This window comes from Coregonus clupeaformis, unplaced genomic scaffold (genome assembly GCF_020615455.1).
Source record: "Coregonus clupeaformis isolate EN_2021a unplaced genomic scaffold, ASM2061545v1 scaf0224, whole genome shotgun sequence".
Classification (NCBI taxonomy): Eukaryota; Metazoa; Chordata; class Actinopteri; order Salmoniformes; family Salmonidae; genus Coregonus; species Coregonus clupeaformis.
The window spans coordinates 213,182-285,270 of NW_025533679.1; the positions used below are offsets into that span (position 1 = coordinate 213,182).

Here is a 72,089-nt window from a genome sequence, read left to right on the forward strand (position 1 = left end):
CACTCAGGGTGGAGTCGCAGAAGCTGGCACCTCGGTTCATTGGCCCATTCCCTATCATAAGAGTGATTAGCCCAACTGCTGTCCGGCTCCAACTGCCTAATTCCCTGAGGGTGCACCCCACTTTCCATGTGTCTAAGATTAAGCCCATCCATGAGAGTCCGCTGGTCCCTGCTGCGCCTGGTCCTCCTCCTCCACGGCTCGTCGATGGTGGTCTGGTTTACACCGTCCGCCGCCTGCTTCGGTCCAGACGGAGGGGTAGGGGTCTCCAGTACCTCATTGACTGGGAGGGCTATGGACCTGAGGAAAGGACCTGGGTGCCAGCTAGTCGGATTGTGGATAGGACTCTCATCACCGCTTTCCACCAACGGCATCCTGATCAACCTGCAATCCGTAGGGGCCGCCCCAGAGGGATCCCTAACCGTCCGGCCCGCTCGGCTTCCTGTCCTGTGCCTGATCCTGTCTCGGGACCTGTCCCATCTCCCCGACCACGGCCCTCCGGCTTCCTCCGAGGATGAGGACGTTCACTCGGACCGTTCGGAGGAGTTCTAGCCCTCCTCCGGCTCCCCTCCTCCCGCCCGGCGTGGTGTTGCTCTTGGGACTTCTGGGGCCGTCCCTTGGGGGGGTTCTGTCATGAGCCCTCTCACTCCACCGGGTTACCACCTTAATTGGTTTCCACTATCTTCCACTCTGCTCACCTCCCTCTCTCTACTCAGCCTAACTAGCTCCACCTGTCCCTGCTCTGCTCGGCTCTAATTACTCTGCCAGCTGCGCTGCATTACCCACTAACCTCTCCCAGCATTTAAGGCCCTGTCTTTCAGCTCTCCGGTGTCAGATCGTCTGCAAAGCTCACACCCGGAACCTGTTTGCTCGCGCTTCTGGCTCACCCTGGTTTTGTGACCCCGGACCTGCCTGTTTATTGGATACTCTTCTGCCTTTGGAGATCCAGACCTGCTTCTGCCATTACGACTCCTGACTACTCTTCAATCCCGGTAACTCTGACCAGCCTTCTGCCTTGCTACTACGTATTTTTGGATTCCCTTGAACTGTACTGCTGCCTGGTTTCATTCCGCCCTGTTGTGTCTGTGTCTCCCCCCCCCCAGGACTACTGGACCACCCACCACCGGCTTCATAGGACGCATCGCTGCCACTGGGGGGGGCACAGACCCAGCGCATTGGACGGGATCCCTGTTACCCCTGGAGCCTTCATTCACTCCCTACTTCCCTTTTCCCTTAAGTTTAATAAACTTTCTGGTGTGACGCAATTGTGGTCCTCTGGTCGTCTGTCTGAATCGTGACAGAAGGTTATTATAGGAAACAAAAACTGAAACAAAAATAAAAACTACAAATTGGAAAAACTATTTAGTAAACTGAAATAATAATTATACTGAAACTATAAAAACCATCATAAATTATGTTTAGTTTGAGTTTTTTCTTCTATGGGTTTTCAAGCTTTTTTTTCTAATGGGGTTTTCAAGCTTCTGAATCTGGTGGGTAAATGCTGCCAGTAGATGCCAATGTTTCAAATAGGCCTAGCTTGTGAACCACTATCACTACCTATCACTAGCTAACAGGGAAGAAATCACAGGGTGAGCATGGAGTGTGACTGGGCCAAACTAGAACAACTTGTGAAGTTGCTGGAGCTGTTCACAATCCACAATGACCAACTTCAAACTGACAGCCAGTCGCTGTCAGATGTGGTGCCGTGCCTACTCAACCTTGAGGCACACTTGCTGTCAACTACTGTTGCAAAACAGTTGGCAGAGCTCCTCCTGAAGTCACTGCGTGAGTGCTTTGCATGCATACTGAATCCTCTGGCAGCCAACTTCGATACAACCCCTGCAGCAGCTTGCCTGATGGACCCAAGTGTTTCTCTGGCACTTCGCTCAACAGAGATGAAACCACTGATATGGGAAGAGTATTTTGTACTTCAGCAAATCAGAGAGTACAGCCATGGAGCAGCAGGAACCCGGGAAGATGCCAACACGATGAATCCATCAAGCATCTCGGCCAAAGTGCTTCTGAAATATAGCTTCCTTGCATCAAAGATTTTGTTTGAGGTCACTGTCCAGCCCGAGGGATAACCTGGCAGGGCATTAAGTGCCCCGTGTGAGCTGCGGAAATACCTGGAAAAGGTAAAGGGAGGCATGTTTAGAGTCACCTTTCCAGATCTGGCAGGCAAGGATGTCTGTTTATCCAAAGCTGTGCCTTGTGGCACTGGATCTTAGAAAAATTGCGCTGTTCTAGATAGTGGGCATTTTATGGGCTCCTGACCAATTCTGCTATTTTGTGTGCTTTTTAAATATTTGTTTTACATAATGTCTCCTCCATCATTTCCTATGACCAAAAACGGCTTCTGGACATCAGAACAGTGATCACTAACCTCGATTTGGATGAAGATTTCTACTTCAACGAGTCGGCAGCTCTGGACGTTCTGATTACTCCAGACCAGGCCCTAATCCCCAGGACTCTAAAGAGGAAATGGCGGTGAAAAAGAGGCAGGTGAGGCGGCCTTCTAACGAGATCAGTGAACAAATAGACCGCCATTGCCCTCTGTTCTGTTGGCGAATGTGCAGTCACTGGAGAACTGGATGAACTCCGTTCGAGACTATCCTATAAACGGGACCTTGGCTGAACATGGACATAGATAATATATACACTCAGTGGCCAATTTATTAGGTACCACATTCACAAAAATGGATTGTGCCAACAGACAGTGAGTCATGTGGCCGTGGCTTGCTATATAAAGCAGGCAGACAGCCATAGAGGCATTTAGTTACTGTTCAATTGAACATTAGAATGGGCAAAACGAGTGAACTAAGCAACTTTGAGTGTGGTATGATCGTCGGTGCCAGGCGCGCTGGATGCAGTATCTCAGAAACGGCCACCCTCCTGGGCTTTTCATACACGACAGTGTCTAGGGTTTACAGAGAATGGTGCAACAAACAAAAACATACAGTCAGTGGCAGTCCTGTGGGCAAAAGGAGAACGGCAAGAATCATGCAAGCTAGCAGGAGGGCCACAAAAAGACAAGTAACGGAGCAGTACAACAAATTGTATTTGTCACATGCGCCGAATACAACAGCTGTAGACCTTACTGTGAAATGCTTACTTACAAGCCCTTAACCAACAGTGCAGAATTTAAAAAGTAAGAACGTATTTGCTAAAAAATATATAAATAAAAAATAAAATAAAACGTAAGATAAAAAATAACAATAAGAAACTGTGGTGTGCAGAACGGCATCTCCGAATGCACAACTCGTCGATCCTTGTCACGGATGGGCTATTGCAGCAGATGACCACACTGGGTTCCAATCCTTTAAGCTAAAAACAAGAAGAAGCAGCTCCAGTGGGCACGCGATCACCAACACTGGACATTTGAAGAGTGGAAAAACATTGCCTGGTCCGACGAATCCCGGTTCCTGTTGTGTCATGCTAATGGCAGAGTCAGGATTTGGTGTAAGCAGCATGTCCATGGACCCATCCTGCCTGGTGTCAACAGCGCACACTGGTAGCGGTGGTGTACTGGTGTGGGGAATGTTTTCCTAGCACACCTTAGGTCCCTTGATACCAATTGAGAAATGATTGAACGCCATGCCCCAACTAATTCAGGTTGTTCTGGAGGCAAAGTGTCCGACCCGCTACTAATTTAGATGGGTGTGCCTAATAAACTGGTCACTGAGTGTATCTCACGGGTTTCTCCATGCATCTTCTAGACCGGACGGCAGCCTCGGATAAGACTAATGGGGAGGGGGATGTCCTTTGTTAACAGCAGCTGGTGCGCGATCTCTAATGTTAAGGAAGTCTTGAGTTTTACCAAGAGAGTTTTTACCAAGAGGGTTTTCACCTATATTTTTCGTAGCTGTCCATTTACCACCACAAACCGATGCTGGCACTGACACCACAATCAACGAGCTGTATAGGGCCATAAGCAAACAAGAAAATGAACATTCAGAGGCGGTGCTTCTCGTGGCCGGTAATTTTAATGCAGGGAAACTCAAAACGTTGTACGTCATTTTGAACAGCATGTCTGACCATAACTCTATCCTGCTGATTCCTGCTTACCAGTGACACGCACAATACGGAAGTGGTCCGATGAAGCGGATGCTAATCTACATGACTATTTCGCTAGCACAGACTGGAATATGTTCCAGGATTAATCTGATAACATTGAGGAGTTTACCACATCAATCACCGGCTTCATTAATAAGTGCATCGACGACATCATCCCCACAGTGACTGTACGTACATATCCCAACCTAGAAGCCATGGATTACAGGCAACATTCACACTGAACTAAAGGCTAGAGATGCCACTTTCAAGGAGCGGGACATTAACTCCGGATGCTTATAAGAAATCCCACTATGACCTCCGACAAGCCATCAAACAAGCAAAGTGTCAATACAAGACTAAGATCGAATCCTACTACGCCGGCTCTGATGCTACGGTTGTGACAGGGCTTGCAAACTATCATGGATTACAAAGGGAAACCCAGCCACGAGCTTCCCAGTGATGTGAGCCTATTAGGCGAGCTAAATGCATTCTATACTCGCTTCGAAGCAAGCAACACTGAACCATGCATGAGAGCACCAGCGGACGTGTGATCACGCTCTCCGTAGCCGATATGAGTAAGACCTTTAAACAGGTTAACATTCACAAGGCCGCAGGACCAGACAGATTACCAGGCACATACTCAGAGCATGCGCTGATCAGCTGGCAAGTGTCTTCACCTCTCCCTGACCCTGACTGTAATACCTACATGTTTCAAGCAGACCACCATAGTCCCTGTGCCCAAGAACAGCAAGGTAACCTGTCTAAATGACTATCGCCCTGTAGCACTCATCTGTAGCCATTAAATGCTTTGAAAGGCTGGTCATGGCTCACATAAACACCATCGTCCCAGACACCCTGGACGCACTCCAATTCGCATACCGCCCCAACAGTTCCACAGATGACGCAAAGTCTATTACACTCCACACTGCCCTCTCCCACCTGGATAAGAGAAACACCTGTGAGAGAATGTTGTCAATTGACTACAGCTCAGCATTCAACACCATAGTACCCTCCAAGCTCATCAGTAAGCTCAGGACCCTGTAACTGAACACCTCCCTCTGGACTTTCTGAAGGGCCGCTCCCAGGTGGTGAGGGTAGGCAACAACACATCCACCATGTTGACACTCAACATCGGGGGACAAGGGGTGCATGCTTAGTCCCTTCCTGTACTCCCTGTACACCCACAACTGCATGCACGACTCCAACACCATCATTAAGTTTGCTGACAACACGATGGTGGTAGGCTTGATCACCAACAGCCTATAGGGAGGAGGTCAGTGACCTGGCAGTGTGCCAGGACAACAACCTTTCTCTCAACGTCAGCAAGACAAAGGAGCTGATCGTAGACTACAGGAAACAGAGGGCTGAGCTCACCCCCATCCACATCGACGGGGCTGTAGTGGAGCGGGTCAAGAGCTTCAAGTTCCTCAGTGTCCACACAATTAAGGAATTAACATGGTCCACACACACCAACACAGTAGTGAAGAAGGCCCAACAATGCCTCTTCCCCCTCAGGAGGCTGAAAAGATTTGGCATGGGCCCTCAGATCCTCCAAAAGTTATACAGCTGCACCATTGAGAGCATCTTGACTGACTGCATCACCGCTTGGTATGGCAACTGCTTGGCATCTGACCGCAAGGCGCTGCAGAGGATAGTGCGTATGGCCCAGTACATCACTGAGTCTGAGCTCCCTGCCCTACAGGACCTCTATACCAGGAGGTGTCAGAGGAAGGCCCTAAAAGATCTTTAAGACTCCAGCCACCCAAGTTATAGACTGTTTTCTCTGCTATCGCACAGCAAGCGATACCAATGCACCAAGTCTGGAACCAACAGGACCCTGTACAGCTTCTACCCCCAAGCCATAAGACTGCTAAATAGTTAACCAAATGGCTACACAAACTATCTGCATTGTCCCCTCTTTGCACTAACTCTTGACTCATCACAAACACTGCTGCTACTGTTCTAAAACACTGCTGCTACTCTGCCTGATGGCCTCCGTCTTTTCCGGTGTGTGGCCCAATGTCTTTCCACATCAGTCTAGATAGTACATTGCACTTATCACCAGTATCCACTTTCACTTTGAGCTTTGCTGCAGTGTGGTTTACTGTCAGAGTAGTGAATATCTTCCCCTTTTTAGTGATCAAATCAAATTAAATCAATTTTTATTTGTCACATGTTTAGGAGATGTTATTGCAGGTGTAGCGAAATGCTTGTGTTTCTAGCTCCAACAGTGCAGTATATCTAACAATTCACCATAATACACACAATACACACAACCTAAAAGTAAAATGGAATTAAGGAATATATAAATATTGGAAATATTAGGATGAGCAATGTCGGAGTGGTGTAGACTAAAATACAGTAGAATAGAATACATTATGTACATATGCAAAAATATGTAAACATTCTTAGAGTGACTAGTGTTACATTATTAAAATGGCCAGTGATTTCAAGTCTATGTAGATTGGGCAGCAGCCTCTAAGGTGCAGGGTTACGTAACCGGGTGGAAGCCACCTAGTGATGGCTATTTAACAGTCTGATGGCCTTGAGATATTAGCTGTTTTTCAGTCTCTCGGCCCCAGCTTTGATGCACCTGTACTGACCTCGCCTTCTGGGTGACAGTGGGGTGAACAGGCTCGGGTGGTTGTTGTCCTTTATTATCTTTTTGGCCTTCCTGTGACATTGGGTGCTGTAGGTGTCCTGGAGGGCAGTAGTTTGCACCTGGTGATGCGTTGGGCAGACCGCACCAACCTCTGGAGAGCCCTGCGGTTGCCGGTGGTGCAGTTGCCATACCAGGCGGTGATACAGCCCGACAGGATGCTCTCAATTGTGCATCTGTAAAAGTATGTGAGGGTTTTAGATGCCAAGCCAAATTTCTTCAGCCTCCTGAGGTTGAAGAGGCGCTGTTGCCACTTCTTCACCACACTGTCTGTGTGGGTGGACCATTTCAGATCGTCAGTGATGTGTACGCCGAGGAACTTGAAGGTTTCCACCTGCTCCACAGCGGTCCCATCAATGTGGATAGGGGTGTGCTCCCTCTGCTGTTTCCTGAAGTCCACGATCAGCTCCTTTGATTTGTCGACATTGAGGGAGAGGTTATTTTCCTGGCACCACACTCCCAGGGCCTTCACCTGCTCTCTGTAGGCTGTCTCACCATTGTTGGAATTCAGGCCGACTATTGTTGTGTCATCTGCAAACTTGATGATTGAGTTGGAGGCATGCGTGGCCACGCAGTCATTGGGTGAACAGGGAGTACAGGAGGGGGCTGAGCACACACCCTTGTGGGGCCCTGTGTTGAGGATCAGCGAAGTGGAGGTGTGGTTTCCTACCTTCACCACCTGGGGGCGGCCTGTCAGGAAGTCCATGACCCAGTTGCACAGGGCGGGGTTCAGACCCAGGGCCCTGAGCTTAATGATGAGCTTGGAGGGTACTATGGTGTTGAATGCTGAGCTATAGTCAATGAACAGCATTCTTACATAGGTATTCCACGTCCAGATGGGATAGGGCAGTGTGCAGTGCGATGGCGATTGCATTGACTGTGGATCTATTGGGGCGGTAAGCAAATTGAAGTGGGTCTAGGGTGTCAGGTAAAGTAGAGGTGATATTATCCTTAACTAGCGTCTCAAAGCACTTCGTGATGACAGAAGTGAGTGCTACGGGGCGATAGTCATTTAGTTCAGTTACCTTTGCTTTCTTGAGTGGACATCTGAAGCAAGTGGGGACAGCAGACTTGGATAGGGAGAGATTTAATATGTCCTTAAACACTCCAGCCAGCTGGGCCGGCAGCCTTGTGAGGGTTAACACACTTAAATGTCTTACTCACGTCGGCCACGGAGAAGGAGAGCCCACAGTCCTTGGTAGCGGGCCTCGTCGGTGGCACTGTGTTATCCTCAAAGCGGGCGAAGAAGGTGTTTAGCTTGTCCGGAAGCAAGACGCGGTGTCCGTGACGTGGCTGGTTTTCCCTTTGTAGTCCATAATTGTCTGTAGACCCGGCCACATACATCTCGTGTCTGAGCCATTGAATTGCGACTCCACTTTATCTCTATACTGACGGTTTGCCTGTTTGATTGCCTTACGGAGGGAAAAACTACTCTGTTTGTATTCGGCCATATTCCCAGTCACCTTGCCATGGTTAAATGCGGTGGTTCGCGCTTTCAGTTTTGCGCGAATGCTGCCATCGATCCACGGTTTCTGGTTAGGTTTTAATAGTCACAGTGTGTTCAACATCTCCTATACCCTTCCTAATAAACTCAGTCACCGTATCCATGTATTCGTCGATGTTATTCTCGGAGGCTACCCGGAACATATCCTAGTCCGTGTGATCAAAACAATCTTGAATCGTGGATTCCGATTGGTCAGACCAGCGTTGAATAGTCCTTAGCACGGGTACTTCCTGTTTGAGTTTCTGCCTATAGGAAGGGAGGAGCAAAATGGAGTCGTGATCAGATTCGCCGAAGGGAGGGCGGGGGAGGGCCTTGTAGGCATCCCGGAGTTGGAGTAGCAGTCGTCGAGTGTTTTAGTAGCGCGAGTACTATAGTTAATGTGTTGATAGCACTTCAGTAGCGTTTTCCTCAAATTTGCTTTGTTAAAATCCCCAGCTCAGGATATGTGGTTTCCTGTATGTTATCACAATCACACCATGTGTGATATACTGAGAACCCAGCTGGCTGTATGGACAAAGATAGTATATCCTGAGAGAGCCATGTTTCCGTGAAACAGAGTATATTACAATCCCTGACGTCTCTCTGGAAGGAGATTCTCGCCCTGAGCTCGTCTACTTTATTATCCAGAGACTGAACATTAGCGAGTAATATACTCGGAAGCGGTGGATGGTGTGCGCGCCTCCTGAGTCAGACTAGAAGTCCACTCCGAATACCTCTTCTCCGCCGGCGGTGTTTTGGATCAGCCTCTGGAATCAGTTCAATTCCCCTGGGGGTTACGAACAAAGGATCCAATTCAGGAAAGTCGTATTCCCGGTCGTAATGCTAGTTAGTTACTGCCGCTGTCACGAACGTCGTATGAAGGAGTGGACCAAAGCGCAGCGTTAGTAGCGAACATACTTGCTTTATTTAATTAAAGCATACACACGAAATAACAAAACAATAAACGACTCGTGAAGTCCTCAGTGACAATGACCGAACACGGAACAAAAACCCACAACACCCAAGGGAAAACATACAGTTTAAATATGGCTCCCAATCAGAGACAACCCACAACAGCTGACACTCGTTGCCTCTGATTGGGAGCCACTCTGGCCAACATAGACCTAGAACAACTAGACACTCAAAACACAGCACATAAACACACGGAATCTACACACCCTGGCTCAACATATAAAGTCCCCAGAGCCAGAGTGTGACAGTACTTCCCAAAGGCGCGGACTGCGACCGCGCCTCAACAAACCCCAAACAGGGGAGGGCTGGGTGGGCATTCCTCCTCGGAGGCGGCTCCGGCTCCGGGCTTGACCACCACCCTTCCATAATTCCCCCGAGCGCCCCTGGTCCGGTCTGACCCCGCTGGCTGGATCTGGACTGGACATCGACGGAGCGGATTGCTTACGCTCCGTTGTGGAGCAGCTGACCGGTACCTGATCAGGCACCCGGACTGACGACGCGCACCCCTGGCTTGGCGCGTGAGGCAGGAACGGACCGGACCTGGCTGACGATGCGCCCCCTGGCTTGGTGCGTGGAGCAGCAACGGACCGGACCGGGCTGACGATACGCACCCCTGGCTTGGTGCGTGGAGCCGAACGGGCCTCACTGGACTGACGACTCGCACCCTTGGCTCGGTGCGTGGAGCAGCGACGGGCGGACCTGGCTGACGACTCGCACCCCGGGCTTGGTGCGAGTAGCAGGAACGGGCTGAACCAGGCTGACGACTCGCACCCCTGACTTGGTGCGAGTGGCAGGAACGGGCTGGACCAGGCTGACGACTCGCACCCCCTGGCTTGGTGCGAGTGGCAGGAACGGGCTGAACCAGGCTGACGACTCGCACCCCCTGGCTTGGTGCGAGTGGCAGGAACGGGCTGGACCAGGCTGACGACGCACACCGTAGGCTTGGTGCGTGGAGCAGAGACAGGCCGGGCTGGGCTGGCGACGCACACCGTAGGCTTGGTGCGTGGAGCAGGGACAGGCCGGGCCGGGCTGGCGACGCACACCGTAGGCTTGGTGCGTGGAGCAGGGACAGGCCGGGCCGGGCTGGCGACGCACCCCGTAGGCTTGGTGCGTGGAGCAGGAACAGGCCGGGCTGGGCTGTCGACGCACACCGTAGGCTTGGTGCGTGGAGCAGGGACAGGCCGGGCTGGGCTGGCGACGCACACCGTAGGCTTGGTGCGAGTGGCAGGAACAGGCCGGGTCGGGCTGGCGACGCACACCGTAGGCTTGGTGCATGGAGCAGGAACAGGCCGAACCGTACTGGGAACACACACCACTGGCCTTAAACGGGGATCAGGAACGGGCCGGACCGGACTGGCAATACACCTCAGTACCTCTCGCCGTGCCTCTACAACTTCCTTCCCTCCTCTCGCCAATGGCTCCCGTAACCCGGTGGCCTTCTCTCCTCGTCTCCCATTTCGCCCTGTGGCAGCCTCCTGCTGCCCAGTCGCCCATGCCGTGTGCCCCCCCCTAAAAAATTATTGGGGGTGCCTCTCGTCCTTCCGACGATGGCACTGCTGACGCCGCTGCTCCTCTCTCGCCAGGGCCTTAATCCTACCCCAAGGTCCCTTGCCCCCGAGCATGTCTTCCCAGGACCACAATTTGCCCACCTGGGCCATCGCCAGCCTCTCCATCTCCTTTCCTGGCGCTTCCTCCCATGTCCAGTCTGCCTGCTCCTGGACACGCTGCTTGGTCCTTTTATGGTGGGTTTTTCTGTCACGAACGTCGTATGAAGGAGTGGACCAAAGCGCAGCGTTAGTAGCGAACATACTTGCTTTATTTAATTAAAGCATACACACGAAATAACAAAACAATAAACGACTCGTGAAGTCCTCAGTGACAATGACCGAACACGGAACAAAAACCCACAACACCCAAGGGAAAACATACAGTTTAAATATGGCTCCCAATCAGAGACAACCCACAACAGCTGACACTCGTTGCCTCTGATTGGGAGCCACTCTGGCCAACATAGACCTAGAACAACTAGACACTCAAAACACAGCACATAAACACACGGAATCTACACACCCTGGCTCAACATATAAAGTCCCCAGAGCCAGAGTGTGACAGCCGCTCTGTTATCCAAAAGTTATTTCCGGCTGTATGTAATAACACAAAACATTTCCTCTGCTAATAATGTAAGAAATAACACACAAAAAAACAAAATACTGCAAAGTTGCTTAGGAGCTAGAAGCAGAGCTGCAATGTCTGTCGGCGCCATTTTCACAGTAGAATGTATCATCAGCTTCATATTCAAGTTTACATTCCAGTTCATTTACTCTGCTGAAGTTCTGTGCACTAGGCTGATGAGCTAGGCTGATATGCATAAATATGGTATCTGTTACTGTTAGCATAGCTGCCAGATGGTTGCTGTTGTGCTCGTGGCTGCCTGGACCTATAGCACTTGGTCCCTCTACAAAGACGAATGCTTCCGACTTTTCCACGCCGTCTGGTCCAGCCAAGTTTAGCAGAGTGTACGATTTAACTTTCTTTCTCTTGTCCAATAGACCTGCATTGCAGTATATTCTCCATTCCTTCTCAAATTTTTTCCAGTTGTCAGAGATGTTTTCATTGAAAACCAGCTAGTCGATGCGATGCAATCCCGGTGGCATTTCACCACTTCTGACACAATATAATGTGTGGGCGATTAAGGGAATCTGACAACGTTACTGCCGGTGTAAATGTCCAATGTTTACTTCGCCATTAGGATTTCACACATCTTGTGTCATGCCTAATGATGTCCCTATACACCCCACTTATAGTGTACTAGTTCCGGTGTAACAACCACCCATATACAGGAATCAATTGTTTGGTCCCCAGAAGGATAGTAAAACATGTCTGAATTTCTGTCTGTCTGTATACGTGTGGGTGTGCATGTTGTATGTCTGTGAGAGCGAGATAAATACATATTTATGATAGACAGAGGTGTAAACATCTGAAACCTACCGAAAATTAATACTACCAAATGTTATGAAAAGATGATGAAAGAATTGACAGGAAGGAAAAGGCTTACGGGAACTGCCGTTTTTATGAAAGCCATTCGGACATTCTTGAAAAGTAAATAATATAATTATAACTATTGGTTAGAGAATGTGTGTTCAACCACATTTCTCTAAAGCCCACATATTTTCAAGCATTGATTTCTGGAAAGTTGTGCCATTGCATGTCATCAGGGATGGTGTCACGATCATCACTGTTTCAAAGTAATTTGTCAACGTATTGTGACGTGGACTCTACGTCAAATATATTGGATTTGAAAAAAGTAATCATCGTAAACTGTTGTTTTGAGGATGAAATTTCAACCACATGATTATGTTATCATGGTAACAAAATTACAACATAGACAAACCTTGTATAAAATATGTTGAATTCATACCTTTAAAGCCAGGTCATATCCACAACGTCATATCCACTATCAGAAAAAAAAACTATAGGCTGGGGGCAGCACTGCCTACGGGAGAACTGATCTATCTACAACTATCCTTTCGTCTCCCATTCAGGGTTTTAAGCAAGCCCAGTCCTGCTTATCTATGATGTGTCACTGACTATTATCAATGTGCTATCATGAGAATGATTGTTGAAAGATCTCCACTTAAACACTAAATAGATTCACTGTTGCTATTGAAGTCATTTAAAAGGGTAGGTTTAATAACAGAGCAAAGGAAATGTGACCATACTTTATCACTCATACATCATCAATGAGTTTATATAGGCCTCTAGCTTTTGCAAAGTCATCAACAGCTATTTTTTTAATTCAACAGAGTCTTAATCAATACAATAAGCCTAGGGTTTCAAGCTCTGATTTGATTTCAAATGTAATTATATTTAGTGATATTGAATTGTGTTTGGTTGTCAATGCAACCAAATATCAACATTTGAAAGAGATGTATCTTCTGCTTGGATTGTTCCATCTGTGCCACTGACTTTAATTCCAGTTTGTCTAGTACAAATTAATAATTGATATGAAAGATATGGCATATACAGTGGGGAGAACAAGTATTTGATACACTGCCAATTTTGCAGGTTTTCCTACTTACAAAGCATGTAGAGGTCTGTAATTTTTATCATAGGTACACTTCAACTGTGAGAGACGGAATCTAAAACAAAAATCCAGAAAATCACATTGTTTGATTTTTAAGTAATTAATTAGCATTTTCTTGCATGACATAAGTGTCACACCCTGACTCTGGGGACTCTTATTTGTTGAGTCAGGGTGTGTATTTTCTATGTGGTGTAGATCTATGTTTAAGTCTAGTATGTCTAGATCTATGTTGGCCGGTGTGGTTCCCAATCAGAGGCAGCTGTCGCTCGTTGTCTCTGATTGGGGACCATACTTAGGCAGCCTTTTGGCACTAGTGGGTTGTGGGATCTTGTTCCGTGTGAGGTTTGTTGTGTGTACCTTAGGACGTCACGTATCGTTGGTTATTTGTTTTGTCGTTGTGTTTATTCGTTAAATAAACATGTTTGCATATCACGCTGCGCCTTGGTCCATCCCGTTTATGAACGAACGTGACAGAAAAACCCACCACCAATGGACCAAGAAGCGTGCCCAGGAGGAGCAGAGAGGATGGACCTGGCGGGAGATGAGAGAGGATCTGGCAAGAAAGATGGAGACCCTGATCAGGGTGGAGAGGCAACCCCAAGAAAATGTTTGGGGGGGGGGCACACGGTGTGGACGACGAGGCAGCAGGAGGCCGCGACAGGGCGGATCTGCTGGTTAGGAGAGGAGGCCACCAGATTACGGGGGCTATTGGTTCAGAGGGAGCAGAAGGAAGGTGTAGAGGCACGCGAGAGGAGCTGGTTAGGCAGCAGAAGGAGCGGGGGTTAATAAAGGAACCAAGTCCCGCTCCTCGCACCAAGAAAGTGGTGTGTGTTGCCAGTCCGGTCCGTTCCTGCCCCTCGCACCAAGCCAGTGGTGCGCGTCGCCAGCCCGGCCCGGCCTGTTCCTGCTCCTCGCACCAAGCCAGTGGTGTGCGTCGCCAGCCCGGCCCGGCCTTTTCCTCGCACCAAGCTAGTGGTGCGCGTCGCCAGCCCGGCCCGGCCTGTTCCTGCTCCTCGCACCAAGCCAGTGGTGCGCGTCGCCAGCCCGGCCCGGCCTGTTCCTGCTCCTCGCACCAAACCAGTGGTGCGCGTCGCCAGTCCGGTCCGGCCCGTGCCTGCTCCTCGCACCAGACCAGTGGTGCGTTTGTCCAGTCCGGCACGGCCCGTGCCCGGTCAGCTGCTCCACTCCGGAGCCAGAGCAGTCCGCTCCACCGGTGCCTGATCCAGCTCCGGTCAGCGGCTCCACTCCGGAGCCAGAGCAGTCCGCTCCACCGGTGCCTAGTCCAGCTCCGGTCAACGGCTCCAGTCCAGACCATGACGTCAGCCCCTCTCCAGGTTCGGGGTCTCCCACACCAGGGTCCAGACTGGGCCTGGCGTATCGTGGGAGGAAGGAGAGGGGAAGCAACGTGCCGAGGTCTAGACCAGACCAGGGGCGCAACAGGGAGGCGAAGAGTGAGAGGTCGTCACTACCCTGTTATGTTGTGCGGTCGGAGTCCGCACCTTTGGGGGGGGGTACTGTCACACCCTGACTCTGGGGACTCTTATTTGTTGAGTCAGGGTGTGTATTTTCTATGTGGTGTAGATCTATGTTTAAGTCTAGTATGTCTAGATCTATGTTGGCCGGTGTGGTTCCCAATCAGAGGCAGCTGTCGCTAGTTGTCTCTGATTGGGGACCATACTTAGGCAGCCTTTTGGCACTAGTGGGTTGTGGGATCTTGTTCCGTGTGAGGTTTGTTGTGTGTACCTTAGGACATCCTATTAGGACAATACCTATTTTCCACCATAATTTGCAAATAAATTCATTAAAAATCCTAAAATGTGATTTTCTGGAATTTTTTTCCTCATTTTGTCTGTCATAGTTGACGTGTACCTATGATGAAAATTACAGGCCTCTCTCATCTTTTTAAGTGGGAGAACTTGCACAATTGGTGGCTGACTAAATACTTTTTTTCCCCACTGTATATGTGTGTGTGTGTGAACTGATGGTCAGGAGAGCAGTTTTAGTGTGGAAAACTACAGCCCGCCTACAGAGGGGAGGGATTTTTTGTATGACGTATGAGTATAAAAGATGGACTCTGAAATTGTGATGGCAGAATTCTCAATGAATAAATATCTCTGACTATGCAGACCCGGACTCTGTCCGTTACTTAAATCCCAAAAGACTTACAACCTATTGGGAGACACTAAAATAGTTTGTTAAATAATTCACATAACAGCTTGGTCCTTCGAGCTCGGAATCCAATACCTGCTTCTGTCATTCCAGGTAACTCTGAAAACAGTCGACGGGTGAATGATACATTCGTAAATAGAAAGTCCTGCCCTTTGACATTAAGGGTTAAAACAGGCCAGAGGACACCTGATTAATGACAGAGACGGTGACGGAATCCAAACCTACATTGAATCTCGACTGCAAGGATAAGGTCAGTAGTCTTTATTTATTACTTGGTGAAATTGATTTGAGAACTTGCTAAAATATTGACTGAGGGTAACGTCATAATTTAAAGTAGCAAATTGATCAATGCGTAGCCATTTTAAGGTAGCCATTTAAGGTTGTAGCCGGTAGCCGATTTAAGGTTGTAGCCGGTAGCCGATTTAAGGTTGTTAGCCAATTTAAGGATGTTAGCCGATTTTAAGGTTGTAGCCAATTTAAGGTTGGTGGGTCCGTAACGATTCACGGTAATAGGCCATTACCAAAAGAAACTTCCAGGTGGTTGTATAGAGAAGAGGGAGAACCCATTCCTGTTGTATGAGACTGTCAGGAATTGTCAAGATTCCATTGTGGGGATAAATTCCTCCGTATAGTAGGAGATAATTCTGGGGGACTAGTCAAGAATACCTATACAGGGAGGGGTGATTCCAGGTGTTGTGGTGTGAAGCTGTTTTGAATTACTTGTTATATTGACTTGTTATATAGAAGAGGTGGCTAAGGGATTTTTAACAGTACCAACCAGGGGGGCAAATACTCACAAGAGGTCCCATAATTTACTGGGGACAAGAAATACTTGATGTAATTGAACTGGAATCCTTGATTAAACAAATGCATGTAAATTGTGGTACTGATCTAAAGAAACAGAAAAGAGAGGGCTTAGAAACAGCCAGGGTGTGGCTAGTAGAATCTAGAAAGCGGGAAGAAGGCAGGAAAAAAAGAGAAGTGTGAGAGTGAAAGAGAAGTGAAGGTCAAGGTCTCAGTGCCTCCCCCAGAGCAGAGGGCAGGAAGTTTATATCTAGTCCTGGCAGAACAGGCTTGGAAAGGGAACCCAGACGATGGGGTTGTTGTGTATAGAAGAAGAGTAGGACAGATCCCCGCACCTCCCCCGTCATATGACGGCAAAGCCGGACTGTTGAAGGAGGAAGGAGCGGGGGGGGAGGGGGAACTCAGAAAACTTAGAGAAAGAAGGGAGAATAATAGACAGGACCGAGTAAGAAAAGAACAGAAGGGAGCAGAGTATTTAATAGCCACACTAGGCGAGATAGCGGGTAAGGGTAGAAACCCAGGAAAGAGTGAAGGCTACAACAGGGGGAATAAGTGCTTTAACTGTAACAAGGGGGGTCATTTTGCAAGAGAGTGTAAGGCACCTTGTACTTACTGTAATAAGACAGGGCATCAATCCCGACACTGCAGAAACATAGGAAAAAGCAGACAAGGGGAAGGGAAAAAAAAGAATAGGAGGGATATGAGAAATCTTGTTGGAGAAAAAGGTCACGTGTACGGGGTTGAGCATATGACGTCAACACATTGTATTTCGGTCAAGCTTCAAGGGGGTAATTAGATTTGAGAAATGTTGAATTGCATTGCTTAAGCAAGAATGATATTAAATTCATGCTTTCTAGTTATGTCTATGAAAATATGTTATTAAGTAGTAATGAGTTGTGGTTACAAGTACTAATGACATGATTTCGTAAGAAGGAAGATGATTAGGGCAGGTCCCCGTACCTCCCCCATGAAGTTATTTAACAATAGGTTTATATTTTAAAAACATCAATGCAACAGGTTGTGATTATTAAATTAATAGAAAGGGGTTATAGGTTTATATTAGAAGGTATAGTGAACTTAATGAAACGTGGTATTATATAGTGTCTTCCAGGATTTATGGAAGTCTCCTATAGCATTATGTTAAGGGGATGCCTGGGATAAAATATATTGTCTTGGCTAATTAATGAAATATGAAATTTACAGGGGCGACAGGAACAATAGAAGGGGAGAAATATTTTCTTATGGTGTTGATGAAATAATTGATAATGGATCATTTGAGATGAGATCACATGGAGCAGATTTAGGGGTTCAATAATCATTGTGAGATTTAAAGAGGATATGATCTGAAGGGTAATCAATTAAACATAATTATTGTATACTCAAGGAATTTTGAGTGGTTTTATGGATTAGTTATGAGGAATTAGATTGATACAAACGATTACTGATGAGTTAGGACTGGGAATATCTGTATCATGTTTTGTGTGTACTTACCATCTTTAGATTACTGATGGTAATTGAAGGTTAACAAAATGAATAATTTCTCTTCCAGGAGAAAGAGATTCGCTTCTCTCATTGGAATGTTGCCAAGTGATAGGTGGAGAAGTTTAATGGAGGTAGGCAGTATTTACGTCATAAAAGTGAGCTACGAAATTAAGTGGGACCTGGCTATTTTTGGTTGTTGTTTTTAAATTTGGTTTTTCAATTGGGTTTTTGAAATAAAAAACAACACACCTAGTATGATGTTTATAAAGGGTTGTTATTTCAATTTTAGGGGGTTTTCAACAGGTCAAAGGTGATAAGTCTTAAAGGAGCACACACACAGTGATTTTTATGGAGTTTTCGGTTTTGACTGAGTTTAGGGTATATATAAATGTCATGAGGACTTAATGAACACTTGGGATAAGTAACATTTATGAAATATTTAGAATGATGGTAATGTTTAGTATACTATGGGATGGAAAAGTGTGTTGAATTATTTCAATTGCCTCTGAACTCTGTTTTGACTTTCTGGTGTTAATTAATCATCCAAACTGGTAATTCTAAAGGCATGAGAGAAGGACTTTAAGATAGTTTATTTTTACCAAGTTGAGGGTAATTTATAATATTGTGAAAAGTGTGAAGAAGATTATAATTTGGTAATAATATATATGATTTAAACCATAAAACAACAGAAGAGAGAGAGAGCTTTCCCTGAATGAGGGATACCTCTTGCTAGTCAATTGTACTAATCTTGATCATTTATTATTACCTAGATCATTCATTTAGTAACGAGATCAGGAAGATAGGAGCAATAAAGAAGCAAGGGACAGTCTCAAAAATAAATAATGGATGGCAACTGGATGATAAATTACCAATATTACCTAAGTGATTGTTTAGGTAGGTGGTAATATTGACACATGGGCAGAGACATGTGTCAAAAGGATGGATGGATGGTAGAGCAGATTAGACAACACTTTGTTGCATATGGGATTACTAATTATTTTAAAAAAAACTTTTGTTCAAGATGTGTTATCTGTGCTCAAAATAATCACCAGGGCAGACAAAGGGCACTTCAGGGTGAGTATCCTCCGGCTGAGTACCCTTTCCAGCAATTGGAAATGGATTCTATAGAGTTATCACGGAGTGAAGGGAAGAAATTTAGAGTAACCCCAGATAAAGATGGGTTATCCCCCTTTGAGAAAGTGTTTGGAAGACCTTACAGAATGCCACAGTTGGCAGGACCAGACAGGCAGACATAGAACTAGAGAATACACTAGCAGAACACATGAGAAAATGGTTCGTAACCGTATGTCTAAGAATTTGTGTCCTACAGGAGAATTAAAGGAGAAGGTGATTCATAGTATATAACCTGGATCCAATTGTTGAGGAAAAAGGATTGAAAGCAGTCACGCTGGAAGGGACCATACCAAGTCCTATTGGTAACTGCCTTCGCTATAAGAATAGCTGAGAGAGCCACTTGGGTCCACGTTACCCACTGCAAAAAGGTAGGCCCACATACCAACACCGTTGAACACACACAGAGTTAAAGAGAAGAACTGACCCACTAGGGTTCGGGGGTAAACTCTGTTAACAAAGAAACCCTACCCCGACCTTTCATAGCTGTGGGGTGTTTATAGAGGTGTGGGTATAGGGAAGTACCAGGCAGGTGAGTCAGGGACAGGATTGGGATGGCGGTTTTGGGGATTTTGGGGGACTCTGAGCTGCATCATAATGTTAACCATATTATGGATTAATCCAGGTCAACCTAAACAGGGAAATGATGCACTGATTCGATCTCGTAGAAATACTGAAACCAAGAAAGACTATTGGGAAAATGATTATTTTAATAGTTAAAGTCAGTTTAGGACAAGATGGGGGATTCAAGATACCATTCGACTTCTCCCATGAAGAGATAGGAGGTTTTGGAGGCTTTGGTAAGAAGGGGACGTGTACAAGAAAGTTAGGTCCTAGAAGGTATGGTGAATACATTTGCACTGGGGAACGCTCATGTCCTTGGGTAAGGGTGTTTAAACATACCTGGGGAACATACTATGAGAATGGAATGGACGCAGTACACTGATGGGAAATTAAACAAACCCATGATAAATGTAAAACGAAACTGGTGATAACGGTAAAGTCAATTATGCAAGATGACATATCAAGGAACTATTGGGCCTGTGTTGATGATTTCGGGGCAGATTTATGTTTGAGGTTAATTTTTCAGGAGAAAAATGAATCTTCCACCACGAGACAGATCAGCAGGTAGATCCAATGTTATCACTAGGTATCAACAAATCTATGCATCTAAAAAGCCTGCACTGTAAATCTAATACCCCTTGGAAGGCCCTCAGAAGGAATCCTAAATAGAACTAAACCACCAAGGGTAGAATATTTCATCTTGCAGGAAATGAACCAAGGAGAAGTAGAAGGAATTTCAAATGAGAACTTCTGGGTAAGGTGGATGAACTACACAGCTAGGGCATTGGGTCAAACTAATTGTTATGCCTGTTCAACAGGTAGGCCAACCCTTGTAACTTCACCTATGCCTCAGACCATGTTCTCTTGTGTGATAGATTTGGGATCAAACCAAACCTCACCTAATTGTTCTGATATTAAAATAACCACTCTTAAAAAGGATAATACTAAGGCACCCCAATTCACCATGAACCCCGGAGATTATCAATGTTATAGACACCAAAGTAATGCGAATCACAGATCAAATTGGAGAAGGGTTTACAACAACGTTTTTCTGGTGGGTTACAATTGAAAAAAATGTTGACTGGATTAATTACATCTACAAAGGTTTGTTAATTAGACAGGGGATGCAGTGAAGAAAATCTCAGGCCAACTATCCGCCCCCTCACTCGTGACCTGCAGAATAGTTTGGTTCTCGAAATGCTTTTAGCAGAGAAGGGCGGATTTGCAAGATGGTGGGAGGTCATTGTTGTATGTTTATCCCGAACAATACAGCCCCAGATGGTACAGTAACTAGAGCACTGGCAGGTCTCACTGCATAAAGTAAAGAATGGGCTGTCACGATCGTCGGGAACAGAGGAGGACCAAGGCGCAGCGTTGAAGGCAAACATACTCTTTTATTTGTGATTACCCGAACAAAACAACAAACGATACGTGCAGTCCTACGGTACAAACCAAAAGGATCAAGATCCCACAACCACTGTGGGAAAACAGCCTGTCTAAATATGGTTCCCAATCAGAGACAACCAGCAACAGCTGACACTCGTTGCCTCTGATTGGGAACCACTCTGGCCAACCTAGAAATACAACTACTAGAAACAAATGAAACTCACACCCTGGCTCAACATACAAGTGTCCCCAGAGCCAGGGCGTGACAGTACCCCCCCCTAAAGGCGCGGACTCCGACCGCGCCAACTAAATACCACAGGGGAGGGACCGGGTGGGCACTCCGCCTTGGCGGCGGATCCGGCTCCGGGCCTGATCCCCACTCCCTCTCCAACCCCCCAAAGTACCCCTGGTCCGGTCTGGCCCCGCTGGCCGGAGCTGGACTGCACACTGGTGGAGCGGATTGCTCTAGCTCCGGCGTGAAGCAGCTGACCGGTGCCGGACCAGGCACCGGTGGAACAGACACGGGGCGTGGCGGACTGACGACGCACACCACTGGCTTGATGTGGGGAACAGGCACGGGCCGTGCCGGACTGACGACGCACACCACTGGCTTGGTGTGGGGAGCAGGAGCGGGCCGGACCGGGCTGGCGACGCGCACCATTGGCTCGGTGCGGGGAGCAGGAGCGGGCCGGACCGGGCTGGCGACACGCACCATTGGCTTGGTGCGGGGAGCAGGAGCGGGCCGGACCGGGCTGGAGACGCGCACCATTGGCCTGGTGCGGGGAGCAGGAACAGGCCGGACCGGGCTGGCGACGCGCACCATTGGCCTGGTGCGGGGAGCAGGAACGGGCCGGGCTGGCGACGCGCACCATTGGCCTGGTGCGGGGAGCAGGAACAGGCCGGACCGGGCTGGCGATGCGCACCATTGGCATGGTGTGGGGAGCAGGAACGGGCTGGGCCGGGCTGGCGACGCGCACCATAGGCTTGGTGCGGGGAGCAGGAACAGGACGGGCCGGACTGGTGACGCGCACCATTGGCCTGGTGCGGGGAGCAGGAACAGGCCGGACCGGGCTGGCGATGCGCACCATTAGCCTGGTGCGGGGAGCAGGAACGGGCTGGGCCGGGCTGGCGACGCGCACCATAGGCTTGGTGCGGGGAGCAGGAACAGGACGGGCCGGACTGGCGACGCGCACCATTGGCTTGGAACGGGAACGGGCCGGACCAGACTGGTAACACACCCCAGTACCTCTCGCCGTGCCTCTACACCTTCCTTCCCCTCTTTGACCAGTGGCCCCCGTAACCTGGCGGCCTCCTCTGCCAACCCGCTGGGCCGCTCTATCGCGGTCTCCTGCTGCCCCGTCGTCCACGGCGTTAGCCCCCCCCTAAAAAAATTCTGGGCCTCTCTCCTACCCGTGGACCAGGTCTCCATACTTTTCGCCAGCCTTTCGCCCTTCTCCTTCCACGTCAAGCCCCTCTCTTGCTCACCCGGCTTGACCCAGTCGAGGAGGCGCTGGATATCCGCCAGAGATTTCCATGGCGATGGCTCCTGGACCCGCTGCTTGGTCCAGTTCTGGTGGGATCTTCTGTCACGATCGTCGGGAACAGAGGAGGACCAAGGCGCAGCGTTGAAGGCAAACATACTCTTTTATTTGTGATTACCCGAACAAAACAACAAACGATACGTGCAGTCCTACGGTACAAACCAAAAGGAACAAGATCCCACAACCACTGTGGGAAAACAGCCTGTCTAAATATGGTTCCCAATCAGAGACAACCAGCAACAGCTGACACTCGTTGCCTCTGATTGGGAACCACTCTGGCCAACCTAGAAATACAACTACTAGAAACAAATGAAACTCACACCCTGGCTCAACATACAAGTGTCCCCAGAGCCAGGGCGTGACATGGGCTGAGAACTGGGGGGTGAATATATCAATGACTGGTTGGTTTGATAAAATGTTTGGTAAATGGAAAACTATTGTTGTAACTATTTTAGGCGCGGCAATCGTGTCTATGGGTATGCTTGTTCTTTGTGGATGTTGTCTTATTCCCTGTGTCCGAGGATTGGTGAGCAATGCGTTGGAGCAGTATCACAGCAGATGGTGAGATACGGCCCAATCCCGGACTCCGACCTAAGGAATGAAGAATATGACCCACCAGGCTTGGTGGAGAACAACGACGATTCAGATAGTTTGAGACTGGTAGTTTTCCTAGAACTATAAATCTCTAGTTTAAAAGTTATTGTAATGATCTTTTGTGTATTAAAGTCTCATTTTAAGTATGATGTACTAGTTACCATTGCTAAAAAGTAACGTTACACTTTTAATCATGGGGTAACCCTGATGAACCTGTATTGAATGAGACAATTTTTTATGTTTTTATATGCAAACCAACTTATATGCTTCAATGTGTGTGATTCATTTCTATAACAACATATATTTTGTATGTGTGTAATATTTAGTCAAAGGGTGGATTGATAGATTAATTATTAATGACTAATTATTACACCCTGTGTGGAATGTGTTAGACTGTGTGAGTGTAGGACCAGTAAAGACTATGACATTGAGCTACTATTCAGCAATGTGAGTAAGAGTTAGGCCAGACAAAGGACAAGGAGAACTGTCTACAGACAACTGAGAAACCAAGATAAAGAGGCCTCCCAATTTAGGGAGGAGAGAAACTGTTATGAAACATGGTGCAGAATATTGTGAGAACGGCGATAACTGAGGAATGCAGGGAGTAGGCTATGATAAGAAAGTGTGTATGTATGTGTGTGTGTATGCATGTGTGTGTGTGTGTATGTATGTGTGTATGCATGTGTGTATATGTGTGTGTGTGAACTGATGGTCAGGAGAGCAGTTTTAGAGTGGAAAACTACAGCCCGCCTACAGAGGGGAGGGATTTTTTGTATGACGTATGAGTATAAAAGATGGACTCTGAAATTGTGATGGCAGAATTCTCAATGAATAAATATCTCTGACTATGCAGACCGGGACTCTGTCCGTTACTTAAATCCCAAAAGACTTACAACCTTTTGGGAGACACACAGAGACACTGAAATAGTTTGTTAAATAATTCACATAACAGTAATCCAAAGGATAGTCCACAGAGAAACCCCCCAAATATACAGTGGGGAAAAAAATATTTAGTCAGCCACCAATTGTGCAAGTTCTCCCACTTAAAAAGATGAGAGAGGCCTGTAATTTTCATCAAAGGTACACGTCAACTATGACAGACAAAATGAGAAAAATAAATCCAGAAAATCACATTGTAGGATTTTTTATGAATTTATTTGCAAATTATGGTGGAAAATAAGTATTTGGTCAATAACAAAAGTTTCTCAATACTTTGTTAAATACCGTTTGTTGGCAATGACACAGGTCAAACGTTTTCTGCAAGTCTTCACAAGGTTTTCACACACTGTTGCTGGTATTTTGGCCCATTCCTCCATGCAGATCTCCTCTAGAGCAGTGATGTTTTGGGGCTGTCGCTGGGCAACACGGACTTTCAACTCCCTCCAAAGATTTTCTATGGGGTTGAGATCTGGAGACTGGCTAGGCCACTCCAGGACCTTGAAATGCTTCTTACGAAGCCACTCCTTCGTTGCCCGGGAGGTGTGTTTGGGATCATTGTCATGCTGAAAGACCCAGCCACGTTTCATCTTCAATGCCCTTGCTGATGGAAGGAGGTTTTCACTCAAAATCTCACGATACATGGCCCCATTCATTCTTTCCTTTACACGGATCAGTCGTCCTGGTCCCTTTGCAGAAAGACAGCCCCAAAGCATGATGTTTCCACCCCCATGCTTCACAGTAGGTATGGTGTTCTTTGGATGCAACTCAGCATTCTTTGTCCTCCAAACACGACGAGTTGAGTTTTTACCAAAAAGTTATATTTTGGTTTCATCTGACCATATGACATTCTCCCAATCCTCTTCTGGATCATCCAAATGCACTCTAGCAAACTTCAGACGGGCCTGGACATGTACTGGCTTAAGCAGGGGGACACGTCTGGCACTGCAGGATTTGAGTCCCTGGCGGTGTAGTGTGTTACTGATGGTAGGCTTTGTTACTTTGGTCCCAGCTCTCTGCAGGTCATTCACTAGGTCCCCCCGTGTGGTTCTTGGATTTTTGCTCACCGTTCTTGTGATCATTTTGACCCCACGGGGTGAGATCTTGCGTGGAGCCCCAGGTCGAGGGAGATTATCAGTGGTCTTGTATGTCTTCCATTTCCTAATAATTGCTCCCACAGTTGATTTCTTCAAACCAAGCTGCTTACCTATTGCAGATTCAGTCTTCCCAGCCTGGTGCAGGTCTACAATTTTGTTTCTGGTGTCCTTTGACAGCTCTTTGGTCTTGGCCATAGTGGAGTTTGGAGTGTGACTGTTTGAGGTTGTGGACAGGTGTCTTTTATACTGATAACAAGTTCAAACAGGTGCCATTAATACAGGTAACGAGTGGAGGACAGAGGAGGCTCTTAAAGAAGAAGTTACAGGTCTGTGAGAGCCAGAAATCTTGCTTGTTTGTAGGTGACCAAATACTTATTTTCCACCATAATTTGCAAATAAATTCATAAAAAATCCTACAATGTGATTTTCAGGATTTTTTTTCCTCAATTTGTCTGTCATAGTTGACGTGTACCTATGATGAAAATTACAGGCCTCTCTCATCTTTTTAAGTGGGAGAACTTGCAGAATTGGTGGCTGACTAAATACTTTTTTCCCCCACTGTATAAGTAGGCCTTAGAAATAGCCTTCCAAACGTTGGTCCTTATAACCAATAGTCCACACAGGAAATGTACACTGAGTGTACAAAACATTAGGACATAGACTGACCAGGTGAATCCAGGTGAAAGCTATGATCCCTTATCGGAGTTCCTGTGCAAGAAGGCTTACCAGCTAGCTAACCTGAAAAAATGTCCACCATATCTGCTGCCAGCGTCGAGCCCGTTGCAATTGAGGGCACGGAGAAGAAACCACTGAAACCCTGTTGTGCATGCCCAGAGACGAAGAAAGTTAGGGATGCATGCATCATTGAGAAGGGCGAAGATAGTTGCACAGATCTCATCGAGGCACATAAGGATTGTATGAGGGCGCTTGGATTCAAGATTTAATATAACTTTATATAATGAGTAATTGTGTGTCGTTGCTGGCTGGCTGTCTTGAAGGGACCTGGGATATTCCTTGTTTATATTTATACCTCAACATGAAAGGAAGATGTGATCGCTGCAAAGATGATCATGATGGAAGATATGTTCCACTGAGTGACATGTGTTTTTAATGCTCTGGATTTCAGAATTATGTGAATGTTCTGCTGATTTGAATGTCATATATATCCTATGCAATTTGACTTGAGTACTTGATTTTATATGGCAGGATGAAACTCAATTGAATTAATTGTAAAGGTAGAAAGTGTTAAGGATGCAATATTGTCCTAATTTCATGCTGAACCATAGACATAACTATACATGAGAAAAGGCTGACTATACTTCCTGTCACTCTGCAAAAACTTCCTGGTTTGAAGGTCCTTTTGATGTTCTCCTAACTCTTCGAGGCTGACTGGGACAACTGCTCTCTCTGTGTTATGTTAAGTAGCTGGTCTGCTTTCTGTCTGTAGCTCTACTCCTTGGGTTTCAATTCCAAACATGGTTATCCTTCTAGGGGTCTCTCTCCCCTCTCCCCCTCTCGCTCTCTCTGTGCTGCCAACTGTGAGCTCTCTAGAGCAAGCAAATGGGTGAGGGGAAATAGAAAGAAAATCTAGAGCCCGACACAGCAAAACATTGAAGGGACAAGAGGGAGGGAGAGACGCACAATGTGAGAAATCTATTCCAATCGTGGTTATGGTGTAATAACCGAATAAAGACGAATCGTGTACTCCAGCTGTATGTAAGAGCCCAACAGGGAACATTATTTTTGCAATGTTTTCTCAGTTTTTACTGAACTTTTGAGGAATAGGCCAACTCCAGTGACAACAGTTCAGTCTCACTGATAAAGCAACAAAAACTTCAAGCTTGAGTGGAGGACAAACTTTTTCTACGAGCTTTGACCTCTGGTAGCTTTTTTTAACTTATGGAACAACTAGACATTTGGTTTGGAATAACAGCCTCCCTTACCATGTGTGCAGACAACTCCACCCTGTTGGAGGCGGTTCTCTACGGCCATCCACCATGCGATGGCTGGACCAACAACACAGAGGGGGCCTTCTACCACCTGGGCAACACCGTCTTGTTCCTGGGGTACATGGGAGGCAGCGGCGCCTATGGCTGCCTGTTCATATTTGGTTTCCAGATGCTTGCCTTCACCTGCCTGGCCCTGTGGGGCTGGATGACCATGTGTGGGGTGGACGTGTTTTCCTGGAACTTGCTACTGCTGGTGGCCTGTGTGCTCCAGATCTGCCACCTCATATACAGGCTGCAACAGGATGGCCTGACCAGCGAGGAGCTGTCGGCCCTCTACTCAGCCGTCTACCGGCCCATGGACGTTCCCGTACAGGTGTTCAAAGACATTGTGGGTGCCTGTGAGAACAAAGTGCTGCCACTAGGGGTAGTGGAGATGTACGCGTGGAGGGCAAGACACCCATCGAGTGAGGGAAAAGTGATCCGTGTGTCTCTGGATGGACAGTTCCTCCATTACATCTTCCCCCACAAGTTCATGGACTCTCCTGAGTGGGAGTCTCTCCAACCCAATGAAGAGGGGAACTTTCAGATGACCCTGACGGCGGAGATGGACTGCCGCTACATCTCATGGCGCCAGCGCCGCCTTTACATGCTTCTGTCCAAGGAACGCTACATTGCCCGCCTCTTCTCTGTCATGCTGGGCAGCGACATCGCCGACAAGCTCTACTCACTCAACGACAAGCTCTTCGCCAAGAGCGGCGTGCGCCTCAACATCCGCCTGCCCAGCCTCTACCAGGTCCTGGCCCCCTCCTCCCCAGGCAACGAGGGGGAGGTCTGTAACGGCAGTGGTAGTGGGAGTGCCAGGGACCAGGTAGCCCCAGTGAAGCAGATAGAGCATGGCGTTTGCAACGCCAGGGTTGTGGGTTCCTTTCCCACAGGGGGTATGAAAAAAAATAAAATAATGTAAGTCGCTCTGGATAAGAGCGTCTGCTAAATGACGTAAAATATAAATGTAAATGTCACCTGTTAAATCCACTTCAATCAGTGTAGATGAAGGGGAGGAGACCAGCAGGAGACAGGTTAAAGAGGTAAAAATCTAAAATGTGGACCTTCTTGTTGAAATACTATAGCAATCTTAGTTCAGCACCTAGCAATCTAATCAAGATATGTTTGCTTCTTGGGTAGGCTAAAAGAGGCCTAGTTCAGCCATAATCTGAAAGGAAGTTGTTTATCTATATACTGAAAGCTTGAGGGCATTATGGTTTCTATACGTTTCCTATAATCTTGAACACATTTAGCCCTGTTTCTATGAGCACTGTGCATTATCGACTGAGTGTTAACGATTTTAGCTCAAACACTAAAAGGACAGCCTTTGTGACTATTGCTCTATTCATACACCATTTTTGTTTTTACATTTTAGTCATTTTAGCAGACGCTCTTATCCAGAGCTACTTACAGTTAGTGAGTGCATACATTTCTCAATTTTTTTTTATACACCATCATTCATACATTGAGTCCTTGAGAACAATTAGACTACAGCCTACAGTAGATGAAAATAAAATGGATGCACTCACAAAATCCATTGTGCTGCGTGCATCCTGACGTTATGGGCTACTATACTTAACATCTCAAGCATTAATTATCACAAGGATGCTGTTTCGCGCTAAAACCATTAGTATTCAGGTATGGCTCCCATGGCATCTCTTCTAAAGTTTTACAGGAGGCTGATTGAAATACCGTGCCCATATCACTGGGACATGGAGCTCAACTCTAAGCTGTCTGAATCTGGGCACCGTTGGTGAGACTCTACCCTTTCATCCATTTGCAAACACCCACAATTTAATGGAAGGGTTTATCAGGGCTTTTTCTGCACCTGGCGGGCGCAAGACATCCTGGGGTTTGGGGAGAGAGTCCCAGGGTGGGGCTGAGGGATGGGAGCTTTAAGTGTGCATCTTTCCCTTTGATAAATATGGCTGTTTTGGCCAGAACTGAGAAAAACAGATAATCGAAGATAAGATCTGACAGCACCCTTTCTTTCTCAGTTTTCTTTTTGTGTGCAGCTACAGAATGCCTTGGGACTTGTATTGATGCAGCGCAAGACAGATGTGTCAAGTCTAAGGTTTGTTGTTTATCATTTGATGACGATGTGTACATGGCATAGTTTATTTTGGATTTGACAAATTGGTATGCCAATCGAAATGCAGAAGTTTAGGGGAAAATTCTTTCTCATGGGTATCTCATGTGTGTTCAGACAGTGGCGGTGGGAAGACTACGTGTACAGAGCAAATGTTTGTGGCATGCCTGCACTGTAAAATATTTCCCTGTAAATTGACAGCATTATACTGGCAGAAGAGTTGCCAGCTAAATACTGTAATTTTGCTTTACAGCAGAGATGGTATCATGTTATACAGTAAGAAAAATTGTACAATACAGCATTATACTGTACATGAATGAGCCTACTGTAGTCATTACAGCATCACAGCTGTATTATATAATTACAGTAAGTTGCTGGCAACTCTGCTGCCAGTATAATGCTATAAATTTACAGTACAGCATGTTACCATAATCAGTTTTATGGTACCAATACTCTTACTGTAATTTTTTTTACTTTCATTGTATTAATGAATGGATGAATGAATGAATTAAATTCATTAGGCAGTGTTTGTATTTTATAGTAATTGCATGGCATTGGTGCAAGCAGGTCGGCTGCTTGGTAATGTATTTTCATATTACAGCATATCAAATATATTGTATATATGAATATTTGCAAACTTGCAAAACAGACCAAGGACATGGCAAATAATCAACCATTATTGATGGTTTGAGGCTTGCTGCCAATCCAATCCTCTATACACATGTAATTGTTGGGGCACAACTACTGTCACGCCCTGACTCAAGGGACTTGTATTTGTTGAGTCAGGTGTGTATTTTTCTGTGTTGGGTTTGTCTATGTTAGATTCTAGTATGTCTAGATCTATGTTGGCCTGTGTGGTTCCCAATCAGAGGCAGCTGTCGCTCGTTGTCTCTGATTGGGGACCATACTTAGGCAGCCTTTTGACACCTGTTAGTTGTGGGATCTTGTTCCGTGTAAGGTATGTTTGTGTGTTACCTTGGACTTCACGTTTCGTTTGTTGTTTTGTCATGTGTTTATTCGTGAAATAAATATGAATGCATATCACGCTGCGCCTTGGTCCTTCTCGTCCGTAAACGATCGTGACAGAAGATCCCACCAATCCTGGATCAAGCAGCGTGACGAGGAGAGAGGATGGACTTGGGAGGAGATGAGCGAGAGTCTGGCAAGAGGGATGTAGACCATGATCACGGGGGAGAGACAATCCTCCCAAAAATGTAGGGGGGGGCTCACGCCGTGGACGACGAGGCAGCAGGAGGCCGCGATAGAGCGGTTCAGCCGTTTAGCAGAGGAGGCCGCCAGATTAAGGGGGTCATTGGTTCAGAGGGAACAGAAGGAAAGTGTAGAGGCACGGCGAGAAGAGCTGGTTAGGCAGCAGAAGGAGCGGGGGTTAATGAAGGAACCCAGTCCCGCTCCTCGCACCAATCAAGTGGTGCGTGTCGCCAGTCCGGTCCGGCCCGTTCCTGATTCCCGCACTAAGCCAGTGGTGGGTGTTCCCAGTATGGTTCGGCCTGTTCCTGCTCCTCGCATCAAGCCAGTGGTGCGCATCGCCAGCCCGGTCCGGCCTGTTCCTGTCCCTCGCACCAAGTCAGTGGTGCACGTCGCCAGCCCGGCCCGGCCTGTTCCTGCCCCGTGCACCAAGCCAGTGGTGCGCGTCGCCAGCCCGGTCCGACCTGTTCCCAGCCCTCGCACCAAGTCAGTGGTGCGCGTCGCCAGCCCGGCCCGGCCTGTTCCTGCCCCGTGCACCAAGCCAGTGGTGCGCGTCGCCAGCCCGGTCCGACCTGTTCCTGTCCCTCGCACCAAGGCAGTGGTGCACGTCGCCAGCCCGGCCCGGCCTGTTCCTGCTCCCCGCACCAGGCCAGTGGTGCGAGTCGCCAGTCCGGTACGGCCCGTTCCTGCTCCTCGCACCAATCAAGTGGTGCGTGTCGCCAGTCCGGTACGGCCCGTTCCTGCTCCCCGCACCAAGCCAGTGGTACGCGTCGTCAGCCCAGTCCGGCCCGTTCCTGCTCCCCGCACCAGGCCAGTGGTGCGCGTCGCCAGTCCAGTACGGCCCGTTCCTGCTCCCCGCTCCAGGCCAGTGGTGCGCGTCGCCAGTCCGGTACGGCCCGTTCCTGCTCCCCGCACCAAGCCAGTGGTGCGCGTCGTCAGCCTAGTCCAGCCCGTTCCTGCTCCCCGCACCAAGCCAGTGGTGCGTGTGTCCAGTCCTGCACGGCCCGTGCCTGTTCCACCGGTCCCTGGTCCGGCACCGGTCAGCTGCTCCACTCCGGAGCCAGAGCAGTCCGCTCCACCGGTGCCTGATCCAGTTCCATTCAGCGGCTCCACCCCGGAGCCAGAGCAGTTCGATCCACCGTCGTCGGGTCCAGCTCCAGTCAGCGGTTCCAGTCCAGACCCAGACGTCAGCCCCTCTCCAGGTTCGGGGTCTCCCACACCAGGGTCCAGACAGGGCGTGGTACTTTGTGGGAGGAAGGAGAGAGGAAGCAGCGCGCCAAGGTCCAGACCAGACCAGGGGTGCAACAGGGAGGTGGAGAGTAAGTGGTGGTCACACCCGGAGCCGGATCCGCCTCCGAGGCGGAATGCCCACCCGGCCCCTATCCTGTTAGGTCTATGTGGCGCGGTCGGAGTCCGCACCTTTGGGGGGGGTACTGTCACGCCCTGACTCAAGGGACTTGTATTTGTTGAGTCAGGGTGTGTATTTTTCTGTGTTGGGTTTGTCTATGTTAGATTCTAGTATGTCTAGATCTATGTTGGCCTGTGTGGTTCCCAATCAGAGGCAGCTGTCGCTCGTTGTCTCTGATTGGGGACCATACTTAGGCAGCCTTTTGACACCTGTTAGTTGTGGGATCTTGTTCCGTGTAAGGTATGTTTGTGTGTTACCTTGGACTTCACGTTTTGTTTGTTGTTTTGTCGTGTGTTTATTCGTGAAATAAATATGAATGCATATCACGCTGCGCCTTGGTCCTTCTCGTCCGTAAACGATCGTGACAACTACCACATATCAGTTCAATTGGTACATCACTCTCTCACGGGCACAACAAATGTAGCCTCTTACAAGACACACCTCAAAATATGTTAATGAGACTGAAACAATACCATGCACCCACTAGCGGTCAAAAGTTTTTTGGTGCTCCAATAATACGGTAGGGTACTGTATTCTGTGGGGTGGAATTACAGTACCATTTGAAATACAGTATTATTTACAGTAATGTACTGTTAAATCAATGTTTCAATGTTATTTCCAGTATCATTTACGAGTTACGCCTAAAATCACCCAGAGTGCATTGCGATTTACAGCTATTTACTATAAATAATATGTACATTGGTGTTTTATACTGTAAAACCTTCATTTTGTAACCAAAGAAGAGCATCATTACAACAGTAATTAAAAACGTATATTGTGTGCGTTGGGGGAGAGAGATAAAGAGAGAGAGGGAGTTGAAGTTAAAATGTAGATTCTATGATCAGTAACAAATCTATTTGGGGTAAGGGAGTTTATAGTCTGAGCTTCATGCGTCTCACCCGACAGCATGAGGTTGGCGCCTGAAATTGTGAATCTAGGTGTACAACTGAATGCATTCAACTGAAATGTGTCTTCCGCATTTAACCCAGCCCCTCTGAATCAGAGAGGTGTGGGGTGCTGCCTTAATCGACATCCATGGCGCCCGGCAAACAGTGGGTTAAGTGCCTTGCTCAGGGGCAGAACGACAGATTTTTACCTTGTCAGCTCGGGGATTTGATCCAGCAACCTTTCGGTTACTGGCACAACGCGCCTACACGCCAGGCTACCTGCCGCCCCATGTCTACAGTCTCCAGGTGTAAGCCATTAGGCCTACTTTAAAGAAATACAGTATGTTAAGAGTAATTTTTCAGCATTTTACCCATAATGCAGTGAAATCTACAGTATTAATTCTGTAAAACACATTTAAGGTATTTTACTGTGCATTCCCCAACCAACATCACCCCACTACTATCTTTTTCAGACTCTGAACTTTTATAACCCTCTTTACACATGCTCTTACAACTAGATACAGAAAGTGTTCCTTTCCCTCCAGACTATCTCCATGCACAAACGTAAACACACTCACACAACAGAGACACACACACGCTTATGGATTCTGTCCCGCACATCTCCTTGGTGAGACAGTGAATAACTTAGAGGAACACCTGTGATGATAGAGTACGTTAAGACATCAGTCCATGCAGTCCCATTTTAATTATGGAACACAGACACAGGGGTAGAGCAAACGCCGCTCTCCCTCTCAGACAATTTCCCTGGTAATATCCCTCCCTCTGCGCTGGAGAGAGAGGCTCCTCCATCACCCCCTCTATTGACTTAGGGAAAGAACCGGTGTTGATTCAGCTATGATTGAACCAAACAGTATTCCCTAGAGGGAGCTGGGTATTTTTTTTGGAGACAATTGAGACATGGATTGTTTATGTGTGCCATTCAGAGGGTGAATGGGCAAGACAAAAGACTTAAGTGCCTTTGAATGGGGTATGGTAGTAGGTGCCAGTGTGAGTGTGTCAAGAACTGCAACACTGCTGGGTTTTTCAATATCAGCAGTTTCCTGTGTGTGTCAAGAATGGTCCACCACCCAAAGGACATCCAGCCAACAGCAGGCCAGTGGTCGAAAACAGGTAATTGATAAAAGAGGACAAAAGAGGCTGACATGAATTGTGCAGAGCAACAGACGGGCTACAGTTAGTCAACTGACAGTCCAGTACAACATTGATGCCCAAAGACCCATAAAAGAATGCACAACTCGTCGTACCTTGACACGAATGGGGTATGGCAGCCGATGACCTTACAGAGTTCCACTTCTTTCAGCAAAAAAACAAGAAACTGCGGATGCAGTGGGCTAATGAACGGAAACACTGGACACTGGAGAATTTGAAAAACCTGCCTGATATGATGAGTCCCGGTTCCTGCTGTTTCACGCTGATGGGAGGACTAGGGTATGGAGAAAACCACGAGTACATGCATCCATCATGCCGTGTCTCAACATTGCAGGCTGGTGCTGGTAGTGTGAGGTGTGTTTTCATGGCACACATTGGGCCCCTTGATAAAAGTGGAGCAACATTTGAATACCACAGGATATTTGAACATATTTGCCAATCAGGTGGATCCCTTCAAGGCAGCAGTGTATCCATCTGCAAATTGATTTTTTTCAGCAGAATAATGTCCCATGCAACACGGCTGAGGAGGGAGATTATTTAATATACTCTTTGAAGAGGTCGGGTTTCAGGTGCTTTCGGAAGATGGGCAGGGATTGCTGTCCTAGCTTCAGGCGGAATTTGGTTCCACCATTTGGGTGCCAGGACAGAGAAGAGCTTGGACTGGGTTGAGCGGGAGCTGCCCTCCCGTAGGGGTGGGAGGGCCAAGAGACCAGAGGTGGCAGACGGAGTGCTCGGGTTGGGGTGTAGGGTTTGAGCATAGCCTGAAGGTAGGGAGGGGCAGTTCCTCTTGCTGCTCCGTAGGCAAGCACCATGGTCTTGTAGTAGATGTGAGCTTTGACTGGAAGCCAGTTGAGTGTGCAGAGGAGCGGGGTGACATGGGATAACTTGGGAAGGTTGAAAACCAAGTGGGCTGCAGCATTCTGGATAAGTTCCAGGGGTTTGATTGCACAAGTAGGGAGCCTAGCCAACCATGAGTTGCAGTACTGAAGACAAGAGATGACAAGTGCCTGGATTAGGAGCTGTGCCGCTCCTGTGAGGTTGGGTCGTACTGTATGGATGTTGTAGAGCATGAACTTGCAGGAGCAAGTCACTGCTTTGATGTTTGCAGAGAACGACAAGGTGATGTCCAGGGTCACACCAAGGTTCTGTGCACTCGGAGGGTGACACTGGAGTTGTCAACCATGATGGAGAGGTCTTTGAGCGGGCAGGCATTCCCCCGGGAAGAAGAGCAGCTCCGTTTTGTCAAGGTTGAACTTGAGGTGGTGGGTTGACATCCAAGCTGAGATATCTGCCAGGCACGTAGAGATGTGTGTTGCCACCTGGGTGTCAGAAGGGAGGAAGGAGAAAATTAGTTGAGCGTCATCTGCATAGCAATGATAGGAAAGACCATGTGAGGATATGATGGAGCCGAGTGACTTGGTGTATAGAGAGAAGAGGAGAGGGCCTAGAACCGAGCCCTGGGGGACACCAGTAGTGAGAGTATGTGGTGCAGACACCGATCCTCTCCACGTCACCTGGTAGGAGCGGTCTGTCAGGTAGGATGCAATCCAAGAGTGTGCAGAGCCTGAGATGCCCAGCCCTGAGAGGGTGGAGAGGAATATCTGATGGTTCTAGGAGGAAGAGAACAGAGGAGAGTGTCAGCTTTGGCAGTGCAGAGAGCAGTCTCGATTGAGTGACCTGTCTTGAAGCCTGACTGGTTAGGGTCAAGAAGATCTTTCTGAGAGATAACAAGAGAGTTGATCAGATACAGCATGCTCAAGTGTTTTGGAAAGAAAAGAAAGAAGGGATACAGGTCTATAGTTTTTGACGTCAGATGAGTCGAGTGTTGGGTTCTTGAGGAGGGGAGTGACTCTGGCCATTTTGAAGTCAGAGGGGATGCAGGGATGAGTTCATGAGGCGAAGTGAGGAATGGGAGAAGGTCTCCAAAGATGGTCTGGAGAAGGGAGGAGGGGATGGGGTCGAGCGGGCAGGTTGTCGGGCGGCCAGTCTTCACTAGTCGCAGGATTTCATCTGGAGAGAGAGGGGAGAAAGAGGTCAAGGCGTAGGGTAGTTCTGTTTGAGTGGGACCTGTGGACTCAATAGGCTGAGTGAATGAGGAGTGGATGTCATCAACCTTCTTTTCAAAGTGGTTGACAAAGTTGTCCACAGAGAGGGAGGAGGGAGTGGAGGATTAAGGTGGGACGAGAAGGTGGAAAATAGTTTCCTAGGGCTAGAGGCAGAAGCTTGAAATTTAGCGCGATAGAGAGTGGCTTTAGCAGCGAATACAGAGGGAGAGAACGGAGTGAAAGGATGATAGGTCCTCCGGAAGTTTGGTTTTCCTCCATTTGCGCTGAGCTGCCCGCAGCCCTGCTCTGTAAGCTCGCAATGAGTCACTCTGCCACGGAGCAGGAGGGGACAGTGTGAGTCATAGGATGCGGAAAGGGAGGAGAGTAGGGTCGAAGAGGCAGAATCAGGAGATAGGAGGGAGAAGGATTTAGCAGAAGGGAGAGATAGTATAGAAGAGGAGAGAGAAGTGGGAGAGAGACAGAGCAATGATTGCAATGGCGCATGACCATCTTGAAGGGGCTGAGTGGCTAGGATTGGAGGAAAGGGAGACAGAAAAGGAAACAAAGTAGTGATCAGAGACCTGGAGAGGGGGGTTGCAGTGAGATTAGTAGGCGAACAGCCTCTAGTAAAGATGAGGTCAAGCGTATTGCCTGCCTTGTGAGTTGGAGGGGATTGGGAAAGGGTGAGGTCAAAAGAGGCAAGGATGGGAAAGAGAGGAAAGAAATTAATCTAATGCAGATGTCGGGAGATTGAAGTCGCCAAGTACGAAGAGCGGTGAGCCATTGTCAGGAAATGAACTTATCAAGGTGTCAAGCTCATTGAGGAAATCTCCAAGGGCACCTGATGGGCGATAGATGACAACATTGTTAGCTTGAGTAGACAAGTGACAGTGACAGCATGGAATTCAAATGAGCAGATGGAGAGGGAGAAAATAGAAAATCTCCAGTTAGGAGAAATTAGTAGCCCTGTGCCACCACCAGATGCTCTTGGACTATGAGAGAAAACATAATCAGATGAAGAGAGAGCAGCTGGAGTAGCAGTGTTCTCTGGGGTGATCCATGTCTCCACCAGGGCCAACAAGTCAAGGGACTGAAGGGCAGCACAGACTGAAATGAACTCGGCATTCTTGACTGCAGATCGGCAATTCTAAACGCTACCAGATACCAGGAATTCCACATGGGTTGTGCCACAGGGTAATCAAATTTGAATGCTTGCAGTCAAGTGGTGGGGAGCATCTGTATAGCCTACAGGGAGATGAGCAAACAGGTATAGAAAACACACACAAAGTTGCCAAAGCTACAAAAGAGCAAAATGAGATAATCATAAAATAACTAGGTAAGATACTCAAGTGAGAGAGTGGTGTGGAGCCTTCCTCTCATTCCTTCCTCAAAGAACTCAGCAGAACAACTCGGCAGAACCGTCTTTGTTTCGGCAACAGTCTTAGTTATGCCGACGAGACTGACATGACCTCTGCTTACAGCTGCTGCTGAAAAACCAGGGGAGACTGTATTACTAACACTAGTTGTTAATTGCCTAGCAGAGGTGAAGAGAACACCTCCCTGTACTTATTGCTGATTGAGAGAAGAAACCTTGATCCTGGTTGATGTGTCAACAATCATCTGCAAGTTATGAGCAGTCAGCAGTTCACACACCAAGTAGGCTATTGGGAAGACAGGCAGCACTTAAAGTAGATGGCCCTAGCTAGCAAAAAGACAGTACTGGACAACAGATAAAGACAAAAAATATAGTTATCACTCCTGGAGATATCAGCAGTCCTCTAGTGAATTCAGTTTACTGCAGTGGCCTGCCCAGTCACCAGATCTCAATCAAATTGAGCATCTGTGGGATGAGATGGAACGAGGTATTCGGAGTGAAGATCCACTACCAGCCAACTTGACACAACTGTGGGAAGCATTGGAGTCAACATTGGCCAGCATTTGAGAAAACTAGATTTTTGTACTAAGCTTTTTATGTTTTTTTTATGTCTATTAATTACTAACATTGGAAAAACATAATTTAATAAACCTAACTTTTGATGTTGCGTGGTGTCTAATGAGTTATTACATTTAATCAGAGATGAATATTGGAGATTTCCGCTAGATATTTCAAACCAACGACTTGGTATTAGAAATTGGAAATAAGAATTATGATGAGATTAACACGTTATACTCTTGCAATTGCCTATATCGGACAAATTACCCATTCCATACTTGAGCAAGAGTTAGTGGTGTAACTTAGCAAACTACCTTCAGGTTTCTGCTGTTTTACCAAAATAACATGATAGTCATTTATCCTGAAACATCATTTTACCATTTCTTGTAGCCTGAATAATTTTGAGCTTCCAGCAGATGTGACTGCAGATTGATAGTTGAGGATAATTATGATTTGAAGACAATTGGAATGTTAAGGTTGTGTTGGGGAGGGGAAGCTTTTTGCTGTGATACTAAGGTAGAACATAGGGTCAGCAGCTGACACCTGTTTAAACATTGAACATTCCCTTTCAACAAATTCCATATAAAGATGATTCTACCAGATACAGCATGTTCGTTTCTGTGTGTTTAAACTGTGTACAGTATGTCTATGTAATCTATTTCTATGCCCACTGAAACTTTTTAAATGACGCAGAACTGGAGTGAGTGCTCAATTTCTGCCTCGTTTTTTGTGTGAGCTATGGTAAAGGGTTGCTTTAATATATTGAAATGGGATTGCAAAGCAATAGAACACAACACAAACAGATTTCTTGCAGCTGTCGTTTTACCCCTTTAATCTCAGAGACACGACCTGTGCTTGTTTGCTGTTGTTTTCTTTTGTATTTTTGAAATGAGGCATCTACAGTAACTAGAAGCCAGAGGAGGAGAGGAAAATAAATAATCATTAGTATTGATCGCCCTGGAGAGCTGGTGCAGACTGTTCATCCATAATGCATTGTGTTCTGTGGAGGCAGGTATTGTGGGCATTGCCCGCAGAGTCCCATCACCCCATTACTTGGCTGCTGGGATCAGGCCAGACTGAGACCTCACATCAACCAGGGGTGAACTGCATTAAATGCTGCCATTCATGTGGATGTGTTCTCTCTCTCTCTCTCTCTCTGCATGCTGGGAGTGTTTGGTGCGTGCTGGGAATTGTTTGAGTGAGTGCTAAGTGCGAGTGTTGTGTAGAGTTAGATATCCTGGGTTTTCTTTTTCTTGGTGATATCCTTTTTTTCTTCTATGCATGATTAAGGTTATTATTTCTATTTTTTTGTTGCGGTAGAATTAAGTATATTGTTTTTCGTGTCGAAATTACTCTGATTTTGGTGGGGATGGCGGCCCGAATCGGGACGCCGTCCCTGTCACTTCGGCACGGCTTTAGGTGTGTTACTGAAGCTACTGTCACGGTGGAAGAGGTTTTGGTCGCCGTAGGAGAGAAGGTAGGATATGAGAATGTTGCTTATGCGTCACGGATGAATAAAGCGGTGGTGGTATTTCTTAAAGAAGAGCGCCTTGTTGATCGTATGGTTGAGCATGGCATACTTCTTAAAGGAATGTTTATTCAAGTTACGCCGCTTTTTTCTCCGTCAACAAGGGTAACGATTTCAAATGTACCGCCGTTCATTCCAAATGAGCTATTGGAGCGCGAGTTATTGCGCTTTGGGAAGTTTGCAAGTTCAATTAAGGTTGTCCCATTGGGTTGCAAACACCCGGCGTTGAAACAGGTAATGTCGTTTCGGCGACAGGTGTTTATGTTTTTGGACTCACCGGAACAGACTTTGGAGTTATCGTTTAAAGTCAAGTATGACAATAGATTGTATATGGCTTATGCTAGTACAGGTAGTCAACAGTGTTTTGAGTGTGGGGATGTTGGTCATAAGCGACATGCTTGCCCGAAAAGGGAGAAGGCAGAGGGAGGGGCGCAGGTGGTCCTCGTAACGCCTGGGCCCACTGATGTAGGAAGAGGTGGGCTGACAGTGGTAGAGCAGCCGCACGCATCTGTTGCTGAGGAACAAGTTGTCCGTGTTGAGGGCACAGAGGTGCAACTTGTACCAGAGGGAAATGTTATGCAGGGGGATTTTTTGTTGTAGAAGGTAAGGATGGATCTGAAGGGCCATTTCCTCAGACTGGTGAGGAGGTGCCCAGTACGAGTGCTGTGGTACAGGAGGGGGTACATGTGGAGCTAATCTCCCAGGTAGTGGAGGAGATGCCCACTACAAGTAATGGGTTACAGGAGAGGGTTCATGTGGAGCTCATCTCCCAGGTAGTGGAGGAGATGCCCACTATGAGTGCTGGGGTACAGGGGGGGCTAGTCTCCCAGGTAGTGGAGGAGATGCCCACTATGAGTGCTGGGTTACAGGGGGGGCTAGTCTCCCAGGTAGTGGAGGAGATGCCCACTACGAGTAATGGGGTTCAGGTGGGGCTAGTCTCCCAGGTAGTGGGGGAGATGCCCACTACGAGTAATGGGGTTCAGGTGGGGCTAGTCTCCCAGGTAGTGGAGGAGATGCCCACTACGAGTAATGGGGTTCAGGTGGGGCTAGTCTCCCAGGTAGTGGAGGAGATGCCTGGTACGAGTGATGGGGTGCAAGTGGGGGAGTGTTGAAAGGGATGTGGTAGAGGGGAGTCAGTGGTCTGTGGCCTCAGTTGAGGAGGATCAGGAGAAGGATATGGATATGGATATCTCTCTTGATACGGTATCAGCTGGTGAGGACTCAATTTACGATCTAGAGGAGGTAAAAGGGTTTCTGGATCAGACTTTTGGGAAATCTGTCAAATTGGCAGATTATTTTGATGTTGATAAGTTTGTGAGGTCAGCTGTGATGTTACAGAAGACGGTGGGGTTAGACCAGTTGAGTGAGAAGAAGCGGTTTCGCTTGAGGAAATTTGTTACTGCTGTTGCAGCAGCAAAGGATGGTGGGAAACGTGGTCAGGTTAAGAGAAAATTTAAATAATGATGATGATTATGCCTCATAGGGTGTTCTATTCTCTTTGTCTGGTTTCTCTGTGGTATCTTCTGCTTTTCCTTTTTCTTTTCTATATGGAGGTACTAAGGGTAGGTTCTCTCAACATTAATGGAGGAAGGGACAGGAATAAGAGGGCTTGGGTATTAGAAGTAATAAAACAGAAAAGGCTTAATGTAGTTTTCCTACAGGAGACACATAGTGATGAGGAAAATGCGGCTGACTGGGGTATGTGGTGGGAGGGGCAGCATATACTCAGTCATGGTACTAATTTCAGTGCTGGGGTGGCAATCTTGTTTTCTTCAGGCTTAGGGGTGACTGTGGTATCTACAACAGAGATTGTCAAGGGTCGGGTTTTATTGGTCAAGGTGGATGTTATGGGGGTTTTTGTTTGTTTTTTTGAATGTTTATGCTCCTAATGAGGGTACAGAGCGTATTGTTGGTTTTGATAAAATAAAGGAAACCTTAAGACAGTGTGACCAAGAGGGGTGTATGGTTTTAGGGGGACTGGAACTGTACAGTGGATTTTACTGTTGATCGCACCGCTGAAGAACCTCACCTGCGGTCAGCAATTTGTCTGTCTGGTCTATTAACTGAGTTTGAGCTTTCTGATGTGTGGAGAGTAAGGAATGCAAAAGTTAGGCAGTACACATGGCTAAAAGTTAATGAAGGTCATGTCAGTGCAGCAAGGTTAGACAGGTTGTATGTATCTGAGCAATACTGTAGTAGGGTTGGAAGGTGTGACATTACTCCTGTGGGTTTCTCTGATCACCATATTGTCACTGTTGATATTCACTTGTCCTGTCCACGAAGGTCATCATCTTATTGGTATTTTAATGTTAAATTGTTACATGATGTCATGTTTTGTGAAAGGTTTTTGTTGTTTTGGGAAAAATGGAGGGTTACAAAAGGGAATTTTGAGTCCTTGAGACAATGGTGGGAGGTTGGGAAGGCCCAAATACGATTATTTTGTCAACAGTATACTGCTCTGTCTCGAATTGAAGTTAAAGAGACTATCAGGGCCCTTGAGCAGAACATTAAATCTATTGAATTGAAGTTGCTCACTCAGAATGACCCCGGACTAGTCATGAACTTACAGGACAAGAAACATGAATTGAGGTCGTTTCTGCATGAAAGAGTGAAGGGTGCCTTGATTAGGTCTCGTTTCGCTTCCCTCAAGGATATGGATGCTCCTAGTGCTTTTTTTTTTAACCTAGGACAGTCGACATTGCAACGTAAACAGATGGTCTGCCTTCGTCTCCCTGATGGGAAGGTGACCACGGATGACAGTGAAATGCGTCAACATGCCGTGGATTTCTATTCTGCCCTCTATAAGGCGGAGGATTGTGACTCTCTGTGTACTGAACAGTTGTTACACGGTCTTCCTCAATTGGGACCTGAGCAAAGAGTCGCATTGGACTCTGACATTACACTGCAAGAGCTGTCCACAGCAGTTATGCAGCTCTCAACAGGCCGAGCCCCTGGCATTGATGGTTTACCATCTGAGTTTTACAAGCACTTTTGGGGGTCTATTGGGGAGGATTTTTATGAAGTGGTGTGTGAATCTTTTCATGAGGGCTCTCTTCCTGTATCTTGTCAACGTGCGGTACTTTCACTGTTGCCAAAAAAGGGGGATTTGGCTCTCATAAAAATTGGAGACCTGTTGCTTTGCTGTGTGCAGAATATAAAATTGTTTCTAAATGTCTCTCAAACAGGTTGAAAGAGTATCTGGGATTGTTGGTCCACAAGGACCAGTCCTACTGTGTACCTGATCGCTCTATTGTTGACAACTTGTTTCTAATAAGAGATGTTTTGGACATTTGTAAACTGTCTGATGTAAATGTGGGTTTACTTTCTTTGGATCAGGAGAAGGCTTTTGATCGTGTGGACCACCAGTACTTGTTTAAAACAATGAAAGCCTTTGGGTTTGGGGATGTTTTTTTGTCTTGGATGAAGTTACTGTATGCTGGGGCCTCGTGTATGGTGAAGGTGGGGGTGGTTTGAGTTGTCCCATCCCTGTCCAAAGGGGCATCAGGCAGGGATGCCCAATTTCAGGGCAGTTATACAGTCTGGCGATTGAACCAATGCTTTTTTTTTAAGAGCGAAGCTTACTGGTTTCTCTGTGCCAGGTGTAATGAAGGGTCCCACGATAGCACTGTCTGCGTATGCAGATGACGTGACAGTTTTTATTACAGGGGGTGAGGATGTTAAGGTTCTCTCAGACGCCTTAAAGGTGTATGAGGGGGCCTCCTCAGCTAGAGTCAATTGGGGAAAGAGTGAAGCGCTGTGGGCAGGCCAGCTTCAGATGGGGTCCGCTCCACGGTTACCAGGGGGGCTTCAGTGGGGCAGAGATGGGATGAAGACTTTGGGGGGTTTTTCTAGGCTCCGATGTCTTTCAGAAAAGAACTGGGAGGGTGTAGTGGAGAAAGTGTGTGCCAGACTGTCAAGATGGAAATGGGTGCTGCCCCAGCTGTCTTATAGGGGAAGGGTACTGGTAGCTAATAACCTAGCTGCCTCTACCCTGTGGCACAGACTAATGATTTTACAGCCACCAAAGGGTCTGATACAAGAGCTTCAGAGGACCCTTGTCAACTTCTTCTGGTCTGGACAACATTGGATTAAAGCTTCAGCCCTGTACCTGCCACTGCACGAGGGTGGGCAAGGCCTGGTGGACATTTCTTCCAGGATCATGGCTTTCCGGCTTCAAGCAGCCCAGAGACTGTTGTACAGTGACGGTTCTAGCTGGGTTGACACAGCCTACGCATTGATGAGGAGAGCGGGCTGTTTGGGCTTAGACAAGCACCTTTTCCTCTTAAAGCTGGAGGGGGGTGAGTTGCCTGGCCTGACTCCATTTTATGAGTCTGTTATGCAGGCTTGGAGAGTTCTGGTCAAGTCCCGTAAGGCCTGCACGCCACCAGGGATGTGGCTTTTTGAAGAGCCTCTTTTTCACAACACTGCCATCCAGTCCCGTGTTCTGGGTTCAGCTAGCCTACGTTCATGCCTGTTAGGCGTGGGGTGTACTAAGCTGGGTCATCTGATGTGGAACAGGAATAGGTCGTTGGAGGAGCTGGGAGAAAGAGCGGGGATCCGATCATCTCGCCTACTGAGGAAGGTCGTCGCTGAGGTCTGTGATTCCTTGCCAGTACTTCATCTGCAGTATGTGACTGACACTTCCAATTCTGATCGGTGGAAGGAGGGTCTGGATTATGTGTTCCCTGCACTGATTGTTAGTGCTGCGGCGGGGGCATTCGAGGAGGACGTGGGGATGCTGCTTTCCTTCGATACCCCGGAGCTGGGGGAGTTCAAGGAGGTGGGAAAGAAGGCCATGTACAGAATATGTGTAAAGGTGTCCCATGCCTCTTCCCTGGAAGGGGTAAAATCGACGAGGTGGGCGGGTGTGCTTGGTCCAGGTGCCTCCCCAAAAGGCTGTTGGCGAACACTATACAAACTGCCTATTGATAAGAGGACAGCTGACCTCCAATGGAGGATAATACATGGAGCCATAGCCACCAACATGTATCTGGTACACCTGGATCCTACTGTTGGGGAGGGGTGTCCATTCTGTGCTCAGTCTGAAACACTGGCACATCTGTTTTTACAGTGTCCCAGGTTGGTCGGGATGATTGACCTGATCACTAATTGGTTCTCAGCTCTGGGAGAGGTTTTCTCTTCCCAACTGTATATATTTGGGCCAAAGTACAGGTTTAGTCAGAAAGCTGTAGTTGTGTTGCTTAATTTTGTGTTAGGGGCAGCAAAATTAGCCATATGGAAGACCCGAAAGAACAGTATTCGGGGACAGGGGTCTGTGGATGTGGTGGGAATGCTGGAGGGAATGTTGGCAGCAAGACTAAGAATTGAGTTTGCCTATTATAAACTGGTCAACAATATTGATCTGTTTATGAGTATATGGGGTATTCAGATGCTGTTGTGTTCAGTTACTGTGGAGGAGGAATTGGAGTTGTGTTTTTAATTGATGTGTAAATACGGTTTTGTATGAGTATTTGTGTGGTGGGCTCCCAGACCCAATAAAGATTATTTAAAACTCAAAACTCCTCTCTATCTCTCTCTATCTCTCTCTATCTCTCTCTATCTCTCTCTATCTCTCTCTATCTCTCTCTATCTCTCTCTCTCTCTCTCTATCTCTATCTCTATCTCTATCTCTATCTCTATCTCTATCTCTATCTATCTCTATCTCTATCTCTATCTCTATCTCTATCTCTATCTCTATCTCTATCTCTATCTCTATCTCTTTCTCTCTCTCTCCTTTGTTGTATCTTTGTACTCCAAAAACAGATTTCTCTACATAACCTCACTTGCAGTGTTCTCGATGCAGACTGCAGATGACAAGTCAATATTTCCTCAAAGCTTAACTTTCTGTTGTAGACACTGGACAGTGTGTCCTGTTTGCTTAGCTTCTACCAGACCAATAAGCATTGGCTGGAGAGGTTGATGTAAAAGCTTTTCCAGCAATTAATGAAAGTATATTTTTTCTGTCGCTGCATATCCACTCAGATTATCATAGTGAGTATGGATGAATGCAAGTACATGTCCATGAAGGTCTGTGTACCACTAATGAAATGAAAACACCATTTCATTTTGACTACAGTTATTATTATTTTTCGGAGAACAGAAGTGTATCTTCTCTCCAGTGTTATTTTTTTATTGATAGAACCAAATAACTGAAAGGACATGTGTGCTTCTCTCCAATAATCAGCATTCAGCGTCACCATTTTCTATAAAAGCATACCTGAATATTCATTAAAGAAAATACCAGAAATTACAGCTGTCTAGACACCTACTCAGTGACTAACCTCAGCATATGGTGTTAGTGGAAGAAGTATACTTTTTTTCAGTTGATTCCCAGTAAAACTGATTGTAGTGACATCATCTTTTATGGTGGCAATAGTTTTTTTTAGCAACCAGAAAAATATGCCTTTATCTGGTTGCAATCTGTTTATCTGACCAGATAACAAGCAACATATGACGTTTTTACCATTCTTGATATGAAAAAGATGAATTTACTGTACCTGGTTGTAACAGAGACCAATGTAATCTGGTTATACAATCAACTAACTATCGATGATGTGTTGGGTAGTTTTTTTCCAACTCAGACCAACTGTCTGTGGCCAATTCATGTTGAATCAGGACCAACTACGACCAACTATGTCCATCAGTGACCAACTGAGACTGCACACCGGGCAAGTTTTTTCAACAACCGTCCATAAACATGCATTATGTAGATATGTAAAGTCAATGTCCTCGCCCGCACGGAATCGCTGTTTTATTCTTATTTTAATGGCCTTTTTTTATCGCCGTTTTCACAGTCGAAAATATACAGGTTAGGGCAACATAATAATTCCATGCAGCAGCGTTAGAAAATGAACAAATTCATTGGACTAGCACCATTGGTATAATTCCAAGATGGCGAAGTAGTGCAGTCTTGTTTCTGTCGTGTGTCTGTAAATAGCCTGTAAATACCCAGTTTTTTGTATTTTTCGTACATATTTCCCTATCAGACTTTTCATCCTTCTACAAAATATACTTTCCTGCAACCTGCCTCACTCAATGTGGAACGGATTCTATTATTGACTTACCTTTTATCCAGAATCTAGAATCTCCAGTTGAAACTAGCTAGCCAGCTAACTAGCTACTTGCTATTAGCCACGGCTAGCGGTGTTTCACCCAGAACATAGGATTTTTTTCCGCAGGATTAATTTTAATCACTGGACATTGATCACCGGATATTCGGCCAGTCTGCACAGCGCGTTATCGACCCAGAACATATCAGTTTTTCCGCGGAATCACTGATTCACTGGAACTTTAACTCCGGATTCATCGCTTCCAGCTGGCTACAACAAAACGGACGCTGTGGTCTGGCTAATCAACCTGAGCTAGGCCCATCTCCCGGCTATCTACCTCTCTATCAACTGGACGGGACCACCTAGGATTGACGCGAGCCCCGCCGATCCTACACGACTGGTCTGCCGACGAAATCGTCTGATGTGGTTACGACGTAACCACGAAGATTCCATCCATCTGCTAGCCCTGGCCCGTTAGCACACGCTTACTCACTAAACTGAACTAGCTACTGAACTAGCTACTTGCTATTGGCCACAGCTGGCGGTGTTTCACCCAGAACATTTGATTTTTTTCCGCGGGATTGGTTTTAATCACTGGACATTGATCGCCGGATATTCGGACAGTCAGCACTGCGCGTTGTCGACCCAGAACATATCAGTTTTTCCGTCGCTACCAGTTGGCTACAACAAAACGGACGTAGCACACGCTAGCCGTGGCCTCTTGCTCACTGGCGCTTCACCACCGGACCTTGTGATAACTCAGCTATACAGCTGATATCTGCTGGACTGTTCCTTTTTACGGTACTACATCCTGTTTATGTTTAGCCTCAGCCCAAACATGGTTAGTTTATTGTTGTTTCGGTTATTTCTAATTGTACTATATCACTGTAGACCCCCCAGCCTAGCTGAACCTGCCTTGGTTAGCTCCTTTGTCCCTCCACCCATACACTCAGAGACCGAATCAATTTATGCCTCTAGAGATACTATCTCTTTCATTGTTACCCAACGCTTAGGTTTACCTCCACTTTACTCATATCCTTCCATATCCTTGTCTGTTCATAATGCCCTGAATCTTTTCTATAACACCCGGAAATCTGCCCCCTTTATTCTATGTACCCAACGCACTAGAAGACCAGTTCTTAAAGCCTTTAGCCGTATCCTTATTCTAGTCCTCCTCTGTTCCTCTGGTGATGTAGAGGCTAACCCAGGCCCTGTAGCCCCCAGTATCACTCCTACTCCCCAGGAGCTGTCATTTGTTGACTTCTGTAATCGCAAAAGTCTGGGTTTCTTGCACATAAATATCAGAAGTCTACTTCCTAAGTTTGAGTTATTCACTGCGTTAGCACACTCTGCCAACCCTGATGTTCTAGCAGTGTCTGAATCCTGGCTCAGGAAGGCCACCAAAAATTCTGAAATTTCCATCCCCAACTATAACATTTTCCGTCTAGATAGAACTGCCAAAGGGGGTGGAGTTGCAATCTACTGTAGAGATAGCCTGCAGAGCTCTATCATACTATCCAGGTCTGTGCCCAAACAGTTTGAGCTTCTACTTCTAAAAATCCACCTTTCCAGAAATAAGTCTCTCACTGTTGCCGCTTGCTACAGACCCCCCTCAGCCCCCAGCTGTGCCCTGGACACCATATGTGAATTGATTGCCCCCATTTATCCTCTGAGTTTGTACTGCTTGGTGACCTAAATTGGGATATGCTTAATACCCCAGCCATCCTACAATCCAAGCTAGATGCCCTCAACCTCACGCAAATTATCAACGAACCTACCAGGTACAACCCTAAATCCTTAAACATGGGTATCCTCATAGATATCATCCTGACTAATATACCCTCTAAATACACCTCAGCTGTCTTCAACCAGGATCTCAGCGATCACTGCCTTATTGCCTGCGTCCGTACTGGGCCGCGGTCAAACGACCACCCCTCATCACTGTCAAACGCTCCCTAAAACACTTTAGCGAGGAGGCCTTCCTAATTGACCTGGCCCAGGTATCCTGGATGGATATAGATCTCATTCCGTCAGTAGAGGATGCCTGGTTGTTCCTTAAAAGTAATTTCCTCTCAATCTTAAATAAACATGCCCCATTCAAAAATACAGAACTAAGAACCGATATAGCCCCTGGTTCTCCTCAGACTTGACTGCCCTTGACCAGCACAAAAACATCCTGTGGCGTACAGCATTAGCATCAAATAGCCCCCGCGATATGCAACTTTTCAGGGAAGTTAGGAACCAATATACACAAGCAGTCAGGAAAGCAAAGGCTAACTTTTTCAAACAGAAATTTGCATCCTGTAGCACTAACTCCAAAAAGTTTTGGGACACTGTAAAGTCCATGGAGAATAAGAGCACTTCCTCCCAGCTGCCCACTGCACTGAGGCTAGGAAACACTATCACCACCGATAAATCTACAATAATCGAGAATTTCAACAAGCATTTTGCTACAGCTGGCCATGCTTTCCATCTGGCTACCACTAACCCGGCCACCAACTCTGCACCCTCTGCTGCAACTTGCCCATGCCCCCCGCTTCTCCTTCACACAAATTCAGACAGTTGATGTTTTGAAAGCGCTGCAAAATCTGGACCCCTACAAATCAGCTGGGCTAGACAATCTGGACCCTTTCTTCCTAAAACTAGCCGCCGAAATTGTCGCAACCCCTATTACTAGTCTGTTCAACCTCTCTTTCATAACGTCTGAGATCCCCAGAGATTGGAAAGCTGCCGCGGTCATCCCCCTCTTCAAAGGGGGGTGACACTCTAGATCCAAACTGCTACAGACCTATATCCATCCTGCCCTGCCTTTCGAAAGTATTCGAAAGCCAAGTTAACAAACAGATCATCGACCATTTCGAATACCACCGTACCTTCTCCGCTATGCAATCCGGTTTCGAGCTGGTCACGGGTGCACTTCAGCCACGCTCAAGGTCCTAAACGATATTATAACCGCGATTGATAATAGACAGTACTGTGCAGCCGTCTTCATCGACCTGGCCAAGGCTTTCGACTCTGTCAACCACCGCATTCTTATTGGCAGACTAAATAGCCTTGGTTTCTCAAATGACTGCCTCGCCTGGTTCACCAACTACTTCTCAGATAGAGTTCAGTGTGTCAAATCGGAGGGCCTGTTGTCTGGACCTATGGCAGTCTCTATGGGGGTGCCACAGGGTTCAATTCTTGGGCCGACACTTTTCTCCGTGTATATCAATGATGTCGCTCTTGCTGCTGGTGACTCTCAGATCCACCTCTCACGAGACGACACCATTTTGTATACATCTGGCCCTTCATTGGACACTGTGTTAACAAACCTCCAAACGAGCTTCAATGCCATACAACAATCCTTCAGTAGCCTTCAACTGCTCTTAAACACTAGTAAAACTAAATGCATGCTTTTCAATCGAACGCTGCTAGCACCCGCCCACCCGACTAGAATCACCACTCTCGACGGGTCTGACCTAGAGTATGTGGACAACTACAAATATCTAGGTGTCTGGTTAGACTGTAAACTCAACTTCCAGACTCACATAAAGAATCTCCAATCCAAAGTTAAATCTAGAATCGGCTTCCTATTTCGCAACAAAGCCTCCTTCACTCATGCTGCCAAACATGCCCTCGTAAAACTGACTATCCTACCGATCCTTGACTTCGGCGATGTCATTTACAAAATAGCCTCCAACACTCTACTCAGCAAATTGGATGTAGTCTATCACAGTGCCATCCGTTTTGTCTCCAAAGCCCCATACACTACCCACCACTGTGACCTGTACGCTCTTGTTGGCTGGTCCTCACTACATGTTCGTCGTCAAACCCACTGGCTCCAGGCCATCTATAAATCACTGCTAGGCAAATCCCCGCCCTATCTTAGCTCATTGGTCACCATAGCAGCACCCACCCGTAGTCTGCGCTCCAGCAGGTATATCTCACTGGTCATTCCCAAAGCCAACACCTCCTTTGGCCGCCATTCCTTCCAGTTCTCTGCTGCCAATGACTGGAACAAATTGCAAAAATCTCTGAAGCTGGAGACACTTATCTCCCTCACTAACTTTAAGCATCAGTTGTCAGAGCACCTTACCGATCACTGCACCTGTACACAGCCCATCTGAAATTAGCCCACCCAACTACCTCATCCCTATATTGTTATTTAATTTGCTCTTTTGCACCCCAGTATCTCTATTTGCACATAATCTCTTGCACATCTAGCATTCCAGTGTTAATACTATTGTAATTATTCTGCACTATAGCCCATTTATTGCCTTACCTCCATAACTTGCTACATTTGCACACACTGTATATATATTTTCTGTTGTATTTTCTGACTTTATGTTTTTTTTTCTTTACCCCATATGTAACTCTGTGTTGTTTTTATTGCACTACTTTGCTTTATCTTGGCCAGGTCGCAGTTGTAAATGAGAACCTGTTCTCAACTGGCTTACCTGGTTAAATAAAGGTGAAATAAAAAAAATATTAAAAAAAATTGCTAACTAGCATAGCTGGTCCCATTGTTGCAAAGAGTTATGGGATATTAGAATCCCATTGTCTTAATCTTTGTCATCTTCAACCTAGGTTTTTGCATGGGCTGCATCTCAATCCACCGCATGCGCTGATGCAGCTGAGGTACAGAGCTGTTTGTCAGACCAGGAGTAATCCCGAAAACGGGTATTTTCACAAAAACATCTGTAAAGTCTGAACGGTTTGAGACTACAAACTAATATGACCCTACTATGGAAAGCTGAGAGTCTCACAAGCACGAACTTGTCGTCTGTTTTGCAAGACTCATGAGAAGGTCACCTGTGACTGTGCGGTAAAACATGAATGAAAATGAATAGACTTGAATAGTCTTTTTTGGGACCAGGTCTTTTGGAACCTGGGTTTTTTGTCCCTGATGCTTTCCTATATCTCTCAAATGCATTTCAGACACCTCAAACCATACTTCCTTTGATTTATTTTTGGGCTATTTTTTGTTGTTGCCATGTATGAATGTGTTATTTAATGTGTTCCTATGGGCTAATAGCAGTAAGACCAAATTTAATGTTTCATCAAATAATTTTTTTAAATAATGTTGCATAGCTACACGGGTCCTCAAAAAAAAAACGAAATGGTCCATCTTATGAACATCTTGAATCAACGTTGTTTCAACTTAATTTGTCAACGTATTGTGACGTGGAATCTATGTGGAAAATGCAAGTAATTAACTGTTGTTTTGAGGGTGAAATTTCAACCACAGCATTATGTCATCATGGTTGCCAAATTTCAACAGACAAACGTTGAATTTGTACCTTTAAAACAACGTCATATTTTCAACGTTATATCCACTATCAGAAATAAATAACAATAGGCTGGGCAGCACCTCCTATTGGAGAACTGATACATCTACAGCTAGCCTTTAGTCTCCCATTCAAGATTTTAACCACACCCAGCTCTGCTTAGCTATGATATTTGTCACTGACTATTATCAATGTGCTACAGTGAGAATGATTATTGAGCGATCTCCACTTAAATACTAAATAGATTGACTGTTGCTATCAAAGTCATTCCAAAGGGTAGGTATAATAACAGAGCAAATGAAATGTGACCATACTTTATCAATCATCAATGCTGCTATTTAGGCCTATATAGCATTTGCAACATCAATTGTTTGAATTCAACCCAGAATTCAACATAAAATAGATTGGCTCTGGTTAGCTCTGTTTGATTTTAAATGTAATAATATTTAGTGACATTGAATTGTGTTTGGTTGTCAAAGCAACCAAATATCAACATTAGAAGGAGAGTACAGTATATTCTGCTTGGATAGGTCCATCTCTGCTACTGACTTAGTCTGGCTTTAATTCCAGTTTGTATATATATATTGGATTCACGTCTCCAGCTCAACCAAAAATCTAAGATAGAAAAGGACTAAATCAAATCAACTATAAATGCACTTTAAATAAAGTTTGATTTGATTTAGTCCTGTTATTTAACTGACATTTTTTGGTTGAGTTGGAGACGTGAATCCAACATATACATTTTTAATTTGTAGACAAACTGGAATTAAAGCCAGACTAAGTCAGTGGCACAGATGGACCTATATCCAAGCAGAAGATGATGTTAATATTTGGTTGCGTTGACAACCAAACACAATTCAGATGCAGGTTGAAGTTCACCAGTCTCCATTAACTCTGTACATGATGACTAAGTTGTGTTCAAGCAATGTGACTGCTACAGTGAGGGTGTTAAAACCTCACCGGTGATTGACACTGGAACAAAAGTGTCACTTTTGAACAAAGCCGCTTATGACTAATTATTCTCACGTGCCACTGCAGAGACCAGCAGTATCCCTCTACAGCTACAACCACACAACGATCTCAATCATTGGGACTGTCTCACTGCCAGTCTGTTACAACAACAAAACCACACCGGCCACCCAGTTCTACGTTGCAACAGATGGAGCTAACATCCTCGGACTGGACTTATTTTATGCCCTAGGGTTCAAGCTGTCAGATTCAACTGGTGCACATGTGCAGCACTTGCCTACACAAGTGCCTATGGAGTACTCACAACTGTTTGAGGGGCTAGGTCACCTCCATCGGCTACTGAAATACAGCTTCTATCTCAAGGCCATCAAACTGTTAAATCCGGCTACCACCCGGCTACTCAACCCTGCACCTTAGAGGCTGCTGCCCTATATACATAGACATGGAATCACTGGCCACTTTAATAATGGAACACTAGTCACTTTAATAATGTGTACATACTGCTTTACTCATCTCATATGTATATACTGTATTCTATTCTACTTTATTTAGTCAATGCCACTCCGACATTGCTCGTCCTAATATTTGTATATTCTTTTACTTTTAGATTTGTGTATTGTTGTGAATTGTTAGATACTACTGCACTGCTGGAGCTAGGAACACAAGCATTTCACTACACCCGCAATAACATCAGCTAAATATGTGTGTGTGACCAATACAATTTGATTTGTAAATGTAAATGTAACATTTGATTTGATTTACAGTCAACAAAGAGGTCAAACCAGTAATCCAGCCATTGCGGAGGGTTCCGCTGACCCTTCGGTTGTCCATTGACAAGGGACTTCACAACCTCCTGGAGGATGACATCATCGAGCCGATTGACGCCTCGCCATGGGTCTCAAACCTGGTCGTTGTGCCCAAGAAAAATGGTGATCTTCGGATCTGCATGGACCTCAGGGCCGTGAACAAATCGATTATTCCCGACAAGTACCCGCTACCAACCGCTGAGGAGATCACAACCCATTTTTATGAGTCCACGGTATTCAGCAAACTAGACCTGAGGCAGGGATACCTCAAGGTTCCCCTGGCACATGAGAGTCGAGATCTCACTGCTTTCATAACACACAGGGGCCTGTTCATGTACAAATGCATGCCATTCAGACTCAGCTCCGCACCCAGCTGTTTCCAGAAGATTATGACTCTTCTCCTGGCAGGCATCCCTGGAGTGTCAATCTATCTGGATGACATTGTGGTGCATGGTGCATCACAGACAGAGCACGATTCTCGCTTGCAGCAGGTGTTTCGTCAGCTCTTCAAGAACGGGGCCAGACTCAACACTGAAAAGTGTGTGTCCGGGGTATCAGATGTTGAGTTCCTTGGATACAGCCTCTCCAGACAGGGCATCAACCCCATCCTGTCCCATGTGGATGCCATTCTCACGTTGACTGAGCCTCAGTCCGCAGTACAGCTGGCGTCGTTCCTTGGCATGGCAACATACTACTTACGGTTTCTTCCAAACTATGCTGAGACAACCGCTCCTCTTCGACGGCTCTGAAAAAAGACGCACCATGGACATGGACACAGGACTGTCGGCACGTTGTGCAGGAGCTCAAGGTACAGCGCACATCGACCCCAACACTGGCTCACTTCGACACATCACCACAAACGATTGTCACCTGTGATGCCTCGGCACTCTCCCTTGGAGCTGTTTAGTCTCAACTGCATGGAGGCATGGAACAGCCAGTGGCTTTTGCCTCACGGGCCTTGTCTCCGACTGAACAAAAGTACTCTGTGGGAGAGCGGGAGGCCCTGGTTTGCATGTGGGCGTGCGAGTGCTGGCACTTCTACTTTTACAGAGGGGGACGCAACAGAGGGGGACGACGACAACTGGGTCCACATGCTACATGGCCCACTGGAAGCTACAGTCACAATGCAGGAACTCAGACAGGCATCACAGGATGAAGAGCTGCTCACAAGGCTTCGCACCTACAGTACCAGTCAAAAGTTTGGACACACCTACTCACTCCAGGGTTTTTCTTTAATTTTACTATTTTATATATTGTAGAATAATAGTGAAGACATCAAAACAATGAAATACACATCTCAACATCAACTGTTCAGAGGAGACTGCGTGAATCAGGCCTTCATGGTCAAATTGCTGCAAAGAAACCACTACTAAAGGACACCAATAAGAAGAAGAGACTTGTTTGGGCCAAGAAACACGAGCAATGGACATTAGACCGGTGGAAATCTGTGCTTTGGTCTGATGAGTCCAAATGTGAGATTTTTGGCTCCAACCGCCGTGTCTTTGTGAGACGCATGTGTAGTTCCCACCGTGAAGCATGGAAGTGGGGGTGCTTTGCTGGTGACACTGTTGGTGATTTATTTAGAATTCAAGGCACACTTAACCAGTATGGCATACATTGCATTCTGCAGCGATACGCCATTCCATCTGGTTTGCGCTTAGTGGGACTGTCATTTGTTTTTCAACAGGACAATGACCCAACACACCTCCAGGCTGTGTAAGGGCTATTTTACCAAGAAGGAGGGTGATGGAGTGCAGCATCAGATGACCTGGCCTCCACAATTGAGATGGTTTGGGATGAGTTGGACCGCAGAGTGAAGGAAAAGCAGCCAACAAGTGCTCAGCATATGTGGGAACTCCTTCAAGACTGTTGGAAAAGCATTCCAGGTGAAGCTGGTTGAGAGAATGCCAAGAGTGTGCAAAGCTGTCATCAAGACAAAGGGTGACTACTTTGAAGAATCTAAAATCTAAAATATATTTTGATTTGTTTAACACTTTTTTGCTTACTACATGATTCCATATGCATTATTTCATAGTTTTGATGTCTTCACTATTATTCTATAATGTAGAAAATAGTAAGAATTAAGGAAAACCCTTGAATGAGTAGGTGTGTCCAAACTTTTGACTGGTACTGTACATCAGGGAAGGATGGCCTGCTATGGTGGACGGAGATCTACTACCATTCTACAGAGTGAGAGATGAGCTCTCATGCTGGGAGGAAGTGTGCATCGCCAGAGGACAACGCACACTGATTCCAGAGGTCCTGAAAGTGCGAGTGCTTCGCATGGCACGAGGGGCTCCTGGGCATTATTAAGGTGAAGCAACGCTGCAGGAACAAGGTCTGGTGGCAAAATATTGACAGAGACATTGAGTCCCTTGTGAAGGACTGCACAGCATGCCTGATGAGTGGGAAATCGGGCAGACCCACTCCTGCACCCCTGACACAAGTGGAATGGCCAAAGGCTCCTGGGACCACCTGGAGGGGGATATCTGTGGAGAGTTGCATGGGGCACACGCAAGATACTTATTGGTGTGTGAGTGAGTTTTGTATGAGTTGTTAACATGTTGATCTGAAGTAAAGACGTTCAGTTTAATTGCACAACAAGCCTCCGTGCATTTCTAACACTCACGTTCTCTTTCCTTGTGCCCGAGCTCTAATTTCTGTTGCGCCAATCTCTCCTCACGTTCTCTTTCCTTTTGCTCGAGCTCCAATTTCTGTTGCTCCAACTTTGCCTTTAGTTCTAACTCTCACAGTTGCACGTCTACGGGACTCACCCTACTACCTGTAGCACCCTTTTCATCAACCTCCCTCTCCAGAAGGATTTCCTCCTCCACCAAAGCAGTACCGATCAACTCATTGCTTTGCAATGACAAGCAGATTCGTCTTTGTACATTTATCAAGCATCTCCCATGTAGGGTTTAACACAAATGCTTCCAACTTAAAGTCCATTGCATTAATTGTATAAGCCTGTGTGTTTCTGCAACTTTGAAAATGATTCCACCAATCTTAAAACCCATCAGGGTGGATGTTAGTGGCAGAAACTCTAGTAAAGAACAAGAAGGCCCGCACACTCTTTAAGATCCACCGCTTTATTGACTATGTTTCGATCCGAAACTGATCTTCGTCAAGTCAAAAAAACGAACTGAGTGCTCACTTCTCAAAATATACACACTTCACCTCACATGACCATTACGCACATGACGCATGGTGTGTGTGGAAACAATTCAATTCACTTTTGTGCATAATCAATTATAATTAATCACAGAGGTACATATGGTCATAAAGGATTATATACATACAAATGGGTGGTGGACCATTCTTGATACACACGGGAAACTGTTGAGTGTGGAAAAACGCAGCAGTGTTATAGTTCTTTACACAAACTGGTGCGCCTGGCACCAACTAGCATACCCCATTCAAAGGCACTTAAATATTTTGTCTTTACCATTCACCATGTCTCAAAGCTTAAAAATCCTTCTTTAACATTTCTCCTCCCTTTCATCTACACTGATTGAAGCGGATTTGACAAGTGACATCAATAAGGGATCATAGCTTTCACCTGTATTCACCTGGTCAGTCTATGTCATGGAAAGAGCAGGTGTTCTTAATGTTATGTGTACAATACACTTCAAAGTGAGCCATTTTTCTCATGTATTGCTGAATTATTAATTGAATCATCATAGTTTCCAAGCTAGCACAAGCAGTGAAATTGACTAGAATGGCAAATTCTAAAATGTTGAAATGTTCTGACACTGAAGCAAAGGTTTATACTGCAAAAGTATCACAGTTGTAATAACTATGCAATAATGTGAACCTACACTATGTAACTACCATGTACTGTAAATACTACCCAAAACAGTGGGACAGAAGCCGCTCAACCCAGTCAAGTTCATAATAATTATATTATTTCAAGTGAGTATTCAGCACAAGAATGAGATATCTCTTCCATATGTCATGTTATATATCCAGGCTCTGTCGTAGCCGGCCGCGACCGGGAGTCCCATGGGGCGGCGCATAATTGGCCCTGCGTCGTCCAGGGTAGGGGAGGGAATGGCCGGCAGGGATGCTCAGTTGGTAGAGCATGGCGTTTGCAACGTCAGGGTTGTGGGTTCATTTCCCACGGGGGGCCAGTATGAAAAATAAAATTATGTATGCACTCACTAACTGTAAGTCGCTCTGGATAAGATAGTCTGCTAAATGACAAAAATGTAAATGTAAATGTACAGATATTCAAAATCTACTGAATGTGGAACAGGCACAACTTTTAATAGATGTCGCAAAGCAATCATATGTGACTCGTTTCAGGAAACTAAGCTTATGTCGCACGTCACTACTTCATAGGAGCGGCATTTGAACGTAAACATTTATTTTTTATCAACATGCGTTGTGTTAATTCATTTGGTTTCTGTTCCTTCAAAAGCTCAAAAGCGTACTGTGTGTCCCCATCTTCACTTAGCCTAAACCAGATTATGCAGACTACCCATTGACAGTCCTGAGTTCTGTCTAGTTTCAAACGCTCTTTCCTCTTTGACCATGTTGCCTTGTGGAGAGAGGCAGATCTTTTCAGAACCTGTCAGACGAATGATATCTTCAATAGAACAGTCTGCCGAGGGAGGAGATCCCTTGCTGCTTTCATACTGTATTTGGAATATGGCAGAACAGCCAGGACTTCATATGAAAGTAAAATAACACCCTTGAAACACACACAGGAACTGAAAATGAAAAACAGATGGGTTTGGAAGTGACTCAGTGATGTAAGTGTTCTTGACACTTTATGTCCTCCATCTGTGCAGTGTCCAGAGGGTTTATCCAATCTGAAATACCTGTAGCATGCCAACAGACTTTCAGTAGCTAAGAACATTTTATTAGGAGTTGGAGCATGTGCTATCACCTGTCCTCCCTAAATGTGGAACATAACTACCGGCACTCCATATGTGTTTCATTCAATCTCCAACACCTGTTGAATGCCAATTGACTACTTTTTTTCAGGATCTAAGGGAATTTACTTGATCTATTATGACAATTAAGAGTTGGAGCATATTACTGACACCCCAAAGAACCATTTAATCTAAGACATCAGATACACACATTTCTCTGATGGACATCACATTCAGGTTAGAAGTGAAGCCATGATTCCCCTCATGTTCATTGCAGATAAAAATGTAAATTCATGTCCTCTAAAGGACATTATGACTTTTACATCATATGGTGTAGCGGCTAGCATGAGGGACTGCTATGAAAAACAGTACTGTTATTCCAGGCACCCTTCACAAACAAACATCAACAGTCAGGGTCCTGAAATTAGTGGTGGAAAAAGTATTCAATTGTCATACTTGAGTAAAAGTAAAGCTACCTTAATAGAAAATGACTCAAGTAAAAGTGAAAGTCACCCAGGAAAATATTACTTGAGAATAAGTCTAGGAGTATTTGGTTTAAATATAGTTAAGTATCAAAAGTAAATGTAATTGCAGAAATATACTTAAGTATCAAAAGTCAAAGTAAAAGTATAAATCATTTAAAATTCCTTATATGAAGCAAACCAGACGGCACAATTTTCTTGTTTTTTAAATTCACGGATAGCCAAGGGCACACTAGAACATTCAGACATCATTTACAAATGAAGCATTTGTGTTTAGTGAGTCCGCCAGATCAGGGGCAGTAGGGATGACTAGGGATGTTCTCTTGATAAGTGCGTGAATTGGACAATTTTCCTGGCCTGCTAAGCATTCAAAATGTAACAAGTACTTTTGGTTGTCAGGGAAAATGTATGGAGTAAAAAGTATATTATTTTCTTTAGTAATGTAGAGAAGTAAAAGTAAAAGTTGTCAAAAATATTAATATTAAAGTCAAGTACAGATACTCAAAAAAACTACTTAAGTAGTACTTTAAAGTACTTTTACTTAAGCACTTTTGTCACGACTTCCTCCGAGGCTGCCTCCTCTCCTTGTTCGGGTAGGCTTCGGCGTTCGTCGTAACCGGCCTTCAAGCCACTGCCGCTCCTCATCTCATCATTCCATTAGTTTTGTCTTGTTTATTACACACACCTGGTTCATATCCCCTCATCAGTACCTGTATAAGTGTTCCCTCTGCCCCCTTGTCTTTGTGTGTGATTGTATATTGTGAGATTAGTGAAGCTCGGTGGAGCTCCTTGTATTTTGTATCACCAAGTTATTTTCCCGTGTGCCATCTTGGTTTCAGTGCGCCTGTTTGCGCACTGGACTGTTTTTACGCTTTATTGCTTAACTCTGTATTCCGGAATAAATCCTGTTATTCTGTGATTTACCCTCCTGCGCCTGACTCCTTCAAATAACCACATCACAGAATCACACACCCGCCATGGAGTCAGCAGGAGAGGAGCACATGCCTGGAGTCGTGGCACGGGTCCGGGAGCATTCGACGATGCTAGCCAGCTTGGGAGAAGCGATGGATCGGGTTCTCCAGGTCGTCCAACACCTGGAGAGGAGAGGACCGATCTGTCAGGACCAGCTGGGCAACCGGATCCAGCCACCCACACCCCAGCACCCAGAGGGATCCATATCTCCCGACAACGGGATTTTGACGGGACAGCTGCTCTCTGGCAGGGATTCCTCCTACAACTGGAGCTATATTATTCAAACATCAGCCTGGCTCCATTGGAGCGGGAGAAGGTGTCCGCCCTTGTCTCCTGTCTCTCGGGGAAAGCCCTGGAGTGGGCCAACTCGGTTTGGAGTGAAGGAGGAGCCGCGTTGGACAACTACGGGGAGTTGTGTTGGGTCTTCCCTGGTTAGCATTACACAACCCCACCTTTTCATGGCCGCAGAGGGTTCTCACGGGGTGGTCGCGAGAGTGTCAGGGTAGGTGTCTAGGTGTTTCCATTGGTGCAACCACGGTGGAAAGTCCAGACTGTACCTCCACCGTGCGCATTCCCCCCGAATACCTCGATTTGGTGCACACATTTTCCAAAACGCAGGCTACCAAATTACCATCTCATTGGGCGGGGGATTGCGCGATAAACCTCCGGCTAGAAGCTGTGCCTCCCAGGAGTCATGTGTATCCCCTGTCGCAGGCTGAAATGGAGGTTATTGAGACATACATCTCCGAGTCCCTGCGCCACAACGCGGCTCCGCTGGTCTGCTGAGGCTGACAGGGCCTTCAGTAACCTGAGGATTCTGTTCACCTCAGCCCTGTACTGGCCCATCCCGATCCATCACTACCGTTCGTAGTGGAGGTGGATGCAACCGAGGTATGGATAGGCGCTGTCCTATCTCAAAACTCGGGCACACCACCCAAGCACCGCCCCTGTGCCTTCTTCTCCAAGAAGCTCAGCCCGGCGGAGCAGAACTACAACGTTGGTTATCGGGAGCTGTTGGTTGTTGTTCGAGCCCTAACTGTGTGGAGGCACTGGCTCGAGGGGGCGAAACACCCTTTCTTTGTCTGGACGGACCTCCGTAACCTGGAGTACATCCGGGCAGCGAGGAGGCTGAACCCTCGCCAGGCCAGGTGGGCCCTATTCTTCACCCGCTTTGACTTTACACCATCTTACATCTCGGGTACGAAGAACGTGAAGGCAGACGCACTGTCACGGCTGTACGACCCAGAGGAGGGGCCCATAGACAAAATCCCCATACTCCCGGCCTCCTGCATTGTGGCGCCAGTAGTATGGGTGGACATAGAGCGGGCTTTACGCACAGAGCCATCTCCACCTCAGTGGTCGGTTCTTGCCATGGGCCGAATAAGCCCAGAACTCTCTCCGCCACTCCTCCACTAACCTAACGCCATTTCAATGTGTTTTAGGTTATCAGCCGGTTCTGGCACCGTGGCATCAGAGCCAGACCGAGGGTCCTGCGGTGGATGACTGATTTCGGCGCGCGGAGGAGACGTGGAACGCTGCTCACGTCCACCTCCAACGTGCCATGCGTTGCCAGTAGGCCAACGCTGACCGCCACCGCAGTGAGGCCCCGGTCTTAATACCAGGTGATCGGGTCTGGCTCTCGACCCGGAATCTGCCCCTCCGCCTGCCCAGCCAGAAGCTGAGCCTGCGGTTTGTGGAGCCATTCAAAGTCCTGTGGAGAATAAACGAGGTTACTTATAGGTTATTACTCCCTTCAGATTATCGTATTAACACCTCGTTCCATGTGTCTCTCCTCAGGCCGGTGGTGGCTGGTCCGCTCCAGGAGTCTGAGGTGCGGGAGGTCCCTCCGCCCCCTCTGGACATCGAGGGGGCCTCGGCATACTCCGTCCGTTCCATCCTGGATTCGAGGCGTCGGGTGGGGGGCCTTCAGTACCTCGTGGATTGGCAGGGGTACGATCCGGAGGATCGGTGCTGGGTCCCGGTGAGGGATATCCTTGATCCCTCCCTGTTGCGGGATTTCCGGCTCGCCCTGCTCCGCGTCCTCCTGGTCGTCCCCGAGGCCGGTGTCGGCGCGCTGCTGGAGCTGCGCGTCAAGGGGGGGGGGGGGTACTGTCACGACTTCCTCCGAGGCCGCCTCCTCTCCTTGTTCGGGCAGGCTTCGGCGTTCTTCGTATCCGGCCTTCTAGCCACTGCCGCTCCTCATCTCATCATTCCTTTTGTTTTGTCTTGTTTATTACACACACCTGGTTCATATCCCCTCATCAGTACCTGTATAAGTGTTCCCTCTGCCCCCTTGTCTTTGTGTGTGATTGTATATTGTGAGATTAGTGAAGCTCGGTGGAGCTCCTTGTATTTTGTATCACCGGGTTATTTTCCCTGTGTGCCTTCTTGGTTTCAGTGCGCCTGTTTTGCGCACTGGACTGTTTTGACGCTTTATTGCATAACTCTATATTACGGAATAAATCCTGTTATTCTGTGATTTACCCTCCTGCGCCTGACTCCTTCAAATCACCACGATTTTCTATTGGGTTCAGGTCTGGAGACTGGCTAGGCCACTCCAGGACCTTGAGATGCTTCTTACGGAGCCACTCCTTAGTTGCCCTGGCTGTGTGTTTCGGGTCATTGTCATGCTGGAAGACCCAGCCACAATCCATCTTCAATGCTCTTACTGAGGGAAGGAGGTTGTTGGCCAAGATCTCGCGATACATGGCCCCATCCATCCTCCCCTCAATACGGTGCAGTCGTCCTGTCCCCTTTGCAGAAAAGCATCCCCAAAGAATGATGTTTCCACCTCCATGCTTCACTGTTGGGATGGTGTTCTTGGGGTTGTACTCATCCTTCTTCTACCTCCAAACACGGCGAGTGGAGTTTAGACCAAAAAGCTATATTTTTGTCTCATCAGACCACATGACCTTCTCCCATTCCTCCTCTGGATCATCCAGATGGTCATAGGCAAACTTCAGACAGCCTGGACATGCGCTGGCTTGAGCAGGGGGACCTTGCGTGCGCTGCAGGATTTTAATCCATGACGGCGTAGTGTGTTACTAATGGTTTTCTTTGAGACTGTGGTCCCAGCTCTCTTCAGGTCTTTGACCAGGTCCTGCCGTGTAGTTCTGGGCTGATCCCTCACCTTCCTCATGATCATTGATGCCCCACGAGGTGAGATCTTGCATGGAGCCCCAGACCGAGGGTGATTGACCGTCATCTTGAACTTCTTTCATTTTCGAATAATTGCGCCAACAGTTGTTGCCTTCTCACCAAGCTGCTTGCCTATTGTCCTGTAGCCCATCCCAGCCTTGTGCAGGCCTACAATTTTATCCCTGATGTCCTTACACAGCTCTCTGTTCTCAGCCATTGTGGAGAGGTTGGAGTCTGTTTGATTGAGTGTGTGGACAGGTGTCTTTTATACAGGTAACGAGTTCAAACAGGTGCAGTTAATACAGGTAATGAGTGGAGAACAGGAGGGCTTCTTAAAGAAAAACTAACAGGTCTGTGAGAGCCGGAATTCTTACTGGTTGGTAGGTGATCAAATACTTATGTCATGCAATAAAATGCAAATTATTTATGTGATATTCTGGATTTTTGTTTTAGATTCCGTCTCTCACAGTTGAAGTGTACCTATGATAAAAATTACAGACCTCTACATGCTTTGTAAGTAGGAAAACCTGCAAAATCGGCAGTGTATCAAATACTTGTTCTCCCCACTGTATGTGATACCAAGCTTATTATTTTTGTTTTTCATCTCATGGACATTAAACACTCAGACCAAAAATTTGATTTTCAAAAACAAGTTCAATCAAATGTTTACATTTCTCTGTCAATAAAAAGAGTGTGGAAAAGGTAACTCATATTGACTTGACCTATTATGTTCCCTAAATATTTTAGATAGTCTTTTGATAATGACTCCCAAGAGATCTCATCAAGCTCACACACACACCAAATTATATTCATCCCACTCAAACAAATCATGACTCAAACTCTAATGCACTAAGCTTAGGGAACACAGCTTGAGACCAATTTCACTTCCAGCTATAATCCTTCGGGTATCTCAGATGAACTGAAAATGAACTCATCTGCTGCACCTTTTTTATATTATGTTTTGGTGATTGCGAACTATGATTCTCAGAAACGTTGATGATACAGTGTCAATGATCATGTGTCAATATTTTCATATCTGTCCCTATTTATATTTGGTATTTGGTATTTTATTAGGATCCCCATTAGCTGTTGCAAAAGCAGCAGCTACTCTTCCTGGGGTCCACACAAAACATGAAACATGAAATAATACAGAGCATTAATAGAGAAGAACAGCTCAAGGACAGAACTACATAAAAAAAATTTTTAAAGGCACACGTAGCCTACATATCAGTACATACACACAAACTATCTAGGTCAAATAGGGGAGAGGCATTGTGCCGTGAGGTGTTGCTTTATCTGTTTTTTAAAACCAAGTTTGCTGTTTATTTGAGCAATATGAGATGGAATGAGAGTTCCATGCAATAATGGCTCTATATAATACTGTATTCTTTCTTGAATTTGTTCTGGATTTGAGGACTTCGAAAAGACACCTGGTGGCATGTCTGGTGGGGTAAGTGTGTGTGTCAGAGCTGTGTGTAAGTTGACTATGCAACTTACACACAACGATTTTCAACACATTAATGTTTCTTATAAAAAGAAATTATGCAGTCATTCTCTCCTCAACTCTTAGCCAAGAGAGACTGAAATGCATAGTATTTATATCAGCCCTCTGATTACAATTAAGAGCAAGACGTGCCGCTCTGTTTTGGGCCAGCTGCAGCTTAACTAGGTCTATCCTTGCAGCACTGGACCACTCGACTGGACAATAATCAAGATTAGACAAAACTAGAGCATGCAGAACTTGCTTTTTGGAGTGTGGTGTCAAAAAAACAGAGCATCTCTTTATTACGGACAGACCTCTCCTCATCTTTACAACCATTGAATCTATAAGTTTTGACCATGTTAGTTTACAATCTGAGGTAATGCCAAGTAATTAGTCTCCTCAACTTGTTCAAGAGCCACACCATTCATTACCAGATTCAGCTGAGGTCTAGAACTTAGGGAATGATTTGTACCAACTACAATGCTCTTAGTTTTAGAGATGTTCAGGACCAGTTTATTAGTGGCCACCCATTCCAAAACAGACTGCAACTCTTTGTTAAGGGTTTCAGTGACTTAATTTGCTGTGGTTGCTGATGCCTACATGGTTGAATCATCAGCATACATGGACACACATGCTTTGTTTAATGCCAGTGGCAGGTCATTGATAAAAATTGAAAAGAGTAAAGGGCCTAGAGAGCTGCCCTGTGGTACACCACACTTTACATGTTTGACATTAGAGAAGCTTCCATTAAAGAAAACCCTTTGAGTTAAATTAGATAGATAGCTCTGAATCCACGATATGGCAGAGGTTGAAAAGCCATAACACATATGTTTTTTCAACAACAGGTTATGGTCAATAATATCAAAGGCTGCACTGAAATCTAACAGTCCTGCTCCCACAATCTTCTTATTATCAATTTCTTTCAACCAATCATCAGTCATTTGTGTCAGTGCAGTACATGTTGAGTGCCCTTCCCTATAAGCATGCTGAAAGTATGTTGTTATTTTGTTTACAGAGAAATAGCATTGTATTTGGTCAAACACCATTTTTTTCCAACAGTTTGCTAAGATTTTGCATCAAGCTTATAGGTCTGCTGTTAGAACCAGTAAAGGCCATTTTACCATTCTTGGGTAGCGGAATTACTTTGGCTTCCCTCCAGGCCTGAGAACAAAGACTTTCCTCTAGGCTCAGATTAAAGATATGACAGATAGGAGTGGCTATAGAGTCAGCCACCATCCTCAGTAGCTTTCCATCTAAGTTGTCAATGCCAGGAGGTTTGTCATTATTGATCGATAACAATAATTTTTCCACCTCTCCCACACTAACTTTACAAAATTCAAACTTGCAATGCTTTTCTTTCATTATTTGTTTTTTTATGCATGAATACGATGGCTCACTGTTCATTGTTGGCATTTCCTGCCTAAGTTTGCCCACTTTGCCAATGAAGTAATCATTAAAATAATTGGCAACATCAAATGGTTTTGTGATGTATAAGCCATCTGATTCGATGAAAGATGGAGTTGAATTTGACTTTCTGCCCATAATGTCACGAACGTCGTATGAAGGAGTGGACCAAAGCGCAGCGTTAGTTGCGAACATACTTGCTTTATTTAATTAAAGCATACACACGAAATAACAAAACAATAAACGACTCGTGAAGTCCTCAGACAATGACCGAACACGGAACAAAAACACACAACACCCAAGGGAAAACATACAGTTTAAATATGGCTCCCAATCAGAGACAACCCACAACAGCTGACACTCGTTGCCTCTGATTGGGAGCCACTCTGGCCAACATAGACATAGAACAACTAGACACTCAAAACACAGCACATAAACACACGGAATCTACACACCCTGGCTCAACATATAAAGTCCCCAGAGCCAGAGTGTGACAGTACCCAAAGGCGCGGACTGCGACCGCGCCTCAACAAAACCCAAACAGGGGAGGGCTGGGTGGGCATTCCTCCTCGGAGGCGGCTCCGGCTCGGGCTTGACCACCACCCTTCCATAATTCCCCCGTAGCGCCCCTGGTCCGGTCTGACCCCGCTGGCTGGATCTGGACTGGACATCGACGGAGCGGATTGCTTACGCTCCGTTGTGGAGCAGCTGACCGGTACCTGATCAGGCACCGGACTGACGACGCGCACCCCTGGCTTGGCGCGTGAGGCAGGAACGGACGGACCTGGCTGACGATGCGCCCCCCTGGCTTGGTGCGTGGAGCAGCAATGGACCGGACCGGGCTGACGATACGCACCCCCTGGCTTGGTGCGTGGAGCCGAACGGGCCTCACCGGACTGACGACTAGCACCCTTGGCCGGTGCGTGGAGCAGCGACGGGCCGGACCTGGCTGACGACTCGCACCCGGGCTTGGTGCGAGTAGCAGGAACGGGGCTGAACCAGGCTGACGACTCGCACCCCTGACTTGGTGCGAGTGGCAGGAACGGGCTGGACCAGGCTGACGACTCGCACCCCTGGCTTGAGTGCGAGTGGCAGGAACGGGCTGGACCAGGCTGACGACTCGCACCCCTGGCTTGGTGCGAGTGGCAGGAACGGGCTGGACCAGGCTGACGACGCACACCGTAGGCTTGGTGCGTGGAGCAGGGACAGGCCGGGCAGGGCTGGCGACGCACACCGTAGGCTTGGTGCGTGGAGCAGGGACAGGCCGGGCTGGGCTGGCGACGCACACCGTAGGCTTGGTGCGTGGAGCAGGGACAGGCCGGGCTGGGCTGGCGACGCACCCCGTAGGCTTGGTGCGTGGAGCAGGAACAGGCCGGGCTGGGCTGTCGACGCACACCGTAGGCTTGGTGCGTGGAGCAGGGACAGGCCGGGCTGGGCTGGCGACGCACACCGTAGGCTTGGTGCGTGGAGCAGGGACAGGCCGGGCTGGGCTGGCGACGCACACCGTAGGCTTGGTGCGTGGAGCAGGAACAGGCCGGGCTGGGCTGGCGACGCACACCGTAGGCTTGGTGCGTGGAGCAGGGACAGGCCGGGCTGGGCTGGCGACGCACACCGTAGGCTTGGTGCGTGGAGCAGGGACAGGCCGGGCTGGGCTGTCGACGCACACCGTAGGCTTGGTGCGTGGAGCAGGGACAGGCCGGACTGGGCTGGCGACGCACACCGTAGGCTTGGTGCGTGGAGCAGGAACAGGCCGGACCGTACTGGGAACACACACCACTGGCCTTAAACGGGGATCAGGAACGAGCCGGACCGGACTGGCAATACACCTCAGTACCTCTCGCCGTGCCTCTACAACTTCCTTCCCTCCTCTCGCCAATGGCTCCCGTAACCCGGTGGCCTTCTCTCCTCGTCTCCCATTTCGCCCCTGTGGCAGCCTCCTGCTGCCCAGTCGCCCATGCCGTGTGCCCCCCTAAAAAATTATTGGAGGTGCCTCTCGTCCGTCCGACGATGGCACTGCTGGACGCCGCTGCTCCTCTCTCGCCAGGGCCTTAATCCTACCCCAAGGTCCCTTGCCCCCGAGCATGTCCTCCCAGGACCACGATTTGCCCACCTGGGCCATCGCCAGCCTCTCCATCTCCTTTCCTGGCGCTTCCTCCCATGTCCAGTCTGCCTGCTCCTGGACACGCTGCTTGGTCCTTTTATGGTGGGTTTTTCTGTCACGAACGTCGTATGAAGGAGTGGACCAAAGCGCAGCGTTAGTTGCGAACATACTTGCTTTATTTAATTAAAGCATACACATGAAATAACAAAACAATAAACGACTCGTGAAGTCCTCAGACAATGACCGAACACGGAACAAAAACCCACAACACCCAAGGGAAAACATACAGTTTAAATATGGCTCCCAATCAGAGACAACCCACAACAGCTGACACTCGTTGCCTCTGATTGGGAGCCACTCTGGCCAACATAGACATAGAACAACTAGACACTCAAAACACAGCACATAAACACACGGAATCTACACACCCTGGCTCAACATATAAAGTCCCCAGAGCCAGAGTGTGACACATAATTTCATTTAAAGTACTCCAACGTTCTTTCTTTATATCATTGATCTTGGCTTCATAATACAGTTTCTTCTTCTTTTTGTTGAGTTTAGTCACATAATTTCTCAATTTGCAGTAAGTCAACCAGTCAGATGTGCAGCCAGACTTATTATCCACTCCTTTTGGCCCGTCTCTTTCAACCATACAGATTTTCAATTCCTCATCAATCCATGGAGCCTTAACAGTTCTAACAGTCAGTTTCCTAACAGGTGCATGTTTATCAATAATTGGAAGACGCAATTTTATAAATTCATCAAGTGCAGCGTCTGGATGCTCCTTATTAATCACATCAGACCAACAAATATTTTTACATCATCCACATATGAGTCACAGCAAAATGTTTTGTATGATCTCTTATACACTATCTTAGGCCCAGCTGTTGGAACTTTGGCTTTCCTGGATATAGCCACTATATTGTGATCACTGCATCCAATGGGTACAGATACAGCTTTAGAACAAAGTTCTACAGTACTAGTAAAAATTTGATTGATACATGTGGATGATCTTGTTCCTGTAGTGTTTGTAAACACCCTGGTAGAAGCTTCCTATTGAGTGGACAGCTTGATGAAAACCAGTCAATATTCAGGTCCCCAAGAAAGTAGACCTCTCTGTTTACATCACATACACTATCAAGTATTTCACACATATTATTTAGATACTGACTGTTCGCACTTGGTGGCCTATAGCAACACCCCAAAAAAAAGGCTTTAGATGTGGCAAGTGAACCTGCAACCACAACACTTCAATAACACTTGACATAAGATCTTCTCTAAGCATTACAGGGATATGGCTCTGAATATATACAGCAACACCTCCCCCATAAGCATTTCTGTCTCTTCTATAGATGTTATATTCTTGTATTGCTACTGCTGTATCATCAAATGAATTATCTAAGTGAGTGTCAGAAATGGCTAATATATTAATGTTATCTGATGTTAGCAAGTTATTGATTTCATTAACCTTAATTCTAAGGCTACATATATTAATATGGGCTATTTTCAGCCCTTTCCTGGGAAGCTTATCAGAGATAGACATAATACTGAAAGAGCAAACAAAGCAAGAGAAAAAAATAAAAATTCAGCAGTCCATTAATCAATTGGTGTGTGTGTGTGTGTGTGTGTGTGTGTGTGTGTGTTGCGGGGTTGAAGCTACGAACCCATAGGCTTGGCTCTCTCATCCCTTCCAGGCTTCTGGGAGGGAGGGTGGACAATGAGCCTGTCATAGCAGATGTAAGCAATGTCCCCACGCGCTCTGGCAGCTTTCATGGCTGGGATAAGTTCTTTCCTCTTCTGGCGCACAGCATCAGGATAGTCCTCGTTGAGAAAGATATATACGTTCCTCTCAAGTTCTTGGCTCTTTCCAGAACAGCTACCTTGTCCTTGAACCTCAGGAACTTGACCACTATCGGCCTGGGCCTGTCACCTGGGCCGGTGGTGGGTTTTCCAGTCCTGTGGGCGCGCTCCACCTCAATCTTCCTGTGATCCATCTTCAATTTCTCAGAGATCATTTCCCTCACTTTGTCCTCAGACTCCGTCCAGGTCTAGGTGGAGATTCTGCAATTCCGTCCACAACCATGTTGTTATGCCTTGATTGTCCCTCGAGATTTATCCGTCATTGTTATCATGGATTCACACACAGAACTGATGTCCTCTCTCAATGACTTACAGATTGCTGTAATCTTGCCGTTCTCCTGTTTCAACTCATCGAGCTGACCCTGGGAGAACTGCAAACTGTTCTTTAGGTCCTGGACCTCTCTGGTCAGGTTGTCCATTCTTTTATTAGTCCAATCCACCAGTATTTGGAGAAAGCACTTGAAGCTATTTTCTTGTTGTTGTAACAACTGCTTGTAGAACTATTTTTGTTAGTTTAAAATATAATTCACGTGTGAAAGAGAGACACCACTGTCCTCGACAACGGTACTCACAGGGAAGATTGAAAACAACAAACAGCAGGGATCTAGACAGCCACAAACCCAGGACAATCTGCGGTCCCAGCCACAATGGCTAACCGCGTCACGGGCTGCGTTCAAGCCCTCAAGAAAACCCCGCTAGCTTGATATGCTGCTAGCTAGCGGCTAGGCTAGCTGCAACGCCAAATAGCTCCTCAGAACCATACTTGGTCGGCAGGATCTCTGGACAGAGACTAGCAATCCCAGCAACTGATACCAACTGTGTCGCGGGATCCAAACTAAAAAGTTAACTATCTACTAAGAACTTCCCAATATGAACCATTAATAAATAAACAGCTTCCTGTTTTTGCTGTGTGGAAGGCTTGAACAGACAAAGGATATGTCCTCCTGTCAGTGATTTGATGGGGGGCAATGTTCTAATCTTGACTTAACTCACTTAAATCTGCATAAAGCCTTGTTTACACTGCAGACCTTAATGCTCAAATCACTGACTGTCCAAACAGCAAGTTACAAGTGACCAAATTGGATTTGTGTGTTCAGACAGCAGTTGTTTTTCTGTATACCAGCTCCCTGGTATACAGAAAATACCCGAGCCCTGATGCAAGCTTCCAGAAAATTGGAACAGAAATGGCGCTCCACCAAACTGGAAGTCTTCCTACTAGCTTGGAAAGAAAGTACAGTGCAATATCGAAGAACCCTCACTGCTGCTCAATTATCCTATTTTTCCAACATAATTGAGGAGAATAAGAACAATCCAACATTTATATTTGATACTGTCGCAAAGCTAACTAAAAAGCAGCATTACCCAAGAGAGGATGCCTTTCACTTCAGCAGTGATGAATTCATGAACTTCTTCGACAAAAAAATAATGATCATTAGAAAGCAAATTATGGACTCCTCTTTGAATCTGCGTATTTCTCCAAAACTCAGCTATCCTGAGTCTACACAAAACTGCCAGGAACTAGTGTCACGTTCGTCATAATGATTGGACCAAGGCGCAGCGTGATATGCGTACATCTCTTTAATAGTGTACTAGCAACACGATACAAAATACAAAACAACCAAACGAAACGTGAAGTCCTCGGTTAACAACAAATAACCTACACGGAACAAGGTCCCACAAAACACAAGTGCACAACAGGCTGCCTAAGTATGGTTCCCAATCAGAGACAACAAGCAACAGCTGATTCTCGTTGCCTCTGATTGAGAACCACCCCGGCCAACCTAGAAAACACATGAACTAGAAACTGAACATAGAACATAAAACATAGACCCTACACACCCTGGCTCAACATATAAGAGTCCCCAGAGCCAGGGCGTGACAACTAGGATCAATGGAGACATTCAAGATTTTTTATCCTATATCTCTTGACACATTCATGAAAATAGTCATGGCCATCAAGCTGCATACTGGACCCTATTCCAACTAAACTACTGAAAGAGCTACTTCCTGTGCTTGGCCCTCCTATGTTGAACATAATAAATGGCTCCCTATACACTGGATGTATACCAAACTCACTAAAAGTGGCAGTAATAAAGCCTCTCTTGAAAAAGCCAAACCTTGACCCCAAAAATGTAAAAAACTATCAGCCTATATAAAATCTCCCATTCCTCTCAAAACTTTTAGAAAAAGCTGTTGTGCAGCAACTCACTGCCTTCCTGAAGACAAATAATGTATACGAAACGCTTCAGTCTGGTTTTAGACCCCATCATAGCACTGAGACTGCACTCGTGAAGGTGGTCAATTATATTTTAATGGTGTCAGACCAAGGCTCTGCATCTGTCCTCGTGCTCCTAGACCTTAGTGCTGCTTTTGACACCATCGATCACCACATTATTTTGGAGAGATTGGAAACCTTAATTGGTCTACACAGAGTTCTTGCCTGGTTTAGATCTTATCTGTCGGAAAGAT

At 46.5% G+C, this 72,089-nt stretch overlaps 2 protein-coding genes across 2 annotated transcripts; both read left to right on the forward strand.

Moving 5' to 3' along the window:
* The first annotated feature begins 25,660 nt into the window (after window positions 1-25,660).
* On the forward strand, window positions 25,661-26,132 carry LOC121558163 (cytochrome c oxidase copper chaperone-like). The gene has a single exon (XM_041871635.2). It carries the CDS (start codon window positions 25,699-25,701, stop codon window positions 25,894-25,896), a length of 198 nt encoding a protein of 65 aa, XP_041727569.1. The 5' UTR covers window positions 25,661-25,698; the 3' UTR covers window positions 25,897-26,132.
* A 619-nt stretch (window positions 26,133-26,751) lies between these two features.
* Window positions 26,752-54,052, forward strand: LOC121558162 (blood vessel epicardial substance-like). The gene is made up of 2 exons (XM_045214255.1): window positions 26,752-27,818; window positions 53,262-54,052. Exons 1-2 carry the CDS (start codon window positions 26,852-26,854, stop codon window positions 54,050-54,052), a joined length of 1,758 nt encoding a protein of 585 aa, XP_045070190.1. The 5' UTR covers window positions 26,752-26,851.
* The last annotated feature ends 18,037 nt before the right edge of the window (window positions 54,053-72,089 follow it).

What these genes read in the sequence shown, in the direction of transcription:
- LOC121558163 (XM_041871635.2), top strand. Translation starts at nt 25,699, where the DNA reads ATGTCCACCATATCTGCTGCCAGCGTCGAGCCCGTTGCAATTGAGGGC.
- LOC121558162 (XM_045214255.1), top strand. Translation starts at nt 26,852, where the DNA reads ATGGAACAACTAGACATTTGGTTTGGAATAACAGCCTCCCTTACCATG. An exon ending in CGTTTGCAACGCCAGGGTTG is followed by an intron (nt 27,819 to 53,261) that starts TGGGTTCCTTTC and finishes TTTGATTTACAG; the next exon opens with TCAACAAAGAGGTCAAACCA.